This window comes from Ambystoma mexicanum, chromosome 5q (assembly GCF_040938575.1).
Source record: "Ambystoma mexicanum isolate Mex_15411 chromosome 5q, UKY_AmexF1_1, whole genome shotgun sequence".
In the NCBI taxonomy this organism is placed as follows: domain Eukaryota; kingdom Metazoa; phylum Chordata; class Amphibia; order Caudata; family Ambystomatidae; genus Ambystoma; species Ambystoma mexicanum.
In genome coordinates, this window is record NC_090933.1 from 1,210,474,809 (window position 1) to 1,210,546,897 (window position 72,089).

The following is a 72,089-nucleotide window of genomic DNA, read 5'->3' on the forward strand; positions in this document are numbered from 1 at the left end:
AAATTTCCATAGGTAGCGCATGTGGCAATTTCCATATGCAAATGATATGCACTGCACTCGAGTCTGTGCATTGCTGGGTGCCCCCCATGTGCGGAATTAGTTTCTGGATAGGAACGCTACTGCTCTAATAACTTAGCTATGGAGCAGGGGGGACTCGAGGATATGGGCGACGCCCCCTGTGTGTGGCCCTGACAAATTTGAAAGCTACTTGCCATTTGGTACTCAACGCGGCTTAGCTGTACTGTGCACATCTTCCCCAATGCCTGACCAAGCTCCCCAGCACAGGCGCTACTTAGCATGCATGTGTGAGGGGCCTGGAGGAAGGTCATCTGCGGTGTGGCCCCTCGTGCTGCTCACCTTGCTTGGGGCTCCTGTAAACACGTCTGCTTCTGTCAGAGTCTGAGCACAAGCCCCGTGCTTCTGTTTGTGCACGCATGCACACATGTGCATCACCCAACGTGGCCAGGTTTTTGTAGTTCCTGGCCCCGTGTTTGCTGGGAAAGGCAGTCTGGAGGCTCAATTTCCTGCAGAAAGGGCATATAAGCTTTTAATAAGGCTGGACATTTTCCTGTATGTGTGTCTTCATGCTGGTTGTCACTGGGCCATATCTGAGACCTACATCTGACCTCCTCCCACCATCAATATGACTTTGACAGCCAAAGGGTGCAGGCTACTGTCTACAGCATGAAGCGCACCAAGCACATATACAGTCAAGAAAAGAACATACATTAACATCAATAAATGGAGATATCAATAATCTACTCACCAAAATTGATTGCATACATGCTGTGGAGAAAGTATACTAAATCCCCACTAGGGATGTTAACACAAGTAGTACAGCATCAGACAGCCCACAGATACGATGAAAGTCCAATGCCCTTGTGTAAATGGTTGTAACACCGAACCATCCTTGAAAGCCCATGGATAGGGGAAGCAGGAGTGGCATATGTGAGTCAGGACCCCAAGCTGCAAACACATACACAAGACAACCTTGAAGGGCTCCGCTGGAACAGACAGTGGATGCTTTCAAAAGCCACAAAGCACCACACCGTCACATAAATGCACAATAGACAAGCAATGCTAAACTATATTAACTAATTAAACTAACTATAAAAATGAAAAATGGCCACATATGATCCGGGGGGGGAGGCACCAAGGAGGGAGGAGGTACAGGGTGCACCTCAACACCCACATGTGATGATCTCGAGATATAATAAAAAAACTCCATGGGCTCAATGCCTGCACGGCGCAACCGGTGTGGGAGATAAGTCGTCGTCCTCCTCACCCTCTGAATCAAAAGGTGGACATGACACAGTACCCTGATCACGCCTATGCGCAGCTTGCCCCTCGTCGGCAACACGTCTGCAGGATCGGTGAGCCTGGTTCTGTGCAGCGATGACACGTAGGTCAGCATGCAGAACCTTGCGTGATACGCGTGCTTCCTCTTGCAAGGTAGCACATGTAACATGGAGTTCTTCCTGCATGGCCTGGCATGACTTCTGGAACATCTCCCAGCAAGCACGTAGCTCAGCCAAGATGGTATTCTTAAGCTGTTCCAACCTCTCCTCTGTCCGCTGCCTCTGGGACATCAAGAGCACACCCAGAGTAGATCGGAGGGATTTATGGTCATCCCTCAGGGCCTCCCTGTGTGCCTCTGCGTGAGTAGCAATTGCTTGATGCAGAGACACCATTTCAGCCCGGCATGCCCTGTCTGAGGCTGCCATGCCCTGCCTGAACGAGTGGGCTATGGACTGTGCCGCCCACTGTTGGAGATCCACCTGCCTGGCAGGGGGGAGCACGGATTGACCCACACGTTCCATGCTCACAGCGATATTATCAATAGCTGCCCCCTGGTGTTCGAATTGGAAACCATGGCCTGCTCCCACTCAGTATACCTCGGTGGCGCATGGCCACCGCGTTGCTGGGCTTGACACCCACGGGGCCCAAGGAGCCATGGTCCTTGTTGGGTTGGCACCACCCGCGGCTGCAGGACTACATTCCTCTGTTGACGTGATGCCCCAGGCACATCAGCAACTGGAGTGGAGTTTGACCAAGCGTCCCGATCCACCACAGGCGGAGGTCCCACCACCGTCTGGCCCCTCAGTGCAGGTGTTGCGGACAGAGGATCCTCCACATCAGAATCACTCACCGTTGACGAATGGACATGACGCGCATCCAACTAGACATTGTCGTCAGAGTTATCATCCGGGCTAGACTCATTGCCAGCCCTAGACACGATGGTTTGGAGCACAAGTGGGTTCTCATGGCCTAACACCCCACGACCCCCACTTGTGCCAGGTTGCTGGTGTGATAGCAACCCTGTGTCTGGTATGACATCACCATTCTCTGCCTCCATTGCGTCATCATCTGAAAAGTGGAAAAAACAAACATCAGTTTACATGTCAGAAGCGCATAACCCACACACACATAGACATCACATCGACAGCCAACACATGAAGCAGACATGTCACACACAAATGAGAACCTGGCATGCATCCAGTGGCATTGATATGCAAACACATCCCAAAAGCAGAAATGGATGTGACTAAATAACAAAGCCTATACAAGTACAAAATGTAGTATATGAACTCCATCAGACACCACCTCGGTCAGGTACATGTCACAGGCAGAAAAGACAGATGGCAACAAAGAGAGACACATACCATAAGCATGTCTGAACTGCAAATTGACCACAGCTGCAAGTGGATCCAAACACACAATGACACATATAATATGCATGTAAACATGCACACTGAACCATCATCACCAATATAGCTTCATCCATCTGCGGCTCGGCCCGTACCGGGTGTCATGGGCCATGTAGATATAGTGAATGTCCCGAGCAAAGCAAGGGCCTGCAACCAGGCATGACGGACCATAACGCCCAGTCCGGTCCCAGCTGCAGGCCATGAAGCCTCCTGAACACCCCTCAGGGCCTGATTGAGCACATTGTGCTATGAATGTGCCCTATTCCATTATTCCGTGTGTAAAGTCTGCAGGCCCCACCATATCAGCTAAGTGGGTCTGGGCATACACATACTGCACAACAGTGCACCTTAAGGATTATGCCAGTTTAACATAACGTGCGCAATGCTGAAATCTCACCAGCATTAACGTCAATCAACTACATATCAGTCAGTCAACTAAAAAGCTGCGGAAGACACATGTGTAAATGAACACTATTACACACACATAAGTGAGTAGCTGCAATGTTGCACTACACAACATTGAAGCTGCTTGCATAAGTACATTTGAAAGAGTTCCAAAACACCCCTTTCCCTGTACACATGTATTGTGAACATGAGCAGCATCCAATATAGCAAAGCAAGCAGCTACAACGCTGATTGCTTTGATGTATGTGAAAGTGTACACATACACACGTGAAGGCAGCTTCACAGTCATTACAACCCAATTTGCTGCCTACATTAAATCTGCACCCCATACCAGTTGGTATAGGCCACACATTGACCTATCAACTTAGCTAAACACCCACTAGGGAGTTCCAGTACTGAGTACGTGTCACAGGATGCACCTGTGCCCGTGGCATACATGACAGAGAAGGGATGGAAATCTGACCATACGTGCCAGGTCACTTTGACATTGCAGCAGTGAGTAGGCATGTAGAACAGTGAAACACGCTCAGAAGTGGCTTGATGCAGTGCAGAACATGTGTACCTTACCCACTATCTACATGAACAAGTACTTTATGATGTCAATAAATAAACATGAAGGCAGTGTAAGGGCAAGTTCGGGCATCACATGCAATGTGCATGCAAAGGGTTGCATGCCTATAGGCAACCCCCTCCCCCAAGTGAAAATGCAGGGAGGCATTGCATGGCAGCGAAAATGTGACCAGAGAACTGTGTATTGGCAGACAGTGTTGACTAATGTCAATTGCATCATCTGAGTGAACTGACAACATAGCAGATGAGAATGGGACAGTAAGCAGGACACATAGTACACCCATGTGTCCAGAAGCAACTACACCAGTTGAACAGAGTCAGGGGGCCTGAAACAGGGGGAGGCCTGTGCCCCACACAGACTGTGACACCCTAAACATGTGCGTGATGCAGGACTGAGCCAGAGTGGGCATGGAATGGATGATCAAATGCCATTAAATGTATGTCATCCTGGACATGTACTACAATGATCATCCGGGCAAGGACACATAGGGGCATGCATGGAATGCACATGGAGCATGAATGGGCACTCATGTCCCTGCGGAGAATCTGACATCTGCACAGTCCCAGTGAGCACCCTGCATCAAGGACAAAGTATGTAGCCCACTGTATGCATCTGGCAGCTTGGCAGGGAGAAGTGTGCATGTACACAGGAGCGTTGAACAGGCCATTGCAGTACTCCAACATGACACCCACCAGTGCCATGGTGAATTTTGGGTGCAGTGGGTTGGAGGGCCAAGGGAGCATGCCTACGTGGACTACCCGCATGCAGGCAGAACACACATGCATGTCAGTCATGCGATGAAAGAATCCCCAGGCTACATGCAGAAGGGCCAGTGAGATGGAACATGGACCAGAGGGACAGCCGGGTGACTAGCATGTGAGCAGGGTGCAGGTGTGGCGATGAGGACAGTCCCCGTCTGCTCTACATGTGCAGCATCCTGCACAGCAGGCACGCATCAGTGAAGCATTGCATGACTCGCACATGAGAACCATGTACACATAGCATGTAGTGGCAGTCAAGCACACCACCTCACACAAGCAAACCACACATGGTCTGGATAAACACGTGACAGCACTCACTGGATGGGACATCAAAGTCCAGCATCTCTCCCACTCTTTTGTATAATTCTGTCGATATGAACTCCACAGCGACTGACTCGTGAAAACTGAGCTCTTCCTCCTTAGGTGGTGGCCCACTGCCAGTCACTAGAGTCATCTTATAATTAGAGGCACACTTTTGCTTAGCAGAGCGTCGAAGGTCATCCCAATGCTTTTTGCACTCCTGAGCTGTGTGCACCTCATGTCCAATTGCACTGGCACCCTCCGTAACATGCTTCCAGTGGGTCAAACGCTGGGCAGCCATAGTGTGACAATTCGGGCCCACTAGCATATCACAGTCGTGTCCCGACACATAGTCCACAAGGAAGTCCAGTTCCTGCTTGCAGAAAGGCTTCTTCCTCGATGTGCGGGAGGCCGGAGCTGTGTCTGGGGTCCCAGCCTCCTCTGTAGATGCAACCTTCCTCCTCATGAGCAGTGGTCCGGACCCTGGCTGGCAAATGCTGCCTTCATCAGTATGGGCAGTGGCCCTGGTGGATTGAACAGAGGGAGTGGCAGGTGGAACAAGGACAGAAGCCCTGACTTGCGTCAGTGGCTGCTGGGTGCCCTGGAATGGACCCTGCGCAGCAACATCCGCTGTGCCAGGGTCATTGACCGGGACTGTCCTGGATGGTAGAGTCACAGCCGGGGTGGTGTCGGCTGCAGCTGCCCATGCACTTGCCAACACCCGGCTGCTTGGGGCAGCAGCAGATGACAATACTGCCCCAGGGACACGTGCCTCAGTCAGGGAAGCCCTGCATGCACTTACGGTGTGCCGTCTGACCTCCTGAAAATCATCCTGGGACTCTTCATGTGCCAAAGCAGCATGCACTCGCCGACCCTGAGCCTGGGTGGTGGGGTCCACAGCTGCACTTGCAGCTACCACTACCCTTGGGCCCGTGGCAGTCGATGAAACGGACTGCCGGGTCACATGGGTGCCAGTGCCAGATGCAAGAGCTGCATCTCCCAGAGCCACAGGGGGTGGTGGCATGACTGCACCAACACGTGGCACAACATCGTGCCAAAGTGGCGCACCTCTGCCTCTTCCTCCTCTGTAGCCACCCTGGACACCCTGGTGTCACCCTACTCCCTGGTCACACCGGCCACGTCCCTGACCATGCCTGCCATGTGGAGTACGCCCAGCTGAGGCGCCCCTCACCTTTCGTGGCATTCCAACCATGGCACAGATGTAATAGTGCCGGCACAGATGTAGTATTTCCAATGGGAGGTGTACACGACAATTGTCCTGGGCAATTGGGGTGAAGGGGGTGGGGTACTAGATGTTAACAGGACCCCTGCACCTGCAAGGCTGTATGTGACCCCGGTGATAAAGTGACAGGTCACGCAATGCTCAGGCACCCCAAAACTGCAGTAAAACCATGCACTCAACCCCCCGGTAGCCCACGTATGTGGAATTAACCTTCCGCAGTACGCGGTGGCACCCAGGGACACGAAAAACACATATTCGTGGGACACACAGGCTACTATAACCTCGAAAACGGGTACGCGATATACGGGGGCACCAGCAGTGGGAAAAATAGCATGCGTGATTCACCGTCCGACTAGCGTGATAATGAAAAACACGCGTAGCCAATACCCCCGCCAAAAGAAGAGATACGTCCTTGATCCGGTGTGAAGTTGTGCTGGCATGCGAAACAACCAGAAGCAGCAACACACGTCGGTCTCCACGAAAGGCACGTACAGCGAACTGCTGGCCCCGCTCACCTTTAACCCCTGCTGAAGGAAACACCTGCACGCGTCACGTCACCTACGCGCTTAGGCCCTTTCCTTGAGTTACACGCATTAACACGCGGACGTGCTGTTTTTTCATGGGCTGAATCACTATGCTCCCGTGATGAGGGGAACACCCGTGCGTGTTATGTCAGAGATGCGCTAAGGGCCTTTCCTCGAATTACACGCTGACATGCAGTTTTTTCACGTGCCAATTCACTCTGTATCAAGCTGGCCACGCAACAACACACGGAAGACCACGCTCCTGCCTAGAAGGCAGAATTACTGCCCCCAGAGCTCCAAGCCGACTCCCACCAGCCATCTGCTGCCTGCCTGCCTGCTGGCCACGTGCCCTGCTATTTGGTGCCTGCACATCAGCCATCTGCAGGGGTCCAGTTGCTGTGACCACCCCTGCAGGAACAGAAGACTCCCAACTGAAGTTCCATCGCTCCACAGCCCAGCACCAGGACCCAGTTGTCCACCCACACCTGCCTCGGGGGTTGCCATGTCAGGGGAAGCAACATCAAAGACCACTGGCAACCCCCAGCCAGAGAGGTAGGGGGCTACCAGCTTCAGTGCAGCAGAAGTTGGTATCCTGGTGGAGCAAGTACTGGTGCATTATGATGCCCTCTTCGGAAGACCACGCGCCAACAATGAAGGACGGAAGAGGATCTGGAAGGACATTGTGGCTGCAATCAACGTGGAGGGGGAGGCAGCCCACGACTTACGACATGTCCAGAAGTGCTGGGAGGACTTCAGCTCCAGGACCCTCAGGAAGGCCCGGCACCTCTTGGAGGCAGAGGATGCAGAGGGGTGCTGGGTCCACCTTACCAATAACCAGATGAGGGTCCTGGAACATATACGCCCAGCACTCCACCTCCGTGTCCTTGAGAGGCAGACCCGTCTGGAGTCGAGCGGTAAGTGTCCATGTGTACTGCTTGGATGCAGTGCATGTTGAGGTTTGCCAGGAGTGTGCAGCTTGGACATATGTCTGGAAAGGCCCATGTATGGTTGTGTATGTGCAGGGACATGAGCCTGTCGCATGTGAGTGCAGTCATGTGTGAGGCACATCAATGGTGTATGTGTTCAAATGCATGATGCACAAATGCATGTGGGGATGCACACATGTTAGCATTTCTGTGTATGTACTGTGGCATGGTTGTGGTGTGGCACATGAATGCTGCTTCCACCTTCATGTACGTGCACGGCATACATGTGCGTGTGTGTGTTTGACATGTGTGCGAATGTGATATGCCATGGATGCATGTGACACAGACATGTGGGAACCCAATTGGCAGATGTGACATAGTTGCCGATGATTGCACTGTGACAGGTGGTGGAGATGTACAGATGCATGCATGTCTGGTGGCGTGTGTGCATGTACCAGCACTCAGCTCCCCATGATACGATCTTCTGTGTGTCTATTCTTGTCCCGTTTTTATAATCACTGTCCTGTCTTTTTGGAATGCGCTCTAGCTCTAACTGCGGGCTTTAGCGCTATATAAATTAAAAAAAAAAATAATAATGTGTTCGGCACTCCCCTTGTTGCATGTGATGTCAGGCTAGCCTTCAGATGTTCATGCTGTTGTATGTGTATGGATGCTGCTGCCTGCTGCAACTTTCCTGTGAATATGCACATGTGTGTGGGTTCATATGATATGTGTGTTGCGCAGTGTGATGCCAACTGTGAAGTTTGAGACTGCCCCTCATGTGCAACTGTCATGTGTGTATCAGACCATTGTAGAGTGCCCTGATGCCTGTGTTCTGTCTCTCCCTGTCTGCAGCATCAACTGATGAAGAGGGCGGAGACGGTGCTGTGGAGCACAGCGGCAGGGTTCCCAACGCCAGCCGGAGACGCAAGGCCCAGCTCCCCTCCCAGGTTTACATCTCTTCGGGGAGTGAGGAGTCTGGTGCCTCGTCCGCGGCCGCAGCTGCCGAGGGAAGGTCCAAGAGGCTGTGTTTGGAGGTGGACCCTCGGCAGCAGAAGGGGCTGCTGAGCCCGCACAGGGTCCTATGGAAGAAGATAGCACAGAGTCATCCAGGTTGGTGAGGGGTTCGATTGAGGGGGAGGCCGTGGAAGGCCCACACACGGGGCCTGGAGGGGGGGATTCCACTAGTGCTTGTGGTGCAGTCCAGGGGCAGGGACAGGAGGCAGCACAGGCAGCCGCGGTGGTGCCTGTGTGTAATCCTGTCCCTGATCCTAAGACTGCATCATCCGGCACCAGCAGGAATGCCTCCATACAGACCCATTTTCAGGGAGGGGATGCATACACAACAACTGGCCTTCCTCTCCCTGTGGACATGGCAATCCGGGACCATGTTGAGCCTGTCCTAGCTGGGGTGGCGTTGCGTCAATGTGGTTTTCGGGATGACATGCAGGGTTCTCGTGAGGACGATGCACGTCATTTCCAATACCTCAATGACCGCGTCGACCTACTAGGGCAGGTCAACAAGGCTGGGTTCCTCTGTGTTCTGGATCTTCTAGCGACCCCCTCCTCAACTGAACCCTCTGTGCACCAGTCGTCCTCCGTGCCATCTTCTGGCCAAGTATCACCTGGCCACCCTGTGGAGCTGCCCCTGACCCAGCGGGCAGGCTGGTGGAGGACAAATCCCTGCCACAGTCGGGAGTCAGAGGTCCAGCAGGGGTGACCACCCCAACAACTGGACCCCAGCAGGAGGAGGACGTCCAGGCATCGACAGGCAGGGCATATGCAAGGCAGCAGCAGGCTCAAGGAGGGAACGAAGATGGCTCGGTGCCATCTACATCAAAGGGGCAGGCATCGGCCGGAGGGCAGGAGGACCCCGGATTGGGAGTGTTTTCCGTGTAGCAGCGGTTGGGCTACCGGATAGATGCGGAGTGGCGGCAGGCGGAGGAGGCATGGCTCACCATGATCAGGGCGGAGAACTCCATGGGCAGGGCATTGAGGCGGGCTGAATGCCTCGAGGCAACTCGCAGGGAGTTTGAGGACACCATGGCTGCATCCCTGCGAGACCTCAAGGCCAGGGAAGAGGCCCGCCTCCGGGACGTTGAACAGGAGTTCGATGATGCCCTGGACCGGAACATCAAAGAGTGAGCCGTAGGACTTGCCCGCCACCATTGTACATAGTTCATTAGTGTTAGGTTTCTTTTCTTTTTTTTTCATTTTGGAGTTAATGGACATTGCTCTACTTCATGTATGTAGTTTTTTCTTCATAGGACTTTTTTGTAGGTTTCATTTGCTTTGGGGATCATGGACCCTTTGGACTTGGATTGTAGATAGTTGAAGACTTGTACATACTTTATTTTTCATTTTTCCCATGGATCAATGGTTTTCATTTAATTGGATTGTTCATTTCTTATTGACATTGGCAAAGGACCACTCTTTTTTATTCAACATGACGTTCAATGATTTCTAATTTTGTTTGGATTATCTATATTTTTATTATATCTGTCATTGCATATTGATTTACATGTTTGATATCTTCTATGTTACTTTGTTAAGTTTTCAATACATTTTTGCTAACTTTATGATTGTTTTTGTGTTGTATCATTGCTTTTGTGCATGTCTTAATGAACATTGCCTCAGTCATGTGTTGCCACTGTGTGGCTCAGTTGTGCATTAATGCATGGGCATGGTGGTTCTTTTAAGACTGTCTTGTCATGGGTGATTTGGGAGTGGGCACAGTGGATGGTTGCGTGCTTGTACTGGGGGGCAGGGGGTTTTTGGTTGGCATTTGGGCCATGGGTCTGTTTAGTCATGACATGTTGTTTGGTGGGCCATGTGTCGGGGCCTGCTGGCAGGTGCCCGTCACTGGTGGGTGAGTGGGTGGGATGGGGGACATGAGTCAGGGCCTGCTGGCAGGTGCCCGTCACTGGAGGGTGGGGGACATGAGTTGGGGCCTGCTGGCAGGTGCCTGTCACTGGTGGGTGGGGTGGGGGACATGAGTCGGGGCCTTCTGGCAGGTGCCAGTCACTAGTGGGAGGGTGGGTGTGGTGGGGGACATGAGTCGGGGCCCACAGGTGCATGAGCCATGTGGGCTGCCAGCAGGGCATGGTCAGGGTGCATGGGCTGCATGCGTGTATTGCGGGGGTTCGCATGGACTTTTACACGCGTTCTCGCGTGTAACACATGACTGGACTCAAATGTAGCAGGCTCATGTCCCTGCACATACACATCCATACATGGGCCTTTCAAGACATATGTCCAAGCTGCACACACCTGGCACACCTCAACATGCACTGCGTCCAATCAGTACACATGGACACTTACTGCTCGACTCCAGATGGGTATGCCTCTCAAGGACCTGGAAGTGAAGCGCTGGGCGTATACATTCCAGAACCCTCATCTGATCGTCGGTAAGTCGGACCCGGCACCCCTCTGCATCCTCTGCCTCCAAGAGGCGCAGGGCCTTTCTGAGGGTCCTGGACCTTAAATCCTCCCAGCGCTTCCGGACGTGTCGTATGTCGCTGGCAGCCACGATGTCCTTCCAGATCCTCTTCCGTCCATCATTGTCGGCACGTGGTCTTCCGAAGAGAGCATCATAATGCCCCAGAACTTGCTCCACCTGGATACCAACTTCATTTTCACTGAAGCTAGTAGCCCTCTGCCTCTCTGTATTCCGAGGGGTGGGCAGGGAGTTTTCCATGTGTTTTCACTAGCGCGAGCGGGGTACATGTATTCTGAGCAGTGCACGTGGACTTTTCCATGTGTTTTCGCTAGCATGAGCGGGGTACGTGTATTCCGAGGGGTGCGCAGGGAGTTTTCCATGCTTTTTCGCGAGTGGAAACAGGGTACGTGTATTTTGAGGTGTGCGCGGGGAGTTTTCCACGTGTTTTTGTGCTTGGGGGGGCTGTATGCTGGTTCTCTGGCCTTTGCACCATGTAGGGGATTTGTGCGATGTTTTTGGCGCTTGGGGCGGGGTTGGGGGCGTTACTGGCGCTGATGCAGGGTCGCTGCGCCGCTCTGTGCCACGGCTCGTCATGGATGTTGAAATCCATGAATACGCTGTGCGCTGAAATGGGTTTTGGTGCACGTGGCTGCCGCAGACTGCTGCACGCGCACTCTGTGCACCAGCCGCATGTGCCACTTGTGCGCCAAATTCTATGAATTACCCCCACACAGTGTATTACTAAAGCAGTATCCTAAATTATTAGTTAAAAAGGGATATCCATCTAGAGGTCAACCGGTTTCAGTGACTTAGCCATCAGTGACTGTCTCAGTGACTGAGCCATCTCCTGTCACCTTCTTCAGGACCAAGACGTACTTCATGTGGTAACTATGGGGTCAGAGAAATTGAAATGGCCACTGGCGGTTCACAAATAATCTGTATGGGAAACACGATACATTGCTATGGAGGCAAACCAAACAATTGCACTTCCATGAATGAGACATGAACTATAACAAAAATGTAGAACTGCTTCGTACTTCCCTATGAATTGCAAACATTATCAGTGCCTACCTTGGCTTGTCAACCAAAAAAGACACAATTCTTAGTGTGTTTATGAAATCACAGTCACGCCAATGCTTCGAAATGGAAACCTTCCATACACATAATATTTATGAAATCACAGTCACGCCAATGCTTCGAAATGGAAACCTTCCATACACATAATATACTGCACCTAAAACGACAAAGACGATTCACTCTATTGCCATTTGTCTGTTATGTCGAACACAGTCTGGATACAGATACGCCAGAACACCTCATTAAGTCACCTGGCGTTCCTACTGCACTGACGGGTATCTCAATGCTGCAGCACCGGAGACCATGTTGATCTAAACAATGGGACTAAGCGATCAAATGCACACTCCCTGCACAACGCGTTTGTGCAGGGAACAAGGCCGATCTCAGACGCATGCGGATCATCACCTTTAGCAAGCAGCGCATAGCCACAAAAAAGGGCACTTCCTAAACTATGCTTAACAGGCATAGATTCAAAAAAGAAATGCGTGTCTAGTGAAATGAACTTCTCCCGCACAGTGCAGCATTCATGAGTTGTTAAAACGCTGCTAGAGAGAGCCAATATCCTTCAATGCCTTAGCACAAGACCACACAATCCCCAAAAGTCCCAAAGAAATTATAACTGAGCCACGGCACTGCACTTGCTCATGATGTCACCATGATATCACAGATGACTTCACAAATGATAGCATCCATGATATGGCTGGTGACATCACATTAGATATGGCTGAAGGCCATGGCCGGGGGAGAAATACGATTGGCCACACTGCTAGGCTTGTAGGGCTTGGTCCACTGGCCAGTGGCCATGCAGGAGGTCAGAATCGCCTCTTGCTATGGCCACAGATCATGGAAAATATCCACTCCTGCAGGCTAGGGGGTCAGGTGAAAGGATAAAGGACATTTTCTCCGATCGGAGAACTGGCTTTGACTGTAGGCTAGGGCCAGTGTTGACTTAGAGAGCAGGAGACATGTTGATTAGGGTAGGCCATGGCTACTTGGCTGAGTATAGGCAATATGGTGTATGGTTGAAGGCCCTTCGTCATGCAATTCGCGCCAAGACATTGCATGTTAATTTGGAGAGCGTGGGCAGTGTGTAAAAGCACTACTCTGTTGGACACGATTGGTTAGTGTGTGGGTTCTCATTAAACGATGCTCATAGATGCGGGTCATACTCAGAGGACAAATTGGGGTGTTTTGTACTTCCTGGGGCCAGGCCAAAAGCATATCTATTAGTACCATTTTGCAAATTGCCCTGCTCTTTTTAAAGTGGGGGGCTGGTCCAGCCCCAGTCAAAGTAGGCACAGAGCATGGTCGCAGGCTATGCCCCCGGGGTTTACCGGGAGGTTCTGGAGTTCACAGGGCAGATCTGACGGCTATGCCCACGGCAAAGTAGACACTTAGAAATGCTGAGGCCCTTCCATAATGGGACCATTGGGTAGCTGGGGTGGTCCTGGAGCAGGGCCAAAGCCTGCACCCTAGGCAGAGTTTTGTTTGCAGATATAATACTGTATATCTCTTCCCCGGAAATCTGAGAAACAGTCCAACCTATTTTTGGAAATGGTAGCACCTGTCCCCCATTAGCATTCTCATGGAATTGTTTTCAGAACTCGCTGTCTGATCTGTCAGTTGCAGTCGCTTCTGACAGTGGGAGTCTGTAATACAGGAGACAGTGCATTTAACATAATTAGTGGCTTTCTTAATACTTTCAAAACGATTCCTTTCATTCTTCACACGTGCAAACCTAAATACGCTCACACACTTGTGAAACCCAGCTTCATTCATTGCAAATGTGGATGATCGCGCCAGGTTATCACTGGTGCTAAAAAGTGAACAAATGCTTTAATAATGCAAAATGGTGCTAACCGATTTTGTCACAATCCATATTATCTAACAACGTTTGCACTAGGGAAAAAATGTGTCAGGCTGTTTTTTGCACTACATTTTCTGAATGTGTCTACTACATGTCTTTTCATGTTACGCAGCAAATTCAGGAAATAAAACAGCCTGCGCCAATTTCCACCAGTGAAAATATTTTTAGATAATACCGTTTGGGGATACACATGTTTGCTCCATTCTCCATTATCAGTAACATTGGTGCGAAATTAATTTTCTGTACTTTTTTTCAAATTGCAAATCTTTGATAATCTGGCCTGAGTTCTCTTAAGTAGGATAATTGCATAGCACCATCTACACACAGAGGCCCTGATTCTTGGAAATATTTGCATGCAAAACAGGGATTTGCATGCCATTCTGCCTGCAAATGGCAAGCAAATCCCTGTTTCTCACACAAAGAATTCCATGAATCAGGGCCTGAGTGCATCCATTATTTACAGGTAGGTAAACATATGTGTTCAACCTTCACATACGAGCTCTAAACTAATAGGCACGGAGAACAAGTACAATTTGTGCAAACAATCTTTCTACGCACACCTGCGATAATTGCAAACAAACAACACTAACCTTTGATAATCAGGCCCCAAATTTGCATTGTTTAGATTTTGGGACTGGCACAAACAGATTTAGCCGCAATTTGTATCATCTAAACATGTTTTCACAAGGGCAAAAACGAAATATGTTTGATGATTAACATGACAAGAAATGTAGCAAACAGGGGCCAGATTAGCAGCGATTTGCACTGGTGCTAAAATGTGAGCTAATACTTTGATAATGCAAAATGGAGCAAACCGATGTCGGCACAATCCAGATTATCTAAAAACGTCTTCACTAGGACACACATTAATCAGGCAGTTTTTTTCACTATATTTTCATAGCATAAAACAAAAGGTGTCACTACATTTGTCACTACATTTCTTTTCATGTCACGCAAGAAACATAGCAAATAAAAATGCCTGCTCCAATTTCCCGTTATAGAAACATTTTTATATAATACCGATTTGGGCTAAACCTGTTTGCTCTATCCTCTATTACCAGAGCAGCAAAACTGGGGCTAAATTAATTTTCTACACTTTTTTGGACCAGTGCAAATCTCTGATAATCTCCCCCCAGATTTCTTTTTATGTTATGCAGCAAACACAGTACAAAAACAGTAGGGTTTATTGCATCCAATGGAAACGTTTTTAGATAATACCGATTGTGACAAAGCCTGTTTTCTCTATTCTATATTATCAAAGTATTTGCTCACTTTTTAGAACTTGTGCAAATGTTAGATAATCTGGCACAAAGGGAACGATTATTGCACTGGTGCTACAAAGTGAGCACACGCTTTGACAATAGAAAATGGAGCGAACAGATTTTGTCACAATCCATATTATCGGAAAACATTTGCAAGCTGGCAAAAATGACTCTGGCTGCTTGTTTGTACTATGTTGTTATGTTACACAGGGAACATCATGAATAAAACAGCCTGCTTGCATTTTCCCCAGGTGAAAACATTTTCGATATTTCCGACTGGGGCTAAACCTTTTTACTCCATTCTCTTTTAACAAAGCAGCAACATAGATGCTAAATTCATTTTCGCTGCTTTTTTGCACACGTGCAAATCTTGGATCAGTTTGCCCCAGCAGGTTGTGATTTACTGATCGCCTTTCCAGGTCTGTTGAGTCAGACCAGACCTAGTGAAGGATGCAGATATGACCAGCTTCTCTCCCATATCTGCTGTAGTAGAGAGCAGGATACTCTGCATACCTTCAGCCCCTGATGAAACTCGCAAAACATGACAAAAACAATCAGAGTCAATCTATATTTTCTCTGGAAGGTTTTGTGCAGTTTTGTCTATTTGCAAGAATGTTATAAGCATCGGAAACACGTGTTCTGCCTAGAAAGATTCCAACTTAAAGATAACTACAGAGTCGCAATTCCAATATTAGCCTCTCAAGGCTGCATTGCCATCTCTCCAGTGGCTCCTCCCTCTGGCACCTGCCTCTTCCCGTGTTTATTTTTCCAACTTTTTTATTTATTTTGCTATGGACAATCTCTGTTTGCACCAAATGCAATGCCTCCCAAGCAAGAAGGAGTTTCTCATAAAAGAAGAACCCAAATACTAATGGCAATAATATCTGCAAGCACTGGTCAGTCCGTCCGGTAACATTCATACAGGTACTCGTTAAAAGTCCCCGCTGCATTAGGACCTGTTAACTCGGACTGGTAGGACATTACCAGTTTAGTTCCCAGCACAGGTAGTATTACCAAAATATGACCCACGTCCATCAGGGCTTTACTTCTTATGATCGGAATGTAGAAATTATTTATCTGCCATCTACTTTAAGCAAACACCCCTTGTAGTGAACTAAACATGCAGAAGTTGTTTTACAAAAATGTCTTCTGGCAGAATCTATAACTATATTGACATGCAAATACATGCATCAATGTTGCCCTCAAGAATGTGCTATTTACATGGTAAGATATTGGAGAACATGGCAAAAAATATTATATGAAAATACAAGGGAATTGACCTTCGTTTTTCTTTCCCTAGCTATTGACATTTCCCCCAAAAAAATAAACTAAACTCAGTCTTAATTTAAAACCAGAACCCATCATTATTTTACAATGATTCCAATTAAATTTAAGCAAGGCAAAATATAGTGGCCAAAGGTGTGTTCATTTGGGAATGATTGCTTAATTTATAGTCCATGGAATGACTTTATTATCTGTAGATAGTTTTCTCTTCAGCGCTGCTTGATATATTTATGCAAAAAATGAACACATAGGTTAATGAGTCCTTAATCCACCAATTGACCTCTCTGCATAATGTCCATAATGCAGATTTAATTTTGTGAATAATCGAGGCACCCGCATATATTATTGGTTCTATAATTCAAACATTTCTTGTTCTTGTCTGCTAAAAAATGTATAGAATATCAATATGGATGAAAAGGTCATACTGTGTGCCTGTCTCTGCACTACAAAGGAAGAAGTCAGGTAAACAGCCATCATGTTATCAAAATATAGCTGGACATTTCTGCCTTCTGGATCTGCTTGTATTTCCATTGTATGTGAAGCTCGACCTTGGTTATTTTTTCAAAGATAATACTTTTAATTACATCCAAATTGAATGCTATCTATGCAAACATTTATTTATTCTTTCCTTTCATATAGCGTACATAAACCCTCAGGCATCAGTGCACTCCGGTCAACCAGTTACATGTGGCCCCGGGGGCGGAGAAATACATAGTCGGATGCACAGATTTACAAACAGCGTGTGCATTACATAAGGTAATAAGCTGACGCTTACATGATGACCAGGTTTCAAGCATATAGCCAAGTTTTAAGGGCTCAGCGGAAGGCCCAGTAGGATTATTTCTGCCATTAGCACCCACCCACATCCCTGCTCAACAAGGGTGACTAGCAGGGACTTGTCCACCCCTACCTACCTACCTTCATATTGGGTAAATGCACAAGCATTCTATGACCCACTGACAGATTCCCCATACTTGGATTTCGGTCGTTACAGTACATTGAGGCCATACCAATGGTGAAAGGTGGTATACAAATGCCCATTATGTTACATTACATTTTACTATGCAGGTGAAACTTTCATGTCTTGCGATATCTGCTTAGTTTAATCAAAGAGTTGCTAGTGTCTGATACAAGATGGTGCTCATGGAAATCTGGAAAATGGACACTAAAGGAAATGGTCCTAATCCAAGCTGCTATTCGATTGCTAGCTGGTCACAGAAAGGAGTGCTGCCTGGCTTCTGTGTGTCATCCTTTTTATCAGCATGGTAGAAGGCTCCTGGAGACTTTGTGTTCCACTGAAGCACTGGCCTTCATCTGTTCCCCAAAGATCCTCTGGATTTTGTATTCATGTTTCAGTCTCTCCTCCCCTATTTTTGACTGAAGGTTCAATTAGGTGCTTCATATCATCTCGGTCAATAGTCAACACCATAAGTTGATCAACTCAATGTTTCCTCCTGGGCATCCCTTTGGAACCCCCTAAAGATTGCAGCAGCTTCACTAGTTCTTTGAGTTGCCATCAGAAGAGCGGATACACTTCCAGGCAAGTATTGTGCTGACATTAGCTCACAGGTGCAGGACCACCCATAGAGTGTATAATCGCTAGAGTTTCACAATGACCATCATTTTAAGCTATGGAGGGCACCTTGGCTGAAGTCAAAACAAGGGAGGAAGAATGTCAGCTAGTGCTACTGCCCATACATGACTGCATCATTAAAACATATGATAATGAGCAAGTCTTGCCATAATTGGCATTTAGGAAGCTTATGGAAGTCTGCAGGCTGCCCAGGTAGTATCTTTTGATCTGATTCCTCAGAGTAGGCCCGCCATTGAATCAATCATCGTTATGTAACAGTGCCTTGATGCCCTTGGGTTTAGTGTGCTTTATACATGTACAAATAAATAAATAAAGGAAGGAATAAATAAATGATGCTGGTGCAGGTACATTACATGGAGTAGTAAAGTTGACCTAGAAAAGCCAGGTGTTTGCATTGTGTTGTCCTGTGCTGTGACAGACCATCCTTGTTCTCCCTTCTCAGTCAAGCATATAGCACTCAGCGAATATAGTGCTGAAAGTGACACACTGAACCATGCTCAAGCTATCAAAACTGTGACAGATATGCCAGACACTAGTTGTATACTTTAGTTCTGGGGAACATCCTTCAATAGCGCAAGATTCCTCAGAGGAAGTCTACTTAGAAAGGAAGCTAATGGTCAGGGAAATAGCTTGTTGTCAAAGTGAGGAATTTGCACCAAGCAGAGAGCAGTAATGGAATGGGTGAAGATGGTATTTCTGCACTCTGGGGTCTCCTCACCTCTGTTTCTAAAAGTTTGTCTCAGTTTCCCAACTTGCTCAATATTCACTTTGATGGCTAGCACTATTATTGATCATTGCAAGTTTTATACAGAGATCCTTGCTGCGTCTTTGTGCTGTAACATGGTCTTTAAAGATTGCCTGGGTTGTCATTGTCACAGGTGGGAAGGGTGCTTATTCCCGGCATTAAGGAGTCCGGTTATAACTGCCTTGGGCTGCAAACACCGGATCACACACCGGCCACACCAGTCGCAGCTCAGGCTTTTGCATCCCATCAATAAACCACATGCTTCTTCTAAGCGCAGCCACTCTGCTCGCCAGGGGAGGAACATCATTTAACAAAACAATGGGGTCAATCATGCTGCCTGTCCACCTGTACACATTACAATGTGGAATGAGCACGGTTTAGATGGGAAGACATGTTTGCCACGCTGGCGCTTCCAACTCTCCTTCCCACCTTCAAAAATCTCCACTGAAGATGCCTTCGGGTTAGGTGCGCTATATAAATAGCAAAATAAATAAATAAATAAAATAGTTGTAGATCATTAACTTGGGTATAGTATTGTGATGCTTCTGGTTTTTAACTACTGTGTTCGATTGTGTCATATACGTTTTTAATTTGGATTTACTTTGGGTATCGTTTTTTTAATATCTTTTTTCGAATTGTATTTGCTGTAAATATGAATTATTGTTGTTATTTAGTCCAATGAAGAATTGCATTTAATCTGATGAATTGTAAATGTTGTTTTGACCGTATAGAAATAAAAAATGAATAAAGAAAAAATTATAATCATGTGCACGAGTATTCAGCTTTCCCTCCATGCAAATGTCCCGCAATCGAATGCTACGCTAATTATTGCATAATGACTGTTACAGCAGGAGCCCTGGGGTCACTCATGTGATTCTGATGCAGAGCGCCTGTTGGGGGCCACACTTTGAGTGATGGGGTATTTGATGGTCTCCATGTCTGGTTCCACTAGTGGCAAAGAACAAGTTTATGATTAGTTTAGTCCCCTTATGTGAGTGGGTATTTAGATCTAAAGTGCTTCATTGGCACCATAAACGGAAGTGTCTCTTGGGCAGTGGTAGAAGTGTACCGACAGAATTAGTGGAACTGTGGTCTCTGCAGGGGAGAGGGTAGGCTGAATGCCCCAGCTGCAACATGTGACAAGGTGCAGCAGCCAGGGCATTGCAATAGCCTAAGTGACCAGTGACTAAGTGTCAGGAATGGCACTCTGTCAAGAGTGGCACAGGGCACCCAGGTAGGTTTTGGGTGGCTGTGCTGATGTAAGGTGACAGAAAAACACACACAGCAGGAAGCTCAACAAGAAAGAAGAATAGGCAACAGTAGCTGTGAACACAAAAGGGCAGGGATTACAAAGGTACAAACAAACTGGATTCCCTCTTGGGGTGTATGCAGAAACGGGAAAGAGTGTTCCACGGACCTTTGGAAACTCCAGCCTCTGCACAGATTGCTATAACAGGGGCCCACTCTGAATGCTCATGGCTGGGAACAACAGCAGTGGGTGTCTGTACCTGAACCCTAAGGCACGAGCAAGGTAACAGTACTTCACAAGACTGAAGCCTGTACGGGTCGAGCAGGAACCAAACAATGACACGAAGTATGACACTGAAAACGCGACAAGGCAAGGGGCAGAGATTGCCTGCCAGAAACCAACAATCAAGCTCTGTACAAAGGATTTACATAAGACACAAGTGAAGACAAGAACAGAAATATCCAGGAAAAAGGAAGTCAAAGAGAACAAGGTTCAGAACAGGACCCGGAAGAAAGGAAGGGCAGAAGCTAGTATCCAACTGTAGGGAATGGTGACCGGAAACTGTACACCGAATAGTAGAACAATAACTCAGGGCTGAAAAGACAAGAGAAATCTAGCAGCAGGAAAAGAAGGAAATAGTATAACGGAAATGGATAACCTAAGGGGGGGACAGAAGACTCAAGGAAGAGAAGGACAGGGATCAAGAACAGGGGGTTGCAAACAAGGAAGAGAGTAAGGGAGCAGTAGCCAGGAAATAAAGGGGCTGCAAACAAGAAAGCAGGGCTGCAGTAACGGATGGTAAAGTGTTGTGGACTGTAGTAGGCTGCAAGGCAGGGAGTCCAGAGGAGCCAGACAGAGAGCTGTAGTAGGCTGCAGACAGAGAGCCCAGAGGAGCAGGGCAGCAAGGAGCGAGCCCAGAGGAGCAGGGCAGCAAGGCAGGGAGCCCAGAGGACCAGGGCTGAAGGCAGTGGAGTGTAGCAGGCTGCAAGGCAGGGAGCCCAGAGGAACAGGGCTGCCGGCAGAGGAGTGTAGCAGGCTGCAAGGAAGGGAGCCCAGAGTAGCAGGGCTGCAGGCAGAGGAGTGTAGCAGGCTGCACGGCAGGGAGCCCAGAGGAGCAGGGCTGCAGGAAGAGGAGTGTAGCAGGCTGCAAGGCAGGGACCCCAGAGGAGCAGGGCAGCAAGGAGCGAGCCCAAAGGAGCAGGGCAGCGAGGCCGGGTGCCCAGAGGACCAGGGCTGAAGGCAGAGGAGTGTAGCAGGCTGTAAGGCAGGGAGCCCAGATGAGCCAGAAAAGAGCTCTGGATCAGAAGCAGGATAATACGGCAACAGGAACAGGATACAATTCGTGGCTCAAGGCAAAAAGAGGCTGGGAGAACTCCTAATGCAAGAGACTGAGCTCCTGCAGGCAGCTGCTTAAATACAGCCCTGCCCTGTACTTAGGCAGGCTAATTGGCAGCACCTGGAGCAGCACACCTGAAGGTAATCTGCCTCCTCCCTCTCTGGTCCTGAGAAGGTGGAAGTAGCACTGATCACTAGGGCTTCTGGGGATTGTGGTTCCAATACTGATGAATATGAATAGCCAGGAATTGATAACTGTTGGAAGGTGCATTATGGTACATGTAGTTAGCTGAATTAAATAAGAAAGTACCAAAGTCATGCAAATGGAAATTAAGGACCAAAGTGTGAATAGGGGTTGTTCAAAGAGTATTATGAAGATAAATGCACAGGCATGACACTAAGGCTCCTATTACAACTTTACACTTTACAACTTTACACTTGCACAGGGACATGAATGGACAAATCCTCTATATAGAATGGTGGTAAACAGAAAGAAATTAAAGTAGTGGAACACCACTCCCAATCGTTCCCGCTCACTTCGATCACTGCTCTGGGAGCAGCAAAAACAATAGTGGGACTGAAGCAGAAACACACATTATTCAAGATTTAGAGGGGCTAATGCAGCAGCGTGGATGGGATTGAAACAGTGCGAGGAAAATGTTCTCAATTGACAAGATCTACCTTATTTATTTATGTATTTACGTTTGCATTTGTTGCAGTACCCTGAATTCTTTGGTATCTATGAGCTGGTTACACTGTTGGACAGAAATACAGAAAATACAGAATAGAGAGACAAAAAGTGCAAATTAACAGGATAGAGAGAATACAGGAAGCAAATGCAAAACACAAGGGGTAGGAGGGGTGTCATGGTGTCTTAGAGTCTTGTTTCAAGGAGCAAGGGGGTAGTATGAGGAGGTAGGTATCTGAATGTCTTAGAATATTAGCTCTGGGAGCTTTTAGGTGAAGAGCCAGGTCTTGCACCTAAGCCGAGTTAAAGGTGGTGTTTGAGGACTGGATCACATTAGACCTGGGAGGGAGTGAAAAGGGGAGCAGGTGAGGGATGTTGCGCGCTGGGGTGAGTTGTCGTAAGCAATGGTGTCCGGGTTTTCATAGTTGGGATTTTCAGTGGCAAGTTATTTCCAGAGATTGGGGCTAATGGCACATCTAGCGACTATTACCTGGTGGGCCTCTGTGACAGGAGGAGGCAAGAAGATTCACATATGTAACACTTGTGTATTGGCACATTATAAATGCTATATCATATCATATCCAGGGGCCAGATTACAGAAACTTTGCACCAGTGCAAGGGCAAAGTTGCACGGTGTTAGCACTAGGGCAAAGTTTGCCCTATTTTTTTTTAAAACTAGGACATTATAGAAAACTATTGCACTATGGCAAATGCACCTTGACATTGTATAAGCACCTGGGAAAAAATTGACCTAGTGCAAGAAAGATACATTTTGGATGCATTTTTTCACCAGGGCAAAGTTTGCCCTAGTGCTAATACCATTCCGTATTAGCACTAGGGCACACTTTGCTCTGTTGCCATAATGCTGTGAAAATCTATCTTTTTTGACCAAGAGTAATTTTTGCCCTATGCCTACACCATGCCAAATTGCACTTGTCATGGTGCAATCGTTTTCCAATCTGTCCCAGTGTTTTAAAAAAATAGGTCAAACTTTGCCCCAGTGCTAATACCGTGCAACTTTGCACTTGCACTTGTGCACAGTTTCTGTAATATGGCCAAATCCTGCGGATGAGCAATATTGAGCTGTAGGGTGGTCCGTAAGATTGCTATGGACTAGGCGATGTTCCTGGAATGTCACCATGGCTCTCATTGGCGGGAGGCATGAGCATCGCAGCTTGCCTGATTTCAATAGATTGTGATCTTTGGCATGTGCTAAACTTCTCTACCTGCCCAACTATTTAAAGGAACATATTAATGCCTACCTTACTCTCACATGTTGAATGGAAAGGAGCTGGTACTAGTGCACGTGCGGTCTGGGCAGGGGGACGTGGCTGGAATGTGATGCCGGAATCTATCAGAGGCAGGCAGAGTTGAGGGCAGGCGAATTGGGCAGGTAGCGGTGCAAGGCATGGACAGGATATGGAAAAAGATGTTCTACGCAGGGCACAGGAGTCTCTGCAGGGCGCAGGGAGGGCTGCAGTTCACCACAGTGCAGAGGACTAGGCAGGATCAAGGCAGGTTGTGTAGCCAGCAATGGGAGCAGTGCTTCACAGAAGACAGGAGTATTCCGGCATGTAGGGTAACAGGTATCGGGCACAGACAAGGGGCACAGTGAATAATATCGAGCATAGGACAGTCAGGGCAGAGTCTAGGGGTGTTCAATCCTGCTGGCGTGTTGTGGCTGTAGACATACAGTTTAATTAAGAAGGATATTTATTTAGTTTCTGATTGGATAGAATTCTAATTCGGGTAGATGAGAGGGGAACACAGGCAGCAGATACATGCCTGATTGATTTTGGGCAGGAGGCGAGCAATCGCGCACTTTGGAGCATAATGTTTTTTTGGTTCAGGAAAGGAGGAAATACATCACACGTTACATGACCATGATTTCAGTTTGCACAGGGGGATCTAAGCACATCACACACCATTGCCATGTGATATTTTGGGCTGCTTCTGAACAATCATATGGATGTACCAACATCTTAAGCAGTCCAGGAGAAAACCATTAACACATTGAACCCTGATTTCTGTGGAAGAAGGCGATGAGAAGCCAAACTGACGTCATTAGCTTGTCTTTGTTGTAGGCACCAGGACGGGAACACCATAACACCTGCTGACGCATGAAATGAAGGGCATGGTCCTCTGGGACACCTGGGGCCATTCTGAAGAATTTAAAGACCTTTATCTGTTGCAGGCAAGTCTATCAAAGGTGATTTTTGTGCAGTACGAAATGTCATAGTCCATGCAGATGTGTCACCACTGGATCTGGTGACAGGTCGGTAGCGGGTGAGTCCACTTCAACTGGTCCACAGCGGGAGAAGGAAAACATTTTATCATCAAGTAATCACGCCATCAAGTCATGCACATGTAGGGGACAGACCACAGGATGTAGAGCACCAGTTATTTAATATGTCTTGTCTGTCTGTTTGCAAAAATGATGATGACCAAGAGTGCAGTTACTCTCCATTGCCCGGGAGCAAGCCTGTGACATGCCTTACAGGGGGAAACTGCCATAAATCAAACACATTTCTCATATTGCCCAGTAAAGGATACAGATATAACCATAAAGGATACGATTGATAGGGTTCTTCCGGATCAATGAGGAGGCAAATGACTTGATGGTAGTGAAGTCAAATTAGACCTTCCAAATGATACCACTCTCGGACTAAGATAACAGTCAGAGGGAGGAATCACTGGAAAGGGCGTGGGAAAACAATTGGAAGTCAGCAAATAAGGCGTAATGAAGATGTCTTCCAACATTAATTCTCACTAATAGTTCAACAAATAGGAAAACATTAACCTGTAGATGCTGATAACGGGAGAAGGCTCTGACACAAGTCTCTGAAGCAATCCAATATAGAAACAACAAAAAAGGAGGGAAGGTTAGTAAGGGAAGAATATCCCGAACGGCAAGAGGGTCACGCTATATACCGGGTTGGTGGACCACAGGATAGCGTCCAAAGTAACGTGCACAATCACCTTCTAAATTAACAGTTGTTGGCAGTACTTCCTTTCCCATGTAGAACAGAAGATAATGAGTAGCAAAGGATAAGTTAGCAATCCACCTGTTATTTCATCACAAGTGACAGGACTCAATTAGAGCGTAGCATAATAACTGCGTGTGGATTTTACACATGGCAATAGTACACACAGCCAGGAAAGCCGCACGGTAGTCTTTTTACATGCGACTGCAAGAGTTTCAGGAAACCGCGTGTAGATTTTACTTGTGGCAATGATATGATATGATATGATCGTTTATTTATGTAGTGCCTATACACAATGTGTTTCAAAGCGCTTCAAGGCAAGGAAGGGAACAAGGGAAAATACAACTATCGTACTCGGCCTGACGACATTTCAGATAGTGCAAGTGCTAAGACATAGATAAGGAAGGGAGGGGGACAGTGGGAAGGAAATTGAAACAGACAGGCAACTACCGTACTAGGCCTGACGACATTTCTGGTAGAGCCAGATGAAAAGAAAAGGTGAGGAAGAGGGGTGCAGAAAGGTAGGGGAGGAAAAAAACAAGTGAATATAGTACTAGGCCTCACAACGTTTCAGATAGAGCTGGAGGGAGGGGCGGGGGACAGTAAGGGGATAGCGGAGCGACAGACGAGGTTGCTATCATAGTGGGTCCAGGGATAATTCTGATAGAATACGTGCATAGAAGAAAGTAAGGGGAGGAGGGAGGAGATAGGAAAAGAGAGAGGGGTGGGGAGGAGAGAACAGAGAGTAAGCAGTCAAAAAGAGTGGAGAAGCTGTGAATACAATTGCAGAAGTCAGTAGTAACACATAATGTTGCAAGCCAGGATACAAGATGAAGATGGAACAGCATGATTCAGGGCCACCATGTGTACAAGATGCAAAGGAAGCTCAGCATGAGAGTTGAGAAAGGGTGACGCACCGTGAATCAATGAAGTCCATAAAAGTAAAATCCAGCATTGGCCACAAGACGGTGATAGTGTATCAGGACAGACTCCTGTGTGCAGGAAAGGGGTGGGGGCACAAGGGAACATGGGGGGGACCAGAGAGGGCGGGGATGGCCTGAGGAGACAGAGGGTGTAAATACATGTTGGTGCATGCTTCCCTGCTGTCTTAGCAGGGGGTCTGACCCTGGATCCTCCTGGTCCAAACAGCAATAGACCTTTTCTTTTACTGCCCTTCACTTCGGATGCCTGGGCGAGAGATGCCCTTCATCTAAGAGCACAGTAGTGCACGCAGCCAGGAAAGCCGCACGTTAGTCTTTTTACACACGACTGCAAGAGTTTTGGGAAAGCGTGTGTGGATTTTACACGTGGCTATAGTCCACGCAGCCAGAAAAGCCGCACGTTATTCTTCTTACATGAGACTGCAGGAGTTTCGGGAAACCGTGTGTGGATTTTACACGTGGCAAAAGTACACACAACCGGGACTGCAAGAGTTTGCATGTGCAAGTAAAGCCGCACGTTGGTCTTCTTGGACGCGGCTACAGGATTTAGCGTGTGGAATCTACATGCAGCAAGGAAAGCCACACGTTTTCTTCTTGGATGCAGCTACAGGAGTTCACATGTAGAATATTTACATGCAGTAAGGAAAGGCGCACGTTGGTCTTCTTGGAATGCGGCTAATGGATATAGCGTGTGGAAACATACACGAAGCAGCAAGGAAAGCTGCACGTTTCTTCTTGGACGCGGCTACAGGAGTTTGCGTGTGGAATATTACACGCAGCAAGGAAAGCAGAACGTCAGTCTTCTGGGACGCGGCTACAGGAGTTAGCGTGTGGAAATTTTCATGCTGCAAGAAAAGCGAAAGAGTTGCTGAAAAGTTGCGAGGACGCAGATCAAAGGTTCAGCTACAAGACTCCATGTTTGTTCAATCAGAAGCAGCGAGCGAAATCCCAACGCTGCTAATAAAAGTAGAGTGGAACACACATGACAATCTCCAATCATGTGATACTAACAACGTGTATAATGCAAACGCCGTTTTCTGGGCAAGGTATCAAACAGCCTCCATCTAGAATAGAAAGGCTTTGCGGTTCTATGGGCATAACAAGGTCTGGGAGAATTAGTTACAGGTCCAGATGTAATCTGACTGCCCTGCATGACAGAAACAACCAAAACAGAGGAAAGTGGCAAAGACCAAGAACAACATATCTAATTTTTGATTCCTCTCTCTCCTTCTTCCTTCACATCGTGGACCATGCCAAGAAGGTGCACTATCAACTGCAACTCTTAAGAGGTATTCTCCCTTTCCTCACCTTCCCCAGAAACTCAATGTCTCCAGAGCTCTTGTCCACTCTAGGCTTGACTACTGTAACAACCTCTTCCTCAATAGTCCTTCTTCCTCCCTTCATCCCCTTCAACTCATCCACAATAGGTTTGTGAGACTCATTCTTGGCCTCAAGCCCATAGGCCGCATCTCCCCAGCCCATTGTAGAGGAGGTCCCAAGTACAGCCCGCACTCTAACCGTCCATTTTGAAGTACCAGGAACGTTCACGCCAAAGTATGTGACGTATGACGAGCAAATAAACAAGCAAAGAGCCGCAGTGGGGCTCTGTCCAGTATCCATCAGAAGAACAACGCCTATTGAAGTACCGATACCAGGCAAACCATGGACAGTAAGGTACCCATTGAGAAAACCATAACAAAAAATTAAACTAAATGAAGATCGTCGAAGTACAGTCCCTGAAGAAGCCAAAAAAGGTCTTAATGGAAGACCAATGGTGACATCACAAGAACCCGGACTGACTCACATATAGAAGAGATGATGACCAGAGAATGACGTAAAGAGATGAAAACGCTGTGGATAAGGGGCATCATGAACATAAAGTGAAATGACGATGTAAAATGTAAGAAGCTTAAGCTGTAAGCATGATGAAGATGTTCAACCAGTGTACACATGTACATATGCTTGGAACCGCAAGAAAGCTAAGGAAATCATGCGGCTTGCTATGCTTAGTAGAAAGAGAGAGTGCGGCAAGCACCACCTATACATATCTACCTCAAAAGAAGCACGCTATATAAGTATACTTCCACTATGCATAAGAAGCAGAATCAACCCAAAGGTTACTAAAGGCCACACGAGGAGAGCTTCATATTTAACAAATCAAGAATAAAAGGCATAAACGAAACTCAGCAGAGGCAAATTGTGCTGAAAAAGCCAAGGTCGTACTAGTTAAAAACAGTAGCTACAATTAATTGAAGCAAAGAACAGAATATCCTACTCAGAAACGTCAAGATAAGAAACTGATGGCAAGTGGTGGGTGAAACGAAAATCAAATACACAAATTACATGAAGAACAGGCAAATTCACGATATTTGAAGTACGTGACCAGCCGAGCGAGAATAAGTGAGACTTTCACACCTACGCATGGCAGCGGGCCAGGCAAAGATATCAGAACTTTTCCAGACAGGAGATGCAGTCTTGCGGCCAACCACAGTGAAATAATTGACACATGGCCACTAAAGTGATGATTGATTGTAACAATAATTGGAGGAAGGCTGGGGGAGCTAGGTGGCACCCTGCACCTGGCCGACCATTCTGCATGCTGCTAAGCAATGTGGAAAAGTATGAGTGGAGTTGGTGCCAACCCAATCATAATGGACCAATTAGTCTAGGGTCCTATAGTTAGTAGAACCAATGGGACGTCGTACTTTTAGTGACGTCTAAAGTAGCCATTTTTAAGGAAGGGCTTAGATGCCCCACTTGACAGTGTTTATCCAATCCCCTTACTCTGTTGCCATAAACAGATATAGCACCTATATTAAAGTTACTTTCCTAGAACCAATAGAATTGCATGCCAACTTTTAAGCCTTAAACGTCACCAATGACGACTTTTCAGTATAACTGTCATGTTTTTTATTGAGTTCATTGGAGTTGTGAAGAGAGAGCGAAGATCACGCATCCGCTGATATTCATATGACTCGCCGTTTCTTGTACTTGTCATTAAACGGACTCCCTTTGCCAAACCGTTGAGTTGTCATTATTGATTTGGTGTTTGAGTATTAATCTGCACCCCCATCCATCTCACGGGTGCTGCTATATTATCTTATAGTGCTATTGGGCAAACCCCAGCTCTATGGGCCGGTTGGGGGTCATGGTGCACACTATATTTTTCTCCACTGGCTCTCGGTTGCTGCTAGGAACACATTACAGACCCTCTGCATCATCTGCAAGGCTATCCAGGGCCAGGGACCCCGCTACATCCCACTCTATATCCCTAAATACCTCCCCGCTAGAATCCTTCGGTCTGCTAGCTCCAAGTCTCTGGGGATCAGACACTTCTCTAAGCAAAGCATGGAGGCAGTAGATTTCTCTCCTCTGCAGGTGCCTCCGTCTGGAATGTTATCCCTACCCCTCTCATGCTTGAGCCGGATCTCTTTAAGTTTTGTAAGCTTCTCGAGAAATTCCTTTTCTCCTCCTCCTTCATTCTGCCCCTCCCCTGCTAACACTTTCTTCTGTCTTCATTGACTGGCTGCCTTGTTCCATCGAAGTCCTACAGGGCTCCAGGCCTCACCCACCCATTCCTGCCTCTTTACCCATTTCCCTTCTCACCTTAGCACTTGTTTTTGGGCAGTCCGAATGTCACAAGGTCTAGTAGGGCTGTTATTGTACCTTTCTCCCTTGCCCCCCCTTTTTTGTCTTGTGCTGCCTTGAAACACAATTTGTTGTATAGGTGCCTTACAAATAGTTCATAAATAAATAAATACATAAATAAGCAAGGCTGCTTCAAGAACATCACCCATGCGTTAAGTGCCAACAAATGGTTGTAAGGTAAGATTTTAGCTTTAGTGCTAAATCTCCCTCACTCGTGAGAACCTCAGAACTTTTTTCTGGACTGGTTGTCATGATGCCTACCCCCGGGCATCCGGATCAAGCCCATCAGCCCCGGGAGCAGGCATCCAGACATTTACAAAAACCCCAGAAGCCCCAGCTAGGGGCTGTCTGGGTTCAGTCCGGGCGCCGTAGGCATCAGGCTCATAATAAAAATCATTCCTGGCGCCATAGGCGCCAGGCTCATAGACATTACTTACCTCATGCAGACCATGCTGCAAATAAATCCAAGCCAACGTGAGGCCTACAGGGACTATTTTTTACTCGGGTGTGGTCCTGGGGAACTTCTTTCCTGGGACTACTTTGGAGGCTATTTAAACAACGCACGAACAGCAGCACATGCTTCGTGTCATTCTGCATCCAGCAGCGTAACTCTCACCGCGCCTGCAGCCAGCATCTAGTCTTCTGCCACGCCTGTGTGCCTGCAGCCAGCATCCAGTCTTCTGCCACGCCTGCCTCGAATCCGGAGCTCCTAGAATAAAGAGGAAGAAAAGGACAAGGTTAGAAAACGAACTTATTTCAAATTCCTCACCTGATTCCGGATCCATTTCATCTCCTGACCTGGAAAGTACATCAGTCCTGCACGCGTCGCTTCGCCAGCTCCAGTACGGCGCCATACTCACCAGTTCTCAAAGCATCTTTCGATCCAGCAGTGTCTCCATCATTTCTTCACCGTACTCCAGCACCTAGGGGCACAAGAATAACAAGGTGAGCCAAGGGAATCAACAAATACCTCTTACCACCATAGACTTACCTGATTTACCACCGGCGGTATTATTCTCCATATCTTCATATGCCGCATCTGTAAAGAGGGAGAAAAACAACACGTTAACGCATGCAATAGTTACCGGACAGCGTTGGGTAACACAGAGTCTTACCTGAACGCCAGCAGCAGCTACGAGACCTTCTTCTCACAAACTCAGTTGCAACTTAAGGAAGGAAGGGGACAAGAGTGAACATCGGGCACATTGAACTCTTCGAACTTGATACTTACCAATCCTGCCTGGGACTTCAGAGTCAGTGCTTACCGGAACTCTCCCAACGCCTTCAAACCAGTGAAGTAACTGGTATCTACATGCCCCTGCAAGACACGCAGGATGGAGAGCTCATCTTTTACAAACATAAGGTGAGGTTACTAAGGAGATATCGGAGGTGATTAGTGGGGGAGAGCGAGAACAGTTGGGAGGCCATCACTAAAACCCACAGGTGGCTAATCCCTGTCTCCACTTGCAGGAAAATACTTCTTCGGGTCCAGCAGACAAGACTTGGCGGGCCAGTCCAGACAGTCATCTCTGAACTACGCATAACGTTGACGGAGAAAGCAGCTGTCCGGGTCCGATCGACACCCCTGTGGGGTCCAGGTGAGCGTAACAGAACACAAAGCCTTTCTAAAAATAACCACCCGGGTATTATGGAAACCTCAGAAACCGACCAACTGGCCCAATTATTGGGGGAACTTAGGGCGGAAGTACATGCAGCTCACCAAGAGACTAATTCCCTCAGGAGAGAACTGATTGTCTCGAAGGAGCGCACTGATGATCTGACTAGGCAACTACTGCAAAACCAAGCTGGGCAAACGCCCCTACCTGGATATGGGGGAAACCCAACCCCTGTTTCATCAAGAAATTCTGTGTAAGTGGTTTTACCAGGAAATTTTCCGTTAGCTCCACCCGAACGCTTTGCTGGGGACACCAAAAGGTTTGCCGTGTTTATGAACCAATGCCGCTTGCGCTTTTTATGCAGACCGGGAGCCTTTCCAAATGACCAAGCCAAAGTAGCCTTTGTATTGTCATATTTTAGTGGAAGCGCAGCGGATTGGTCTATTCCGTTAGTCAACCAGGATGATCCTCTTCTCCGGGATTTTCAGGGTTTTCAAAGGAGCATGGAAAAAATATTCGCCAGACATTCACAGGGTCAAGCCCTGGACAACAAACTTTTATCCTTACGACAGGGTAACCAGGATCTGCTAACCTATATTGCAACCTTCAATAGGTTGGTGGTGGAAACCGGGTGGCCGGAGGAAAAATGAATTACATTGTTTCATCGTGGACTTCGGGGAGAACTCAAAGACGTCTGGGCTCAAGTTGTGAACCCACCTCAGGATTGCACAGAATTTATAGACTTAGTGGTCCAGCTAGACCACCGACTTCAGAACCAAAAGACTGATCGAGCTAAGTTCAAGAATCGGGTATTGGTTAAACCCAACGTTGCCCCCAAAGGAACAGATGCATCTGAACCTATGCAGATTGGGGGGGTTAAAGGACCCTTAACTCAAAAGGAAAGAGAAAGAAGACGACAGATGCAGTTGTGTCTGTACTGTGGAACCTCAGGACATTTTCTACGGGATTGCCCTACAACACCACCCAAGAAGGTGGTAGGAGTTGCTGATAAAAGCCACATAGAGCCTGATTTGGGAAACGACCACGCCCGACAAGTGTAGAGGTCCGCTTGCCCAGCTTAAAGAAGGACACTCAGACCTCGCATCTGATCATCCCAATGGTCCTACTTGATCCCAGGCAGCCATCATGTATGCACGCAGTAAGGGCATACATAGATAGCGGGGCCGTAGGAAACTATATGGACCACGAATTGGTGTCAAGGATGAATCTACCTCTTTGCAAAAGGACCACTTCGGATGTCATCACCACAGTTTATGGAACTGAGATTGCCTCGGGGCCTGTAACTCATTCCACTACAGAGATGACACTATTGAGTCAAGATGGGCATCGAGAGACTATTGTGTTTGATCTAATCAAAGCCCCACAGTTCCAGATAATACTGGGGATGCCATGGTTGGAAACACATAATCCTTGCATAGAATGGCGAGAGAAGAGAATAACCTTCCCGGATTGTGCACACACCTGTTACCCGGAGAAAACTTTGAACAAAGGCCTGGCTACAGTCGTTAACCCAATTGTGCAGTTACCTCAGGAATACCAAGAATTTCAGGCTGTTTTTCAAAAAGAACAGGCCAATACATTATCTCCTCACAGATCATATGATTGTCAAATCGGCGTCCTACCCGGTGCACAACCCCCATGCAGTAGAATCTACGCCCTCACGGAACCTGAAAATCTTCACCTACGGCAATACTTGGACCAATACCTTGCTAATGGCTTTATTCGTCCTTCCAAGTCTCCTGCATCCTCAGCTTTATTCTTTGTGTGAAAAAAGGAAGGTGACCTTAGAAGGTGCATAGATTACCGCGCATTAAATCATATTACGGTAAAAAAACGATACCCATTGCCTCTGATCCCCGAATTACTAGACCAAGTAAAGGATGCTTGTATGTACACTAAGTTAGATCTCTGAAGGGCATATCATCTGTTACGTGTCAAGAAAGGCGACGAATGGAAGACTGCCTTTCGCACCAAGTACGGATTATTCGAATATCAGGTGATGCCCTTCCGGTTGTGCAATGCACCAGCAGCCTTCCAGTATTTTATGAATGATGTCCTTCGTGAACTCATTGACGTCTGTGTCGTCGTATACATAAATGATATTCTAGTGTACTCCTCCTCAGAATCAGACCATGTTAAGCACGTGCGTGCAGTCCTTGAGAAACTATGCCAGCACAAGGCAAGTTATATGCAAAATTGGAAAATTGTGTTTTTCATGCTATGGAAGTTGAATTTCTTGGATTTATCCTGACTCCTAAGGGAGTCCGAATGGACTCTCGAAAGGTGGACGCAATTCTCAAGTGGCCATCACCCAGTTCAGTCAAAGGGGTACAAGGCATGCTCGGATTTGCTAATTTCTACCGCAGATTCATTCCGGACTTCTCCCATGTTGTACACCCCATTACAGCACTTTTGCGAAAAAACAAACGCTTCTTGTGTACCGAAGAAGCTGAAAAGGCCTTCCAAGAGCTGAAAGCGAAATTCACATCAGCACCTGTTTTAAAGCATCCACGCCCTGAGCTTCCCTACATAGTAGAAACTGATGCATCCAGTTTAGCCATGGGAGCTGTCCTGTCCCAGAAGGATCCTGAAACCGGTCAACTTCACCCAGTAGCGTTTTGGTCCAGAAAGTTCTCAGCACCTGAGTTAAACTATGCGATTACCGATAAAGAGCTATTAGCTATCAAATCCGCCTTTAAGGCTTGGCGGCACTACCTTCTTGGTGCCAGGCATACCATTACCGTAATCACTGATCACCGGAACCTGCAGTATTTAAAAACAGCCAAAGCCCAATCATCGCGACAACTTCGATGGGCATTGTTCTTTGCTGAATTCGATTTCGTGATCACTTATCGACCAGGCCGCAAAAATGGCAAAGCAGATGCCTTATCCTGAATAGGGATGGGAGAAGCATATGCAAACCCGGAACCGGTGCCAATAATTCCCGAGCAAAGAATTCTTGGCATAACTACTCTACAGACACTAGAAGATATTCATTCAAAAATCCAACAACTCTTCGATCCAGCCACCCTGCAGGACTGGGTAAAGAAAGGCCCGGACTACTCAGTCGTCAATGACCTACCTTACTATCAAGGACGACTATTTCTACCACACAAGGAAATACAAGAACTAGTCATCTCCAATTACCATGGCACCCTGATGGAAGGGCACCCATGTATCGCAAAAACTGAAGCGAAAATTAAGAGACAGTTCTGGTGGCCCACTTGGCGAAAAGACATTGGGCCTCATTACGACTCAGGCGGTAAGGGTTTTACGGCGGCGTAAACAGCGCCGACCCTTACCGCCTGAGTACGAGGTCCCTTAGCGCCATGGAGGTTTTAACACCTGCTTTTAGCAGGTGTTAAAATCCATGGCGCTAAGGGACCATGGAGTTAATTACGCCACCGTAATTTACGGTGGCGTAATTAACGCCTTCCCCACTCCCATTATGCCCTATGGGGCAAAAATGGGAATGGGGAAGGGAAAATGGGGATTGGGGACTTACCGCCCCGCCAACCTCGGAATGGGGCGGTAAGTCCGCCAACCACCATGGCGTAAACGTAGTTTACGCCATGGTGGTAAAGTCACGGCCCAGGCGGTAACTTACCACCTGGGTCGTAATGAGGCCCATAAAGTCATTTGTGATGTCTTGTGGCATTTGCGCCCAAAACAAAAGCCAGAAGAAAAAACCTGCTGGCCTTTTACAACCTTTGGATATTCCACCTACACCATGGCACACCTTGTCTTTAGACTTTATTACAGATCTACCTCCATGTAATGGATTTCACACCATCCTATTTATTGTGGATCTTTTTTCCAAGATGGCCCACTTCATTCCTTTAAAAGGATTACCTTCCGCTTCAATTTTGGCCAAGGAGTTCCTCGAAAACATTGTTCGAATACATGGACTTCCTTCCGTATTGGTCTCTGACCGAGGCAGTCAATTCATTTCACAATTTTGGAAGAAATGTTGTCAATTGGCGCAATTCGACATGAGGTTATCAACCAGTCACCATCCCCAGACCGATGGTCAGACGGAGAGGACCAACCAGACCCTTGAACAGTACCTACGTTGCATGCTGCACCAGACCGAAAGCAATTGGAAGGATATTTTATGGATTTCCGAATATGCATACAATACCTCAGTAAATTCTGGAACCAGACAAAGCCCCTTCTATATCATTTACGGACATCACCCTCGAACCTCAGAACTCGATTCGCCTCAGCACTTAGAAATGCCTGCAATTAGTCCTTTACACTCTATTATTACACAAGCCTTTAAGGAGGCAACAGAACATTTGAGGCCTGGATGGGACTATTTTACTACAGGGACTATATTTTACTTGGGTGTGGACCTGGGGAACTTCTTTCCTGGGACTACTTTGGAGGCTATTTAAACCACGCACGAACAGCAGCACATGCTTTGTGTTATTCTGCATCCAGCAGCGTGACTCTCACAGTGTCTGCAGCCAGCATCCAGTCTTCTGCCACGCTCGTGTGCCTGCAGCCAGCATCCAGTCTTCTGCCACGCCTGCCTCGAATCCGGAGCTCCTAGAATAAAGAGGAAGAAAAGGACAAGGTTAGAAAACAAACTTATTTCAAATTCCTCACCTGATTCCGGATCCATTTCATCTCCCGACCTGGAAAGTACATCAGTCCTGCACGCGTCGCTTCGCCAGCTCTAGCACGGCGCCATACTCACCAGTTCTCACAGCATCTTTCAATCCGGCACTGTCTCCATTATTTCTTAGCCGTACTTCGGCACCTAGGGGCACAAGAATAACAAGGTGAGCCAAGGGAATCAACAAATACCTCTTACCACCATAGACTTACCTGATTTACCACCGGCGGTATTATTCTCCATATATTCATATGCCGCATCTGTAAGGAGGGAGAGAAACAACACGTTAACGCAATCAATAGTTACCGGACAGCGTTGGGTAACACAGACTCTTACCAGAACGCCAGCAGCAGCTACGAGACCTTCTTCTCACAAACTCAGTTGCAACTTAAGGAAGGAAGGGGACAAGAGTGAACTCTTTGAACTTGATACTTACCAATCCCGCCTGGGACTTCAGAGTCAAAGCTTACCGGAACTCTCCCAACGTGTTCAAACCAGTGAAGTAACTTTTATCTACGCGCCCCTGCAAGACACACAGGATGGAGAGCTCATCTTTTACAAACATAAGGTGAGGTTACTAAGGGTATATCGGAGGTGATTAATGGGGGAGAGCGAGAACAGTTGGGAGGCCATCACTAAAACCCACAGGTGGCTAATCCCTGTCTCCACTTGCAGGAAAATACTTCTTCGGGTCCAGCAGACAAGACTAGTCGGGCCAGTCCGGACAGTCATCTCTGCACTATGCATCACGTTGATGGAGACTGCAGCTGTCCGGGTCCGATCGACACCCCTGTGGGGTCCAGGTGAGCGTAACAGAACACAAAGCCTTTCTAAAAATACCTAGCCGGGTGTTATGGAAACCTCGGAAACCGACCAACTGGCCCAATTATTGGGGGAACTTAGCGCGGAAGTACATGCCGCTCACCAAGAGACTATTGCCCTCAGGAGAGAACTGATTGTCTCAAAGCAGCGCACTGATGATTGATCTGGCTAGGCAACTACTGCAAAACCAAGCTGGGCAAATGCCCCTACCTGGATCTGGGGGTAAACCCAACCCCCGTTTCATCAAGGAATCCAGTGCAAGTGGTTTTACCAGGAAATTTTCTGTTATCTCCACCCGAACGCTTTTCTGGGGACCCCAAAAGGTTTGCCGTGTTTATGAACCAATGCCGCTTGCACTTTTTATGCAGACCGGGAGCCTTTCCAAATGACCAAGCCAAAGTAGCCTTTGTATTGTCATATCTTAGTGGCAGAGCAGCGGATTGGTCCATTCTATTAGTCAACCAGGATGATCCTCTTCTCCGGGATTTTCAGGGTTTTCAAAGGAGCATGGAAAAACTATTCGCCAGACATTCACAGGGTCAAGCCCTGGACAACAAACTTTTATCCTTACGACAGGGTAACCGGGATCTGCTCACCTATATTGCAACCTTCAATAGGTTGGTGGTGGAAACCGGGTGGCCGGAGGAAAAACGAATTACATTGTTTCATCGTGGACTTCGGGGGAACTCAAAGACGTCTTGGCTCAAGTTGTGAACCCACCTCAGGATTGCACAGAATTTATAGACTTAGTGGTCCAGCTAGAACACCGACTTCATACCCGAAAGACTGATCGAGCTAAGTTCGAGAATCGGGTATTGGTTAAACCCAATGTTGCCCCCAAAGGAACAGATGCATCTGAACCTATGCAGATCGGGGGAGTTAAAGTTCCCTCAACTCAAAGGAAAGAGAAAGAAGACGACAGATGCAGTTGTGTCTGTACTGTGGAACCTCAGGACATTTTCTACGGGATTGCCCTACAAAACCTCCCAAGAAAGTGGTAGGAGTTGCTGATAAAAGCCAGATAGAGCCTGATTCGGGAAACGACCACGCCCGACAAGCGTAGAGGTCCGCTTGCCGAGCTTAAAGAAGGACACTCAGACCTCGCATCTGATCATCCCAATGGTCCTACTTGTTCCCAGGCAGCCATCACGTATGCACGCAGTAAGGGCATACATAGATAGCGGGCCGTAGGAAAGTATATGGACCTCGAATTGGTGTCAAGGGTGAATCTACCTCTTTGCAAAAAGACCACTTCGGATGTCATCACCATAGTTGATGGAACTGAGATTGCCTCGGGGCCTGTAACTCATTCCACTACAGAGATGACACTGTTGAGTCAAGATGGGCATCGAGAGACTATTGTGTTTGATCTAATGAAAGCCCCACAGTTTCAGATAATACTGGGGATGCCATGGTTGGAAACGCATAATCCTTGTATAGAATGGGGAGAGAAGAGAATAACCTTCCCAGATTGTGCACACACCTGTTACCCGGAGAAAAAAGGCCTGGCTACAGTCGTTAACCCAATTGTGCAGTTACCTCAGGAATACCAAGAATTTCAGGATGTTTTTCAAAAAGAACAGGCCAATACATTACCTCCTCAAAGATCATACGATTGTCAAATCAACCTCCTACCAAGTGCACAGCCCCCATGCAGTAGAATCTATGCCCTCACGGAACCTGAAAATCTTCACCTACGGCAATACTTGGACCAATACCTTGCTAATTGCTTTATTCGTCCTTCCAAGTCTCCTGCATCCTCAGCTTTATTCTTCGTGCCAAAAAAGGAAGGTGACCTTAGAACGTGCATAGATTACTGCGCATTAAATCAGATTAAGGTAAAGAACCGATACCCATTGCCTCTGATCCCCGAATTACTAGACCAAGTAAATTATGCTTGTATCTACACTAAGTTAGATCTCTGAGGGGATTATCATCTGGTACGTGTCAAGAAAGGCGACGAATGGAAGACTGCCTTTCTCACCAAGTACGGATTATTCGAATATCAGGTGATGCCCTTCCGGTTGTGCAATGCACCAGAAGCCTTCCAGTATTTTATGAATGATGTCCTTCGTGAACTCATTGACGTCTGTGTCGTCGTATACACAGATGGTATTCTAGTGTACTCCTCCTCAGAATCAGACCATGTTAAGCACGTGCGTGCAGTCCTTGAGAAACTACTCCAGCACAAGTTATATGCAAAATTGGAAAAATGTTTTTTTCATGCTACGGAAGTTGAATTTCTTGGATTTATCCTGACTCGAAAGGGAGTCCGAATGGATTCTCGAAAGCTGGACGCAATTCTCAAGTGGCCATCACCCAGTTCAGTCAAAGTGGTACAAAGCATGCTCGGATTTGCTAATTTGTACCGCAGATTCATTCTGGACTTCTCCCATGTTGTACACCCCATCACAGCACTTTTGCGAAAAAACAAACGCTTCTTGTGGACCGAAGAGGCTGAAAAGGCCTTCCAAGAGCTGAAAGCGAAATTCACATTAGCACCTGTCTTAAAGCATCCACGCCCTGAGCTTCCATACATAGTAGAAACTGATGCATCCAGTTTAGCCATGGGAGCTGTCCTGTCCCAGAAGGATCCTGAAACCGGTCAACTTCACCCAGTAGCGTTTTGGTCCAGAAAGTTCTCAGCACCTGAGTTAAACTATGCGATTACCGATAAAGAGTTATTAGCTATTAAATCCGCCTTTAAGGCTTGGCGGCACTACCTTCTTGGTGCCAGGCATACCATTACCGTAATCACTTATCACCGGAACCTGCAGTATTTAAAAACAGCCAAAGCCCAATCATTGCGACAACTTCGATGGGCATTGTTCTTTGCCGAATTCGATTTCGTGATCACTTATCGACCAGGCCGCAAAAATGGCAAAGCAGATGCCTTATCCCGAATAGGGATGGGAGAAGCATATGCAAACCCGGAACCGGTGCCAATAATTCCCGAGCAAAGAATTCTTGGCATAACTTCTCTACAGGCACTAGAAGATATTCATTCAAAAATCCAACAACTCTTCGATCCAGCAACCCTGCAGGACTGGGTAAAGAAAGGCCCGGACTACTCAGTCGTCAATGACCTACCTTACTATCAAGGACGACTATTTCTACCACACAAGGAAATACAAGAACTAGTCATCTCCAATTACCATGACACCCTGATGGAAGGGCACCCAGGTATCGCAAAAACTGAAGCGAAAATTAAGAGACAGTTCTGGTGGCCAACTTGGCGAAAAGACGTAAAGTCATTTGTGATGTCTTGTGGCATTTGCGCCCAAAACAAAAGCCAGAAGAAAAAACCTGCTGGCCTTTTACAACCTTTGGATATTCCACCTACACCATGGAACACCTTGTCTTTAGAATTTATTACAGATCTACCTCCATGTAATGGATTTAACAACATCCTAGTTATTGTGGATCTTTTTTCCAAGATGGCCTACTTTATTCCTTTAAAAGGATTACCTTCCGCTTCAATTTTGGCCAAGGAGTTCCTCGAAAACATTGTTCGAATACACGGATTTCCTTCCGTATTGGTCTCTGACCGAGGCAGTCAATTAATTTCACAATTTTGGAAGGTTATCAACCAGTCACCATCCCCAGACCGATGGTCAGACGGAGAGGACCAACCAGACCCTTGAACAGTACCTACGTTGCATGCTGCACCAGACCGAAAGCAATTGGAAGGATATTTTATGGATTTCCGAATATGCATACAATAACTCAGTACCTTCTGGAACCGGACACAGCCCCTTCTATACCATATACGGACATCACCCTCGAACCTCAGAACTCGATTCGCCTCAGCACTTAGAAATGCCTGCAATTAGTCCTTTACACTCTATTATTACACAAGCCTTTAAGGAGGCAACAGAACATTTGAAACAAGCAAAAGAGAAATATAAGAAAAATGCTGATCAACATAGAAGCGATGCTCCACGATATCAGATTGGGGATCAAGTTTGATGGTTACAAAACATATACCTCTAAAAGGAACTCAGACTTTTAATCCTAGGTATTTGGGACATTACACTATTAATGCCATTATCAACCCGGTGGCTGTCAAGTTGGAATTACCCTCTAAAATGCGGATCCATCCTGTCTTTCGTGTTTCACTTCTGAAACCAGTTGAACCCTGGACAAGACTTGCCAAACCACCTGACCCCATCCTAATAGATGGAGAACCTGAATTCAAGGTAAAGAATATCCTGGACTCTAAGTTGGTTAAATCAAGACTTTTTTATTTAATCGACTGGAAAGGTTACGGACCACAGGAAAGGTCATGGGAACCTAGTGACCACGTTCATGCACCTCGGTTGGTGAAGAAATTCCATCGGAACTTCCTAGACAAACCAGGGCCAAGGGGAAGAACAACTTTAGGAGGGGCCTTGGGGGGGAGTGCTGTCATGATGCCTACCCCCGGGCATCCGGATCAAGCCCATCAGCCCCGGGAGCAGGCATCCAGACATTTACAAAAACCCCAGCAGCCCCAGCTAGGGGCTGTCTGGGTTCAGTCCTGGCACCGTAGGCGCCAGGCTCATAATAAAAGCAGCGTGACTCTCACAGTGCCTGCAGCCAGCATCCAGTCTTCTGCCACGCCCGTGTGCCTGCAGCCAGCATCCAGTCTTCTGCCACGCCCGCCTTAAATCCGGAGCTCCTAGAATGAAGAGGAAGAAAAGGACAAGGTTAGAAAACAAACTTATTTCAAATTCCTCACCTTATTCCGGATCCATTTCATCTCCTGACCTGGAAAGTACATCAGTCCTGCACGCTTCGCTTCGCCAGCTCCAGCACGGCGCCATACTCACCAGTTCTCAAAGCATCTTTCGATCCGGCACTGTCTCCATCATTTCTTCGCCGTACTCCGGCACCTAGGGGCACAAGAATAACAAGGTGAGCTAAGGGATTCAACAAATACCTCTTACCACCATAGACTTACCTGATTTACCACCGGCGGTATTATTCTCCATATATTCATATGCCGCATCTGTAAAAAGGGAGAAAAACAACACGTTAACGCATGCAATAGTTACCGGACAGCGTTGGGTAACACAGACTCTTACCTGAACGCCAGCAGCAGCTAAGAGACCTTCTCACAAACTCAGTTGCAACTTAAGGAAGGAAGGGCACAAGAGTGAACATCGGGCACATTGAACTCTTTGAACTTGATACTTACCAATCCCGCCTGGGACTTCAGAGTCAGTGCTTACCGGAACTCTCCCAACGTGTTCAAACCAGTGAAGTAACTGGTATCTACGCGCCCCTGCAAGACATGCAGGATGTAGAGCTCATCTTTTACAAACATAAGGTGAGGTTACTAAGGGGATATCGGAGGTGATTAATGGGGGAGAGCGAGAACAGTTGGGAGGCCATCACTAAAACCCACAGGTGGCTAATCCCTGTCTCCACTTGCAGGAAAATACTTCTTCGGGTCCAGCAGTCAAGACTAGGCGGGCCAGTCCAGACATACATCTCTGCACTACGCATCACATTGACGGAGACCGCAGCTGTCCGGGTCCGATCGACACCCCTGTGGGGTCCAGGTGAGCGTAACACTGGTAGATCAATTTTCCCTATACCTCAGTGAGTGGGAACCTTTTTTCACAGTCTCAGATCTGTTTACTCTTTTTATGGGTGTCATTTTTAAAATTCTCCATAGTGTCCTTTTAATTGTATCCTCTTTGACAACTTTTGGTATATGCGGATATTTCTACCCCTTCTACATTTTGTTAGGTGAAATCAGCACACCCCACCTTATGTGGAGTGATGGGGAAATACAATGTATTCCCTTTCTAATTAGCACTGAAACATTCTGTTACAGGGACAAGTTTACCTTAAATGACTGGTGGCAGTGAACCTTTTTACAAATTTGGTGCACCTTTTACCGCATGCTGTTTTCACAGTTACGGTAAAGGCACCCAAGGGTGCCCATTTTACCAAAATGGCCCCTGTATTCATTTATCACCATTTTAGTGTTTCATATCATTTCCAGATCCTTCCCCTGCTCTCAAGGGTGGGAAATTCCTTTTTGTTAATTTGATCTTTGGTGGGAGACCTCGGTCAAGCCTGCCTATGCTCCAGACTGTGTGTGATGGCCTGGAAGCAAGGAAAGAGTCCAACATTCTGCAGCCCTTTGTCTTCCAGCCTGCCTGTGAGAATAAAGTACAATCTGGTATCCTGGCTGTCCCGGAAGCCCCAAGTTTGAATGTTGCATGTCTGTTTGATTGGCTGTGTTCTTGGATAAAGTCTGATCCTGGAAGATGAAGAGGTAGTCGACCACTAGACCTGAATCCAAAGAAGAATATGAAGAAACCACAGCTGAGATGATTTCCTGTGACTGGTGAGCCTGCTGTACAACCAGAGCCTGCTGTGACCCTTTCTTCCAGGTGACCTGCAGACTCTGAAAATGACAAGAGCTTAGAGAGGTCCACTGAACTCAAGAAGACCTGCATATTTTGAGCCATCCCACGTTGTGCTGCAACCGTGTGGGGCTGCAATACCACAGTACCCTGGGACCTCAAGCCACTGTGCAGTGCATGGTCTTCCAAATTACGAATGGAGCTGAAACCTTGGTGGCATCCTGCTGGACCACTAGAAACGTGAGTCCTTGAAGTCACTTCACCAGGGTGCTGGATCAGAATAGTGATGCAAATCCAATCTGCTATATCTGTCTTCTTCTGGCTCCTGAAAAGGGTGCCAAAACCACAGAGACACATCCAGCTACAATATAACTGTTGCCTGGCGCCTTCCCCATTGATCCCTGTTGCAAAATCCCTTCCACAACCCTGTCTTCCATCTTCATGCCAAAGGAATCCACGAACCAGGTTTTTGGCTGCAGGTCTTGAAGTCTCTCCTGCTGCAGCTCTTCTTCCATGCTGAGGTACTGTATTGACAAGGGTATTTACCTAAATTATCTCTTCGTGATTCCTGTGTAGCATTGGGGTGTTTCTTGTGATTGGGAGTCCTATTATCCAGGCCCACTGATGGAATCCTCCTAGGGTGTCTTCTCAGAAGTCCCTGGACGCTTTCAACCTCTCTAAAGTGTAATACTTACTTGTTTGAAAAGTCTTCCTGAGGAATTGTTGCTTCTGTGCCTTCCAGAACTGTCTGTTGGACACTAGAGACCAAGTGAGCCCCCTCCATCACTGAGAACACTCATGCTTGAAGAATAGGGAAAGACTTTCTAAGGATTGGGCCTGTTGGATAGAAAAGAGAACACGTTTAAATGTTTACTTACTTGTGAAAAAGTTGGTTTGTAACTGTAACTCTGAGAATTAGCAGTTGCCCATGTTCTTACTTACTTTGAATGTGTGTTGTGCCATTCTGAAAAGTATATGGACATTAATTTTACTCACCTGTGAATTGGTTGTGCCTCTTCCCAAGAGTAATGCTGTTGGTTTCACTCAACTATTTCTTTCAGAATATTAGTGTGTGAGTTCACCAACTGGGTCTTGGTTCCACTGACCAGCTATATAGACTGTCTACACTAATACTGCCTTGGGTCTTACCTACCTTGAATAACATTGGGTCTTTCTTAAAGCATAACATTGGGTTTTCCTTTCCCTGGTCTATTTAATACAGATTCTAAAACAGTCATAGGTTTATTCCTACCTATACGTCGCTGGTAACATCTTTAAAAAACATATGGGTTTTACTTACCTTGAATAGATGTGCACAATTCTGAATATGTTTACTATGGGTTTTACTAATATTGGTCTGAGTTGTGCTATCCTAAAATAAGTTAGAGAGTTGTTGCTTACCTCAATCTGTGTCCCACTGATCTGAAAAGCAACTGTAATAGTGTATTTCAACATTGGGTTTTACCTGCCTAGAATAGTGGTGTGCCATTCCTAAAAAGAGTTATGTAGGTGTTGCTGGCATTTGCCTGCCATTTGCTTCCTAAATTAGTGTAAGGAGTTCTTGCTTACCTTAGTCTGTGTTCCACTGGGCTAAAAGGCAACTGTAATTGTATATTACACCAAGATGTCTTACTCACCTAGTCTAACTGTGTGTTATCCTGAATGTGGTTATTGGCTTCTTCTGTTCCTTGAATGAGTGTTCCAATATTCAGGAAAGTATACTTTCAGGTTGGTTTACTAGGTGTTTTCTTAACTGAGTGTCACTGCACAACTGTTAGGGTCTACTACCCATGTATTATTGAATGTAATTGGAAAGTAACAGATTGCTTTACTCCCCATGAAAGGGTGTGTCCTATACTATTTTTTTAATTTATTTATTTATGTATTTGTATAGCGCTGCAGCCCGCAGGCATCAGAGCGCGTTCCATATAGACAGGGATGTGTATGATAAGATATGACTTGCCTAGAAATACTGTACATTTTCTAAACAAGGTTTATGCTTAGATCTGTGTACCTTAAATCATTGTGTTGTGTTTTGATATTGTATTTATAATGATATAACCAAGTATTACAACCCGGCTCCAAAATGTATCTTGGCCTAACTTGTATTTATAATAAACCTTTATTTTGTATAATACTTCTGGTTATCTGTGTTTCCGTTGAACCCTAGGTATAGCACAAATTCTTTGTACCTTCCTTCAGCCCTCTCTTCCTCCTAAAATAAGATTGGTTGCTCTGTCTATGCTACTGTATACTCAGGTAGTACAGCCTTATACTAAGAGTGGAGTCGTGTACTGCCTCAGTTGAGTGGTTTTATTAAGTCCTTAGTTAGACTTCAGAAAAACAGTCTCTGTTATATATTGGATATGTTTTAGGCTTGCTTACACTGACTCCTGGGATACTCTGAGTTCAAAGAAACCATCAAGTAGGTTTGGTTTAACCAAGGAAGTGTACCTAGACTTAACGCAAAGCCAACACTATGGGTTTCTTTAAGCTTGAGGCCTTCTCACATGTTTCAATGGGAAGTGTGTGCACAATGTGTAAAGAGAAAGGACTCACCTGTGAAGGAAGTAAGCTGGACATTATACAGAGGTTGTGGGAACATCAAAGAGTATCCCAGAACCCTCTGTCACCTTCTGACTATATTGCTGAGAGTGAAGAGGATGGAGATTCAGACACCAGTCTAAACTTCTCTGAGGATGAGTATGAAAGTTCTGATGAGGAGGATATTAGTTCACCCCCTCTCCTTCTCATGTGCCTACCTTACCCTCCACCATGGCTCCTGGGCTATTCATTGAACTTGGCAAAAGGAAACTTCTAATGCACTGTAACTTAAAGATCAGTACAATGGAAAATGATTCCTATATCTCTCTGGAAAATAAGTCTTTGGACTGCTCTTATTTTTCAGGGTCGGATGAGTCTGAAGCTTCCAGGATCCCAGGACTGGTGAGTCAGTAGGACTTGGAATGTAATGTGGTTGTATGGCTGAAAATGTTTGACCTTGCTTGTAAAAGGTTTGGTCTGTGTGAGAGTGATAGAGTACCCTGGGTTCTTGTTAGCCTTCCCAAGAGTACTACCTTGATTTTGGATTCAAAAGAAGCTAATAGAAGCAACTGGGATAGAGTAAAAGTACTAATAACTAGATTTGAGGATACATCCCCTCAATATCTAAACCCCTTATGGGAACATGAAAATAATGATAGGTCTAAAAGTCCCATCTCTGTGTACCCTTATACAGTAAGCGTAACAGAAAACCTGTGGTCTTAGGCTCAGATGAGCGCATTTGTAAAAAGGTAGAGGCTCTTAAAGTTGAAGCAAGAGAGGTCCCCTTATGAGACCGCTCCTCAAAGATAAAAGTCATTCCCTGCCAATCTGAAGGGCACTTGGGTGGAGAACCCAGAACCCCTGTGGAGGCAATCCCCAGGGCTACGAAGAACCCTAGTCTTCCCATCACACACCATGTTTGGTGTATGTGCTTTAAAATGAAGGGCCCTTCAGTTAAATCTGAAGTGGCTGATTGACTTGAAAACCCACCTACAGTGGAAGTGGTTTGCAAAACTCTAAAAATAGATAAACCTGAAAACCCGCCTACAGTGAAGGTGATCCAGTGGATGTAACATACGTAGGTGTTTTTAACAAACCTAAGAGGGCATGGAGTATCCTTGTCCCCAGGTAGGGATTACGTTCTTTCCTTTAGTTCAGGGTGTCCAGAAGGAGACCTTTAGGCCTGAAAAACTGAAATACACAAATGGTAATAAGAAGTGTAAGCATACCTTTCTTACGAGGCCTTCTAATAAAAAGCCTGTGATGCTATTTACGCCTAACGTAGAGATGGATAGGTGTTCTGAAAAGGCTAGGTGCTTTGTTTCCAGAGACAACTCTAAACCTCTGAGATCCTTCACAGAGGACCCTACTGTACATCCTTATGTTAGTACGGCCACCTCTAACAAAGGCAAATCAAAAACTAGAATGTTAGGTAAATGGGAGCCCAAACCAGGTTTCACTATTTGAATTCCAATTATAAAGTCTTTGACCCACACTGGATCTGAGGAAGCAGTGGATAGACAAGTTGGAAACCTATATAGGCCTTTGAGAACTAGTAATCCTCAAAGCTGCTGGGAATCCAGAAAACCTAAGTCTAAGGCTACATCTGAGTGTTAGGAGTCAACCCTCTAACCAAGGTGAAACCTGATCTAAGAGGAAGTGAAGGCATGCCCAATGCTTTGCCAGAACCACTCCCACTAAGAAACCTAAGACCCAATCTTCTCCAGATGGAGAGGTGGTGATGAATCATGGAGACCCATCTAGGTCTAAGGGGTTTATTTATAAGAACCCCTTTGAAAAGTCTAATGTAGGGTTTGTAGGGTCAGATGTTGTTACAACTTCTGAGGAACTGTTAGATAAGATTCCCTATAACTTAGACAAGATAAAGGTGCGCAACAATACTTGTAGGTCAAATAGTTTGCAAAGGATAACTAATGTTAAAAAGTATTGCAGCAAGGGTTACAAAAAGATTTCTGGTGGATTCAGCAAGCAGTTTAACCGACTGAAACATGAGATTCATCTAGGTGAGGATTAGATCCTCCTGTTACTTAGTCTGGGAGGGAAGAGTGTTAGGTAACGTTTTAACTTTAGTGCTAAATCTTCCTCATTTGTGAGAACTCCAGAACTTTATGCTGCACTGGTAAGTTATTCTTCCCTTTACCTCAGTGAGTTGGAACTTTTTTCCACACTCACAGATCCTTTTAATCTTTTTATGGGTGTCATTTTTAAGTCCTTTTAAGTCCATAGTGTCCTTTTAATTTAATACTCTTTGACAACTTTTGATATATACCTTTTTATTGTTACAGGGTCACCCTTGGGCTCCCCTTTTACTTTCTCTGGCTAACCTTGTGAAAACTACAGTTCCCGAGGGTAGAAAGGATATTTCTACCCACATCTTTGCCAACATCAGAGTCTTCGGAGGCTGTCTGGCTGCATCTCCAAGGCGGCCTGCTCCAGAGCCTCTCCTTCCACGTCGAGGCTACAGGGGAAGCATGTCCATCGTCCGGCATCTAGGTAAACCCTTTTGGGCTTGGCTTAGTACGGGGGATGCATTCCTCCAAATTAAGTGCTGAAGGCTTTTTCTTGGAGCAGAATATATAATTGTGCATTTTGTGGAACTGAGTGCACACAATTACTTTAGTTTGCCCACTTGAGCCATGTTTAATTTTGGGTCTCATTGTTGATGATACAATGAAATGGGACCTTCAATGGGCAGACCTGAAAACAAGATGCGTCACATCTGTGAGTGCACTTATTGTATTCATAGGATGAAATAATGGAAACTGTGCCTCCACAGTTCTGTCCATTTATAATGCAAAGATTTTGGCTATGTTATCTTATGCAGTTCTTATGCAATGGCAATTTGGGGTCTGAAATTTTTGAAACAATTGATAGTTTCTGAAGCAAAATTACTGAGGAGATTGTTCCGCCTTCCCCAATGCGTTAGTGTAGAATACCTATGTTTAGAATTTAACCTTAGGGGCATTTGGAGTGTGTATACAGCACCATGTGTATTGCTATTTGAGAGACTACTTACAGTGCATACAGACACTATCATTGTGCCCTATATGAAAGCATTTTTGAGTCTGGATGACAATATACCCATAGGCACTGTTGGTCTACTAAACTATAGACATAAGACATGGCTATATGAGTGCATTAATACATTCACTTCTGGTTACTTAAAACAATGGCTAAACAATAAATTACATGAGGCAGTATTTGAGAAAAACATGCTTCATGTTAGGGTTAGGGTGTCCTCTAGAGATTACTGTAACGAAAGAATGGCTAGAAAATCTTCTTCCGCATACATCACTGCTTATCCCAGCCCACGTATCTTTCGTAATTATCTCTTAATCAAATTTAATGTCTCGCCAGTCTTATCATCAAAGTGTGGTTATAATCAATCTCATTATTCTCATACATTCTGTCGATTATGTGGAAACCTGGTCAGTGAAACTGCATTTCATTAGATTATTGAATGTGAAAGCCTACTTCAATTGCGCTCAAAGTTTTTTAAAGCATATAATAATGCCAGAATCATGAATGAAATACCCACATTATGGGTGGTTTTTATGCAAGGAAATGATATCAATTTGATATATTTTATTGTTCGATTTTATGTGCATATTGTTGACATTATTAAGTGTTTTGAATAGGTTTTGATGCTCCTTTCAGTGGCTTTTATATGTGTGACTCCTTGTAATTTTGTATTTTATATTGTATGTCATATGTTATACAAAGCCTTGTTGCTATATATATATATATCTATAAATTAATTGTATTTGATAATTGTGCATTTTGTGGAACTGAGTGCACACAATTACTTTAGTTTGCCCTCTTGAGCCATATTTAATTTTGGGACCCTCCATCTTCCCAAAATGGCCGATCCTATTTACACACAAGCACCAGAGTGCTTTGTGTCTACTGCCTGATGCCTATCTGATTGGCTGAGCCCCATACTTCAAAGGCAATCAGGGGAGCCGGCAGCCAAATGCTGGCCCCCACCTAAGACCCCTGTCTGAGTCTGTCCAGTCCTTTGGATGGCTCAGAGGGCCACCCGCAACATCACCTGCTACCTTTCTCCCTCTCACCATCATGGAACTGTTCACAAACCTGCAGACAGCCACTCCACACACGTGTGCCTCATTGGAAGCTTTGTTCTCCTGACTATCTGTTAGTTATGCCCTGAAATACCTGTTGCCTTTCCACTTTCTCACAAATTGTGCATCTAGCTGAGCCTAATGTCAACTATTGCTGTTTCTTCCTATGCCTCATCCCCCATCTCTCCTCTCTACTGCATTGTGTGTGCATGTTCTGACTATCCTGAATGTAGGTGTGTTTGAAAACTCTACCCCCCCATTTTGCATTGCATTGTGTGCCTTTCTGAATATTTTGAATCTAGGTGTGTTTTTAAAATCTACACCCCCATTTTGCATTGAATTGTGTGCCTTTCTGAATATTTTGAATATAGGTGTATTTTAAACTCTACACTCTTGTGCGCAAGACTTTCCACTGCATATGTCAGCCCTCTCTCGGCTGCTAGGTCACCTGGTGAGTTTTTGCCTGTTCAGTGCAGCCTCTTGTTCAATTCTCCATCCTCTATCTCTCCTCCACCACTTTGACACTCACCATCTTCCCTATCTATTCCAACTGCTATACTATGACCTATCCCCCTTCCCTCACAAAGTCTGGAATGAAAGCTTTAAAAAAATATTTCTTGGCCACTAATCCTGGTCTACCCATTGCTGACACTCATATCATTGCAACCTCCAGACAGATTGTCACTGATATCCACTTTTCTGTCCCCTCTCCAGATCTCTGGACTCCTCACCTAATCTCTACTCTCTCCTGTGTCTCATACTCACCCATTAATGGTGACACTAGATGTGAAGTTCTCTGGGCAGGCTTATCGTCATCCAGATGTATCATTAATGGCTATCACAACAATGAAATGATGGCTCAGGGTCCTCAACCCAACCTCATCCTCTTTCACCAATGCCTGCCGTCTCTCATCAACTTCCTTCTTGCTCCTGTTAATCCTGACCCCTCTCTCTCTGTCCCTCCTCCTCCTCTGATTGGGGTATCATGCCCTTGTCTGCAAGCTGGTCATCTCTCCGACTAACTGCTTAACCGTTGTCACTTTCTATCAAGCACCTGGCTCTATCACATTGTTCCTCTCAGGATGGGATTATTTCTCTTCCTCTCTACTGACATCAACCTCTAAAACTCCTTCTCCTTGGTGACCTCAACATCCACCTTGACTCCTCAATCACAGTGACCACTCTCTTCCATGACCTTTGCACCTCACTCTCCCTCTACATTCTCCCTCTACATTCCCCCCTCTGGTCCTACCCACTCGGCTGGACACATTGTCAGTGCCATTATCCACATTGATGTTCTGCTCCCCCCTTTTCACCACCCCACTCTCCTGGTCAGACCATTCCCTTCTCCCCTCTTACCTGGGCCCTCTCAGCCCCCACACCTCACCTCCCCCAGCTCCACCAACCACGTTCTTGGACATTCGCACAATGAAACGAGTGTAAACTGCTGCCTTCGCATCTACCTTCACCCCCCTTCTCCTCAACACTTTCAATGTCCTCTGCCGCAGTCATGAAGATCCGCCTGAAACATGCCGCCAAGTGTAGCACTTAGCACGACTCCAATCTAGAAGCCCTGAAGTGCAAGTGCAGAGCTGCAGAATGGAAGTTGCAGACCTCAAGCTCATCTTCTGACAAACTGGTAGTCTGCCTTCTCCAAAAGCAATATTGTCTCTCCATCAGTTCCAAGAAGAGGGTCCACATCAAGGCTCAAGTCTTTAGTGCATCCAACAACACAGTTGAACCCTTTACAATCTCCAAGGAACTAGTCAATCCTTCTGCACTCCACCACACCTCTTCTTTCTCAGGCCCTTTTTACTGTATTGGCTACCCACTTCACTGCAAAAACTCAGGACATCCTGAGGACTCTCTCCACCCCACTTTTCCTTCTCCCTCTCCAAGCTTCCTACCACACCTAGCCTTCCATCCTCCCTCAGCCTTCCTCTCCTCCTTCTTTCCTATAACATCGGATGAGGTCTTTATGGTTGTCCACTCCATGAAGGTCTCCCTCAAACAGGTACCCACTGTTCTTCCAGAACTATAAAGGACAACATTGGCTCACTTGCCCCTGCACTTTCTGATTTTTGCAATCACTCTCTTGCTACCGGGTCTTTCCCCTCTTCCCCGAAGCACCCTCTTGTGCGTCCCCTCCTGAAAAAGCTATCCGCTGGTCCCTCATGTCTGGAAAACTATTGCCCCATCTCTATGACTCCCTTCCTTGGGAAACTCCTGGAGACACTGGTCTTCCCACAACTGACTCAGCACACTGATCTGGTTGGTTTCCTTAACAACCATCAATCTGGATTCCGAGTATCCAGAGGCATGGAAACTGTTCTCCTCTAACTCCCCCACTATTCTCAATCTACTTGATCTCTCCTCTGCATTTGATATGGTCAACCACCCTATCCTCTTAAAAACGCTCCTTGATACCCTTGGTATCTCAAAGCGGTCACTGGACTGGGTGACCTCCTTCCTCACCAACCGTCTCTCCCAGGTCATCTTGGGCTCCTTCTCCTCTCCCAATTCTATTTCTTCCTGTGGTGTACCCCAGGGCTGCTTCCTCTCATCCTGGCTCTTTAATGTCTACCTCGCTCCACTCGCTCACCTTATTTCCACTTTCTTCCCTGCCTTCCAGTGTTACACAGACACCCAACTCATTTTCAAACTTCCCTCTGACCATCTTGTGACTTACTCTACCATTCCTGACTGCCTATCTGCTATCCAGTTCTGGTGTGCCTCTAATGATCTCTGCCTCAATGCCAGCAAGACTGAGATCCTTCCTATCGGGACCCCTGCTCCCACTTTCCACCCTTCATTCGGGTCACCCTCATGGGTCCCCCCCCTCCCCTTCTTTTGAAGCCAGAAACTATTCTTGAAAAAAAAGAAATGTAGGTGTGTCTGAGCTGCCTGGTGCAATCCTAAATTAGTATAACTAATTCTTGTTTACCTTAGTCTGTGTCCTATTGAGCTGAAAAGCAACTGTAATAGTATATTACCTATTAGGTCTTACTCACCTAGTATAACTGAGTGTTATCCTGAATATTGTTATAGGTTTCTATTGTTCCTTGAATGAGTGTCTCATTATTCAGAAAAGTATACTTGCAGGTTTGTTTAATAAGTGATTTCTTAACTGAGTGTCACTGGACAACTGCTAGGGTCTACTACCCTTGTATTACTGAAAGCAATCAGAAGTAACAGATTGCCTTTTCTTCCCCTTAATAGGTGTGCCCTATACTAAGTTTGTATGATAAAGTCTGATTTGCCTAGAAATATTGTTCATTTTCTAAACAAGGTTTATGTGTTGGTCTCTGTACCTTAAAGCATTGTGTTGTGTTTTGATATTGTGTTTATAATTATATGACCAAGTACTTACCCCCCCCCCCCAAGATTTATCTTGGCCTAACTTGTATTTATAATAAACCTTTATTTATTTTGTATAATACTCGTGTTCTTTATACCTTTCTACAGTCCTCTCTTCCCCCTAGAATAAGCCTGGCTGCTATGTCTATGCTACCATATACTCAAGCGGTACAGATTTATACTAAGACTGGAGTCTTGTAGTGTCTCAGTTGAATGGTTTACTAAGCCCTTAGTTGGACTTCAGAAAAACTGTATGAACAACTGTCAAGCCCATGTGTGCAGTCGTTGCAAAACAATTGCTAAGACATCACAAAGGGAGTACAGTACTATGTACAGTCCACCAAGGAGCCATAAACAGTATTTGCAGGACCTGACTCAGTTTTCACGGTGCAGAATTACTTTATAATGGACTGAATGTTGCCACCTTTATGTGATGCAAGAAGACAGTGTGCCATGGGAAGTCTATGTTCAAATAGAGTACCTCATAACTGTCGGCACATATGAGGTTGCACCATCCATTTGTTTGGGGCAATAACATTGGCATCAACAGTCAGTATAAACTGTATACATTTGGCCCTTCTATATTACCCTAAGCCCCCTGTATCCTATTACCCCAAAAATGTGGGCCACTTAGCCTATCAATAATCCTGTGTGCTCAATGTATCATATTCCATTGGAAAGGATGTGATGAAAGTGGAGTTGACAAGTATGACATTAAGATCACTGGTGCTTCGTTAAGGTAGGAACATGAAAGGAGGAAACACATCTCATGCCTGATGGAGTTCAATATTGGGGGGCACAGTAACACACATTCAACTTGAGTCTTTCTAAAACCCATGCATGGATGGGGAGGATTCACTATGGAAAATGTTTCTGACTGTTCCAAAGGGTGGGGCTGCTCTTGCAGTATTTGAAGCTCCAACACAGAACTGAACTGTTATTTGAAACATGTATTTGTAGGCAGTTCTTGGTAACTACTTTTATCAGGCTGTGTAGTCTTTTACACATTGTTTCTCCCTCTCTGTTTTACTCGTTTCTCTTGTGATATTATTGGTGTCTACCCACCTTTTCCTTGGGGCAATTCTCTTCTCCTCTTGTTAGTTAAACTTGAGGCTTTTTCTTTACTCAATGTCCAATCCTTTCCTTGACTCATTCCAATCATAAGTCTAATTTTCCTTAATTATTTCAACACATGGGGCCTCATCACAGGTTGGCAGTAGCCCCTAATTTTGGCGGTAACACTATTACTGCCGCATTTAAGGGCTGTCCCTATTATGGGTTGGGCGGTAAATTGGAGTTTTACCTCCAGCAAAAAGCTGGAGGTAAAAATGTCCACTTACTGCCTGTTTTCGGCCATTTTTGGTGCTATTATTGCTGGCACAATTACCGCTGGCTGTAATTGGGCCTTCCAACACCATTGGTCCCTATGGGCCCAATGGGGAATGGGCAACAATTGCCCAACTGCTACTCGTGATCCGGTGCTAATAGCGCCAGACCCAATATCAGTAACGCTATTTGAACTGGCAGTATCCCGGCGGTATAACAGCTGGGGTATCACCAGACTTGTGATGAGGCCCACGGTCTTAACTGGGATGAGTATGAGTGTTCCAGTAATGATTCTCACTCTTCTTAGATATTTTTTATCCTTTTATCATTACTGGGATGATTATTGGGCTTCCAGTAATGATTCTCATTCATTTCCACTATTTGGTCTTTAATGGGAAAAGTATGAGTGTCCCAGTAAAAGTTTCGCCATTGGCCCCAACATGCTTAATGGCCGCTAGCCAGGCCATTGGCCCCAACATGCTTAATGGCCGCTAGCAAGGACATCCCTCAGTGTCTCCCAGAGCCCAGCAGCGCCCGCAGCCTGTGATTGGCTGCATCCACCGATAACCCGCCCTCCAGCTTACCGAGAGGCGGTAGCCGAAGGGCAAGCCAAAGGGCCTGTCTGCATCAGACTCATCGTGCGTCTGGAGGAGAGGGCTGGAGCCTTCTCCCCCCATCTACAGGACCTTCAGGAGATCATCGTGACCCCAACAGCACCCCCCACGCTCCGAATGAGCAAAGTGGGCTTTATCTAATTATTTGCCTATCTTGGCACTACAATTCTGGGAATCTGTCCCAGACTTCCCGAAATTGCCCAAATTTTAAATTGGGCCCCAGACACCACCGATCTGCCTAGTGGCTTCACTGGCCGCCATTGGCCCCAACGTGCTTAATGGCCGCTGGCCAGGACATCCCTCAGTGTCTCCCAGAGCCCAGCAGCGCCCGCAGCCTGTGATTGGCTGCATCCACCGATCACCGCCTTCCAGCTTACCGAGAGGCGGTAGCCGAAGGGCAAGCCAAAGGGCCTGTCTGCATCTGTCAGCATCAGACATCAAGGAGCTGAGCTGCCTGATTCTCTGTAAGTACTTTTTGCACCTATCTTAGTACCACTATAACAATTTATATTCATCCCTGCCTCAGTCATCCACTGCTCGGACCCTGCTGTCACCTTCTAGCCACGCACCTCCTTGTGCTCAACAAGATCTCCGTCTGTATCGGCTGATTTGATTTGCCCACCCTATCCCGCCTACCCCTAAGGAGGGTTTGCAGGGATTGCCCTCACCCTACGCCAAGAAACATGAACTACATTGTATTACGCTGACGCTATTTACCTATTACCCGCTCGTGTACCGCTACTGTATCATCCCTGTTAAGTAATATGTTCCACGTGTGTAGCTCTCCAACCAGAGCCCACTGTGCTTATCTGCATCATCAATGTCTCTGTAGTCTGTCTGCAATTGTGTTATGCGCTATCTTACAGTAACGCATTAGTGCTGCTTTAGCTATTACCTATCTGGCTATTACCTATCTGGCTAATGTATCTCAGTTCTCATTGTGATTTTCGAATCTAAATAGACCGTGCTGCTATGTTGGTACACTGTATTCTAGCCTATAGTGTGATTTTCAAATCTAGATAGACCTTGCTGCTGTGTTGGTACACTGTATTCGAGCCTATAGTGTGATTTTCGAATCTAGATATACCTTGCTGCTATGTTGGTACACCGTATTTTAGCCTATAGTGTGATTTTCGAATCTAGATAGACCTTGCTGCCATGTTGGTACACTGTATTTTAGCCTATAGTGTGATTTCCAAACCTAGATAGACCCTGCTGCTATCACCGCACTGCTACTCTAACTGACCATTAGCCCAGCCCGTATCAGCCCTACCTTCCCACACAGGTGTCTCCCTGACACTTGAAAACATCTCACCACTGTGGACATACTGCCCCTCCCGTAAGCAAGTACTCTTACACTCTGCCTAGCAACCATTTGGTCACTAGCCAATGCATATCGTGCAACACCCATTTGCACCACCAGCACGCCTTGCAACATTTCCCGCTTACACCTCTCCACTATGCATCTTAACCCACCACTAGTACCCAACTCCGTCACCTACATACATCCATCCAATCCATACCTCAATGAGCCAGCCCTGTGGCTCAAACATTTCGCCACCAAACCCACTCCTAACCAACCGTGCACACTTACACTCAGAAATGCTAGACTAGGATCCAGACTGCCTCGCACTCTGCGCGCCCAACGCCAACACTCTTCCACCCAGACCCTAACCAAACCAGCCACAACCTTGCCCAAAGAATTGAAAGGTGCACTCATCAATGCCAGATCCCTTGATATTGCTGACCTCATCATCACCCAGAACCCTGACTTCATTGCAATTACAGAAACTTGGCTGCACGCTGCTTCCGGCCCGCTCCTATCCCTCGCCATTCCCGACGGTTACTCTATCCTTAGAAACGACCGCCCATCTAATGCATCTAAAAGGGGTGGCGTTGCCTTCATACATAGTGAGAATATTAACATAAGACTGATCCCAAATTCTCACTGCAGCTCAGCGGAATTACTATCAGTGAAACTCTCGCTCTCACCTACCAACACAGCGACACTTCACCTCATTTACAGACCACCCGGCCCCCTCTCCTCCTTCGCAGAAGATATGACGGCTATCCTTTCCAACAATAATAAGCCTAACTCACAAGTGATGTTGCCAGGGGACCTGAATCTCGGATTGTCAGACCCCAAGGATCTCATGGCCACTGAAGTCGCAAGCATTGTGTCTAACCTGGGTTTCCAACAACGCAATCTCGAACCTACGCACAACAAAGGCAGAACGCTTGATTGGATTGCAGACTTAAACTGTAATACCACAATAAGCTCCAACTCATCCTGCGCCTGGTCCGACCATCACGTCGTTACCTTCCAAATACCAACCACAATTCCCTGCACTAAACCTCCATTAGCCCCCTCTGTCCCCACTAGAAATAAAAAAGACATCACCAGGGACAAATTACTCCCACTTATCCTACCCACTCTGAACAACTGTGCCACACTTCACAACGACCCAACGGTCATGGTGGACACTTTCAACCGTACACTGCTCAAAGCTATCGACACCATAGCCCCGCTCAAATTTAGAAAAGCCAAACAACGAGCGCACCTGAACTCGTGGTTCAAGCCACACCTCAGAGCATTGCGTAAAGAAAAACGCAAAGCGGAATCACTCTGGAAAAGTCTCCCATGTGCTGCTAACAAAGACAACCTCTTCATTACATCCCTCAACTACACGGAAGCGATTATACAGGCTAAAAAAGAAATGTATAACCTGCGTATCTCGCAAGCTGAATCTAATACAAAGGAGCTCTTCAAAATTCTCAAGGAATTAGAATCCCCTTCGCCTATACCTGACCTGTGCAATAAAGATAGCTCCTGGTGCAACAGCATCCAAAATGCTCTCCTCTCCAAAATTACCACCTTACAACTAAAATGAATGCCAAACAAAATTCCTTTCTCTCCAAACCTCCAGTGCCTAAAACACCCACCACTTTCACCCAGCCCCCTTTCAGCTTCACCCCTCTCTCTATATCTGAGGTTGAAAAAATTATCAGTAACCTTAAAACTTCCAATTGCCAAGGGGACTCCTGCCCGGCCCCTATCATCAAGGAATCTGCCCATGACCTCGCCCCTTTCATTACCACCTTCATTAACTCTTCATTTCACTCCGGAATCATGCCTAAAAACCTCAAGGACGCTTGGGTCATCCCACTGTTGAAAAAGCCATCACTTGACCCGTCCATTCCAACAAACTTTAAACCAATCACAACGGTCCCGTTCCTTCTAAAAATACTAGATAGAGCGGCCTACCTCCAGATTCAGAAACATTTGGAGACTGATAACTTACTCGGCACAAGACAATCTGGATTCAGACCCAGGCATGGAACAGAAACAGCCTTATTAGACCTGAAAACTCAAATAGAGGACATAAAAGACAAAGGCAAACTATCCCTACTATTGCTTTTGGACCTTTCTGCGGCTTTTGATTTGGTCAATCATCAAATCCTCTGCCAACACCTGAAATCTGCGGCACACTTTTCTGAAAATGCCACTAACTGGATCAGATCCTTCCTAGACAACCATGAGAGTATTCTCACCTACGGACTCCGCCGACCCATCCCCGGTCCCATGTGGAGTTCCACAAGGGTCGTGCCTATCTCCCACGCTCTACAATGTTTTCACCAAACCCCTGTTTGATGCGCTTGACTATCTGGGTGTGACCTACACTAATTATGCGGATGACACCCAGATACTCACCCCCATCACTGGTGATTATATCGCAGACACCAAAGCACTGAACGACGTATACCAAGTCGTCCAAGCATGGATGGCACACCACGAGCTCTGTCTCAATGATGACAAGACAGAGCTCCTCATCCTTGGTACCCAACAAAGACTTGGCAAACTCGGCCCATCGTTCAGTACTTTCAACATTGATGGCAACTCCATCAAAGTGGCTAAAGAGACCAAAACCTGGGGATCTACCTTGATAACACACTGTCCCTGAACAGAAAAACTAACGCAGTCGCCTCTGCATCAGCCTACACCTGCAAGCTGATTACTGCATGCCGCCCACTCCTCTCCACCCAGAACTGCATCACTCTCGCTAGGACGCTGGTTATGTCTGAACTTGATTACTGCAATGCATTATATCAAGGCACTAACCAACGTAACCTCAACAAACTCCAAACAGTCCAAAACAATGCGATCAGAGCAGCCCTAGCCATCCCTAGGTCAGCGCACATCTCTGACACTAGGAAGAGTTTACATTGGCTTTCCATCGCACAAAGAATTTCGCTCAAATCCCTGACTCTTACTCACAAATGCATCAACAACCTGGCCCCTACCTACTTAACATCCCGCTTTTCACAATACATCCCCTCACGGACACTTAGATCTGCCCAAGCTCAATCGCTCACTACACCGAAATACAACCTGCAATTTGCCGGTGGCGTCAGCTTCCCAGTCCTCGCCTCCAAACTCTGGAATTCCGTACCACTCTCTATCAGAACTCTCTGGTCCACCACTCTCTTCAAAAACAAAGCCAATCTATGGCTATCCTCTACTCCTCACTCACCACCAGTATAAGCTACGTTGCCCCACTACTCTTGCAATACTTGCACCTGGATTGTGAACTCACTGTTTTTCTGCCTGCACCCTAGTATGCCACTTTTGTACCGTTGTGCCTTAATGTATGAACCTGTTATTATGATCATTGACTGTCTGTAAATATACTTCGTGCTCCAAGATATGCGCCTGGTTGCCCTCGGGCCTAGCGCGCTATATAAATAAAACAAATACAAATACAAATACTGGTATGAGTATTAGTTTTGCCGTAATGATTCTCTCTCTTCTCCACCACCTGGGTCTTACTGGAATGAGTATGAGTGTTCCAGTAATGATCTCCACTCTTTTTACATACTTCTCATTCTTGGTTCTTACTGGGACGTATGGGAATGTTTCATTCATTATTTACGGTTCCCCACCTGGGTCTCCCCCTATCCACGTTAAATTTCTGTCCCAGCAATTGCATCACCAGGCTGGCAGTTGGCACAAGCACTTTGATTGTCAGATTGGCGTCTCTGCTTTTTGTCTCCTCTTCATTTGTCAAATTCTGCAGTGCCTTCAGGTAAGTGGTCTCTGCATTGTTCACCGGGCTTCGGTCACCTCACCATTCGTCACTCGGTATCTCCCTGGACCCTGTGTTAGTCCTTTAATTCCGTGTACTTCAGGTTTTCCTGATGGTAAGATGCTCAGACTAGCATGAAAGCTTCTTCTCAGCACCTGGAGCCATGCATCTCCATTTCCTTCAGCTATGCCCTCACATCAGCTTGTGATCCCCAGGGCTTGTCTCCCTCCCAGGTCTCTTCCTCTAAGATTCATGACACTGCTGTGGGTCTTCGTCAGAAGAGTGTTGAAGTCCCTCTTCTCTGTTTTACTGCTCCAGGGGTTTTCTTTTCCTCAGTTCCAGATAAGTATATATTTTACAGTTGGCTCAAGGGTTCTACATGAAAATAACAAATATCAACTTGTTGTTCATGTTTTCTTTTGATAGCTGTTATTACTGATGAGCTATAGGTGGGTTGGTTCGGGAGTTCCTCATCGGAACGGGAGTCCTTGTACCCAAGGGGGAAGTCTATCCTGGTGCGGTCCTGCTTGCCTCTACGCCTAGGGAGGGTTAGGAGCTCACCTTGCTAGCCTCAAAGGGAAAGCTCCCCTGGGGCAGAAGTGACTGAATCCCGTGATTCATCAAACAGTTCATAATGAGGTGCATTTCTCTACCTTCTTCATACTGAGGCCCAGCCAGTAGCTCAAATAACAGCAGTCTCACAATGCAGTGTGAGGAGTGTCAATGCAAGCGATGTTAGGAGTATTATAGCAAACAACTGCAGTTCCCTCTTGTCCTCAGTGCATGGGTGTTTGAAAACCCAATTCAAACGTGAGGGCAGCTGTAAAGAAAACGTTATGATCCCTGACACCAGCACAGTGCAGAAGTGCAAACCTCCCTGAGAATCCGCTTGCCATAAACCCCTTATACTGTAGGCCAGCTGTGTGCACCACTTTCTCCTAGCTATCATAAAGAGTCTGAGGGATCGGAGATTTCGGCGATGCACTCCAGTGAAATGTGTTTATTTATTTATTTAAATGTATATAGCACACAAACAGCTGTCAGGCATCGAGGCGCTGTTACATGCGATGAGCTTAGTTACATGAGACCTTTGAGCGGCCTTTGGATTCAATACAGATTGGATACATGCATACATTATACTTTACAGGCAGATAGTGTTGTATATAAGTAGTATGCGGTAGTAGTTAGGTGAAGAGTAAGGTCGTGAGAGTTTTGCGGAAGGCCATGTGTGAGTTTTCAGCTCTTAGAGATGGTGGAAGAGATGGTGGAAGGGAATTCCTTTGCAGGGCTGCTAGGTACGGAAAGCTTGCACCTCCTGTTCTGACTCGTTTGATTTTAGGAACTGTGAGCATGTTGGAGTAAGGAGTTTTGATTGGTCTTGTGGAAATGGAAATGTGTAATCTTTGGGACAGGTAGGAGGGAGTTTTGATTGGTCTTGTCGAAATGGAAATGTGTAATCTTTGGGACAGGTAGGAGGGGGTAGTTTGTTGAACACATTTGTGGGTTAGCATGAGGGTTTTAAAAAGGACGCGCTCTTTAATGGTTGTCCAGTGCGCCTGTTCCTGGCAGCCGTTATATGTTCTCTTTTGGGAATGCCTATGGCTGCACGGAGAGCGCTGTTTTGGATAACCTGCAGCATTTCCATATTTTCTGCTGATGTGTCCACCAAAAGGGCATTACAGTAGTCAAGTCTTGACCCTGTAACAGCTCTGGCAACAGCTCTGGCAATGGTTAGGCAGTTATCCTTAGATAGGAATGGTCTAGCTGCATTTAGGAGTGGCATGGTATGCAGCAGCCGAGGCCATAGCATTGACTTGCGTCGCCATGGAGAGGTTTGAATCTAAGTATACTTCTAGAGTTTTTACAAATTCGGAGACTGGGATTTTGATGTTGTCACTAAGTGGCTGTATTGTGTGTTGAGTTTCTTAAGGGTTTCAGTAGACCCAGTTAGGAGAAGCTCAGTCTTGTCACTGTTGAGACATAATCCATTCACAGCCATCCAGGCTTGGATAGTGGTGTATAAGGTGTTGAGGGCACTGGAGTCTGATTCGTAGTCCCCTGTAAGTGGAAGGAGGATTTGAGTATCATCCGTGTAGTTGATGTAGGAGATACCTAATGAGTCCTGGATGTGGAAGAGGGGTCTAGTGAAAATATTGTAGAAGGTGGGTGAGAGGCATGACCCTTGTGGTATGCCGCATAGGATGATAGTAGGTGAGGTGGAGGCTTGGTCGGAGAAGACTTACATGGTCCTACCTTGAAGGACGGAAGTGATCCAGGCAATGGCATTGGGTGAGAAGTTGGCTCTGTATGTCAGGTGTTGGCAAAGGAGATTATGATTGACAAGATCAAATGCTGCAGAAAGGTCTAGGAGTAGGAGTAAACAGGTGTTAGGGAGAATTCTCTGTTTAGGCTGAATTTCCTAACCTAGTGAGTCCCCCAGCAGCTTTGCTGGATTTCTGGAGTTTGTTTTTTTCATCCTGCCAATAGTGAGACTCTTTTCCTCCCACTCTTGGACATGAATGTGGTTGATTTCTTTGAATGTCAATGTGTTCTATGGGCTATGGGGTCTTTTACTCCATAGGGCTTCATGTATTTTGCTATGTGTGTGTTACACCGCACCCTCCGTGCCGTAACACTCGAGTGTCCTAGAGGATCCCCACCATAGACTCCATACCCTGGGACTGAATACTGTCTCCAAGGGCATGTAAAGTCACCATTGGCTTTACTAGACCTAAATTTACTAACAGAACTAGTACAAACCATCCAATTGTGGACGTACTGTTAGGGGTAATTCCATTACCCCTGGGTCTGTTGTTCGAGGGGGCACTGTCCTGTCCCCCTCGTCGAATTTTGGCTGGTGGCAGTGGATACTACTTTTTATATTCGACCGCAAATATATTCCTATGGGATTCTTCCCATTGTTGGAGGCTAATACTTTTTCGCATTAGTCTCTAACATACCGCCGGTTTATTTGTCTTAAATAAATCCACTGGTTGGTATTTTCTGCCAGAACTCGGTTTTTAAAATGTAACTCCGCCCAAAGGTTGATCCCTTTGTTCCACTTTTGGCGGGCTTCTGCACAGAAGCCCTCCAGAGTGGTGCCATTCTGTCTGGGTACCACAGGGGGTGTGGGAGGGGGTTTAGGCACCCTGGACTGAGTTGCCTTACCAACTCAGGTCGCACTCTGGTGTGATTGGCCCGAGTGGTGAGCCGCCCCGCTCACCACTTAGCATGTTTGATTGACAGCTAGGCTGAATGAATGGGGGTTTTCTGCATAAAAGGAGGGCTTTTGGGACTGGAACTTCAGAAGTCGCCACAGGACCTAAGAATCCGACGAGGGTAAAGCTGAGCCGACCTGCAACGATGACACCTCCGGTGAAGCCCTGCTGAACCGACTCACCACTTCCCAACGACAGAGGAGATCTCCCTGCTGGAGAGTCTTCTTCCCCTGACTGGTGGGAACAACCAGTCCCCTTGCTTTTTCTTCGCTTCCAGGACGTCTAGTGGTCGAATTGCCCGTGCTGAGCACCCCAGCAACCGGATAGCCACTACCCACTGTACCGCAACCAAAAGGTGGTGCCTTGTGACGGAGCACTCCGCGGCCGGTCTCTTCCCTGGTGGTGCAACGATCTTCAACTTTTCCTCGACGACGGGATCCTCTGATCTTCTGGCAAAGCCCCGACTTGCATCCACCACCAGGAACAACTGCCCCCACCGGAGCTGTCTCTTCACTTGCAAGGTACTGTGTCCGCCTGGCTTCCCTTGAAATGGTTAGCGTGAGATGTCTTAAATCCTTACCTTTCCATTGGGTCGCCTCCAGACCTTCTTAAACGTTTGTTCTAAACTGGTCCAACCTTTCTGTGACATTTTGCTACAAAGACTTGAAGTGCATTTCCACTGTGATACTTTTGGGACATACAGCCTTGCCTCTCTCTGAGTGGGCATGGCCTCTGAACTTTGTGATTTACAGTCGACCCTGCCTTGCTCGCCTTGCATTTGTTTCGTAAAAGTGTTGGTACTGAGTTGGTTTCATACCCTGCCTTTTTCTCTCCCTTTCTAATGAATACTAGAGTTCCATCTAGGTTAAAGCATTCACCTGTGTCTGCAAATAAGTGGTGCCGTTGAACCTAGACTTGTTGAAATATTGTTATGGGAGTGATATATACTTATAGTAACTGTGATTGAAGTTGTTTGCCATATTAGTGCCAGTGTGTTTTCCATAGATGTGTTTTTAAATAAATAATTATATATCGTTACACCCAAGCTCTGATCCGTGTCTGCTTGTTCTACTGTGTAAATTGCCCTATCTTGTATACTCCAAATACGGCCTAACTCGTCTTGAGAGAAGTCTGACTGCTCAGACACAGCTACCAGGTAAATCTGGGTGGTACAGACTGCTACCAATTGGGTTTACTGATAACTCCTGTAGACTTAAACTTTTTGCAGTGGTCCCAGAGAGAACTGCACAGGTTTCTGCCTAACACTGGTGGCAGCGGTGAGATTCATATCGAGTATACAGTTTAGAGTGCTTTTCAACACTTTAGGATAACTAACCACAAAGCTTAGCACTAAAAAGCAACTTTCTAAAAAACATGTCTACTATGGAAGTTTACAGTCAGGAGTCCTTGTCAGGAAAAAAATACTGAGAGTTTGAGAGCTCTCTGTAGACAAGAGAATCTTTCTGTAAAAGGCAAGAAAATTGAACTGATAGCGAGATTGCTGGAAAACCAAAGTCTGGGTACTGGTTCAGAGGAACCAACTTCTCCAGCAAATGGTGTTGATCTAAGTTCTGATGATAGTGATGAAGAGGCTGAAGAGGAAGGAGAGGCTAATGAAACTGTCTCCTCTGCTCCCCTGTCTGCCTTACCAGCTGTATCTACTGGCCCTATAACAGGTCCCACACTAAGTCCTCAAGTCCTTGAACTAGAAAAAATGAAAATAGACTTGGAATTCAGAAGGATTACTGCTCAAACTGAACAGAAACACCAAGAAATGCAACACATTCTTAGGCTCAGAGAAATGGAGCTCAAGCAAGAGTTAGAATTGAAAAAGTTGTCTGTTGAAACTGCTTCTGTCTCTGGCTCCTCTAGAAGTTCCAGTCCCAAAAGACCCCGGATGCCTAAGGAATTAATTGGTATGTATGAATCAAAGTTGGATGTGTTGGATTGGCTGAGTTTGTTTGAGTACAATCATGGGCTCCAGAACATCACAGGTAATGAGCTACTTACCTGGTTGTTCTCTAGGCTCCCTCCTGTTGCAACTGATGTGGTAATGGAGTTGGGGGAGGAGGATAGGAAAGAGTATGAAAGTGTGAAATTAGCTTTGATAGCTAAATTTGGGAAGACCCCTTCCCAGTATCTTAAGAGGTTTAGAACCCTCAAAAAGCATGATGGTACCCCTTGGGCTACCTGGGTGAGTGAAGGGTTGAAAAACATAGAGGGATGGATTAAGGGTTACAAGGTGAACACTTATGAGGGTATGAAGAATCTTTTTATGTGGGAGTCTATTTATGATGCCTGTTCTCCTGAGCTCAGACAGCACTTGGCTGATTCGAAGGAATTAGATTCCAGGAAGCTAGCTAAGGCTGCTGACTTGTGGGTTGCCAACAGGGCTACTCATAAGGATTCTGGGGCAACTCAGAAAAAGGATGAGGGAAAACAGCCTAAAAAGACTCAAAAGAGAATTCTAATAACTCAAATTCCAAAGAGGGCCCCAAACAAAACCATAAGGGTAAGCCACAAGGAAAACCGCAGCAGAATAGTGTACCTTCTGGTGCCAAACCAGAAGGAGGCCAGAACAAGCCACCACTCCAGAAAGCATTCGGGAAATGATTTGTTTGTGGCTCTACTGACCATGTGAAAGGAGTTCCCAGATGCAAGGGTAAACCTTCAGTGGTCCAGCTTGTCTCCTTAGCCTTCGCTCCAGAGGAGGAAGCCCAAATGGCAAGTGGAAACTTTCTACTGCTGGCTGATGAACCCATTGGAGTCTCAGCCAGTGTTTCTTTAGTGTCTCTGGGTTTGTGGGAACAACAGAATTTAGATGTCTATAATTCTATCCCAGATAATACTAAAGAGTATTATAAGGACAGTGTCCAGGTGAATGGCCAGGAAACTCCTGCCATTAGGGACACTGGAGCCAGCATAACTGTGGTGGATACATCTTTTTTTCAGGCTGAGGATGTTGCTAAGGCACCCAAACGCCTCACCAAGTTAGCTGGAGGGCCTGTGCAGATGCTCCCCCAATTACCAGTTCTCATCCAGTGTAACAACATGACTGTGAAGATACCTTTCAGCATACAGAGTGAGGTACCAGGACGAGTTCTGTTGGGTAACGATTTAAAGACTCTCAGAGTTGTGTCTCATACCCCCAGACCTCCTAGTAAACGGTTACAGGAGCTAACCAGACCTGCAAGGGAGAGAACCATGAGAGGTACTCCCAAGGAGATGATGAAGAAGGATATCACTCCTGCTCCACTGGATTTGTCAGCTGCTGTCTCCAAGAAATCAGAAGCGAAAGGGAAACCTAAAACTTCTATACCGAAACCAGCAGCCAGCACTTCAGTGTAGCCAACAAGGACTTCCCCTCGGTTGTCCAAAGTTACACCAGTAACTCCCTCTCCAGCTGAGGCTGAGAGGGTGGTACAAACCTGTGTGGTAGAATAAGACTCTGAAGAAGAACTAATGGAATGCCAGGAACTCATTGGAGATCTGGATCCTGTTGACCATCCTGAGCTGCAGTCTTTACTGGCAGAAGGTGGACCCAACAGGGCAGACTTCAATAAGGAACAGAGAGAATGTCCAAATCTGGAAGGTCTTCGCCACCAGGCAGAAGCTCAGGCTGAAGGGCAAGAGCCTGGGAAATACAGGTTGCACTGGGAAGATGGCCTCTTCTACAGTGAACCGACCGAGTCTGAACCTGGAGACTACAAACGACTTGTAGTACCCCAAGAGAACAGACAACAGTTCTTGCAGTTAGCCCACGAGATTCCTTTGGCTGGTCACTTGAGTTCCCAAGAAGACTAAGGAAAGGCTCTCTCTCTACTTTTATTGGCCAAAGATGGGGGCCGAAGTAGAAAAACACTGCAGGAGCTGCCACACCTGCCAGACCTCTAGTAAGGTTGGCTCCAAGAATGTGGCACCTTTAGTGCCTCTCCCAGTTGTGGGAGTCCCATTTGAGAGAGTAGGGATTGACATTGTTGGTCCCCTTGACCCTCCAACCTCCTCAGGCAACAGGTTTATACTTGTTGTAGTAGACCATGCTACTAGGTATCCTGAGGCAATTCCTATGAGGACTGTTACAGCTCCGGCTGTGGCTAAGGCCCTCCTTGGTATTTTTACCAGGGTCGGGTTTCCTAAGGAAGTAATCTCTGACAGGTGGTCAAACTTTATGTCCCACTACATGAAAGCCATGTGGAAAACATGTGGAGTTATTTACAAGTTCTCAACAGCTTATCACCCACAAACCAATGGGTTGGTAGAAAGGTTCAACCGAACCATGAAGAGCATGATAGGTGCTTTAGAGGAACCCCTTAAACGGAAGTGGGACCTTTTACTGCCATGCCTTCTCTTTGCTTATATAGAAGTACCTCAGGAGGGAGTAGGTTATTCTCCCTTTGAGCTTCTCTATGGTCATCCCGTCAGAGGTCCATTGGCCCTGATTAGGGAGGAGTTGGAGAGTGCTCCTTCCCCCAAGCCAGTCAGAGTGACTGACTACGTGATAGGTCTCCGGAGAAGAATGCCACACATGATGGCGGAAGCAAGTGATAACTTGAAAGCTGGACAAGCATTGGTCAAGCACTGGCATGATCAAAAGGCTAACATGGTTGAGTTCACTCAAGACCAGCTAGTTCTCGTTATGATCCCAACAAGGCAGAGGGCCTTGCAAGACAAATGGATGGGACCCTTCAGAGTTGTGGGTAAACTTGGAGAGGTCAACTATCTGGTGGACTTGGGCAATCCCAAGGAGGCTCCGGCAGTCTTCCACACCAACAGACTCAAAGCGTATGTCTCGAGACCTGATGTGGGAGCGTTGCTTCTAGCATCATCAGAGGAAGAAGAAGAGAGTGAAGCTCTTCCGGATCCCCTCAGAGGCTTACCTTTGGACGAAAAAATTGAAGGAGTGAATCTCTCTTCAAATCTGACACCTGAGCAACAAGAAGAGTGCAAATCTATGTTGAATCAGTTTGCCTCCCTGTTCTCACTTTCACCAGGCTTGACCCCTTGGGGCCAGCATGACATACTCACTGGTGACTGTCTGCCAGTCAAAAACAGAGGATACAGAATGTCAGAAAGTGTAAGAACCCACATCAAAGGTGAGGTCAGCAAGATGCTTGATCTTGGGGTAATAGATCCCTCTACTAGTCCATGGTCTAGCCCAGTTGTGTTAGTACCAAAGGCAGGATCTAAAGAACTTAGATTCTGTGTGGACTATAGAGCTCTTAATGCAGTCACCAAGACTGATGCCCACCCTTTGCCAAGAACAGATGAGTTGGTGGATACACTTGGTTCAGCCAAGTTCCTCAGCACATTTGACTTGACGTCAGGCTATTGGCAAATAGCCCTGACAGACCATGCCAAGGAGAAAACTGCATTTTCTACCCCAGCTGGCTTATACCAGTTTAAGGTAATGCCTTTTGGATTGAAAAATGCACCTGCTACATTTCAACGGATGGTAAACCAGGTTCTGAATGGGATGGAGGACTTCTGCATGGCACTTGGATGACATAGCAGTGTTCAGCAATTCCTGGGAAGAACATGTAACCCACCTAAGAGATGTTTTGCAGGCTCTTGGACGAGCCAATCTGACCATGAAGGTGAGTAAATGCCAAATTGGACAGAGTAAGGTAGTCTATCTTGGACATGAGGTAGGAGGTGGAGAAATAAGGCCTTTGCTCAGTAAGATTGAAGCTGTGCAAAATTGGACAACACCTACTACTCAGACCCAGGTGAGAGCCTTCTTAGGTCTCACTGGGTATTACAGGAATTTCATTGAGAACTATGGGACCATAGCTTCTCCTCTGAATGTCATCTCCTCTCCAAAAGTTAGATAGAACGAGGAGTGCAATCAGGCCTTTGAAAACCTGAAAAAGGATCTTTGCCAAGCCCCAGTACTCAGAGCTCCTAATTACCACCAAACTTTCATTGTGCAGACAGATGCTTCAAATGTAGGAATAGGTGCAGTACTCAGTCAACTGGATGCGAAAGGTAGGGAGCACCCCGTTTGCTTCATCAGCCGCAAGCTGAAGGATCCTGAAACAAGGTGGGTAACAATCAAAAGAGAATGCTTTGCTATCGTGTGGGCTCTGAAGAAGTTTAGGTCATACTTGTATGGTTCTACATTTGTCATTCAGACTGACCACCAACCCTTGAGATGGTTAATGCAAATGAAAGGGGAAAACCCAAAACTACTGAGATGGTCAATCTGCCTGCAAGGGTTTGATTTCACCATTGAGCACAGGTCAGGGTGTCACCACCAAAATGCTGATGGTCTCTCTAGGATGTATAGCATCGACTAGAGGTATGAGATTCATCCAGGAGTGGATTAAATCCTCCTGTCCCTTAGTATGGGGCGGGGGGCGAGTGTTAGGGAGAATTCCCTGTGTAGGCTGAATTTCCTAACCTAGTGAGTCCCCCAGCAGCTTTGCTGGATTTCTGGAGTTTGTTTTTTTCATCCTGCCAAGAGTGAGACTCTTTTCCTCCCACTCTTGGACATGAATGTCGTTGATTTCTATGAATGTCAATGTGTTCTATGGGCTATGGGGTCTTTTACTCCATAGGGCCTCATGTGTTTTGCTATGTGTGTGTTACACCGCACCCTCCGTGCCGTAACACTGGGGTGTCCTAGAGTATTCCCACCATAGACTCCATACCCTGGGACTGACTACTGTCTCCCAGGGCATGTAAAGTCACCATTGGCTTTACTAGACCTAAATATACTAACAGAACTAGTACAAACCATCCTATTGTGGACGTACTGGTAGGGGTAATTCGATTACTCCTGGGTCTGTTGTTTGAGGGGGCACTGTCCCGTCCCCCTTGTCGAGTTTTGGCTGGTGTCAGTGGATACTACTTTTTATATTCGACCGCGAATATATTTCTAAGGGATTCTTCCCATTGTTGGAGGCTAATACTTTTTCGCATTAGTCTCTAACATACCGCCGGTTTATTTGTCTTAAATAAATCCACCGGTTGGTATTTTCTGCCAGAACTCGGTTTTTAAAATGGTGTATGTGTTCGCCTCTGTAACTCTGAACCAAAGGTTGAGCCCTTTGTTCCACTTTTGGCAGGCTTCTGCACAGAAGCCCTCCAGAGTGGTGCCATTCTGTCTGGGTACCACAGGGGGTGTAGGAGGGGGATTAGGCACCCTGGACTGAGTTGCCTTGCCAACTCAGGTCGCACTCTGGTGTGATTGGCCCGAGTGGTGAGCCGCCCCGCTCACCACTTAGCATGTTTGATTGACAGCTAGGCTGAATGAATGGGGGTTTTGTGCATAAAAGCAGGGCTTTTGGGACTGGAACTTCAGAAGTCGCCACAGGACCTAAGAATCCGACGACGGTAAAGCTGAGCCGACCTGCAATGACGACACCTCCGGTGGAGCCCTGCTGAACCGACTCACCACTTCCCAACGACAGAGGAGATATCCCTGCTGGAGAGTCTTCTTCCCCGGACTGGTGGGAACAACCAGTCCCCTCGCTTTTTCTTCGCTTCCAGGACGTCTAGTGGTCGAATTGCCCGTGCTGAGCACCCCGGCAACCGGATAGCCACTACCCACTGTACCGCGACCAAAAGGTGGTGCCTTGTGATGGAGCTCTCCGCGGCCGGTCTCTTCCCTGGTGGTGCAACGATCTTCAACTTTTCCTCGACGACGGGATCCTCTCATCTTCTGGCAAAGCCCCGACTTGCATCCACCACCAGGAACAACTGCCCCCGTCGGAGCTGTCTCTTCACTTGCAAGGTACTGTGTCCGCCTGGCTTCCCTTGAAACGGTTAGCGTGAGGTGTCTTAAATCCTTACCTTTCCATCGGGTCGCCTCCAGACCTTCTTAAACGTTTGTTCTAAACTGGTCCAACCTTTTTGTGACATTTTGCTACAAAGACTTGAAGTGCATTTCCACTGTGATACTTTTGGGACATACAGCCTTGCCTCTCTCCGAGTGGGCCTGGCCTCTGAACTTTGTGATTTACAGTCGACCCTGCCTTGCTCGCCTTGCATTTGTTTCGTAAAAGTGTTGGTACTGAGTTGGTTTCATACCCTGCCTTTTTCTCTCCCTTTCTAACGAATACTAGAGTTCCATCTAGGTTAAAGCATTTACCTATGTCTGCAAATAAGTGGTGCCGCTGAACCTAGACTTGTCGAAATATTGTTATGGGAGTGATATATACTTATAGTAACTGTGATTAAAGTTGTTTGCCATATTAGTGCCAGTGTGTTTTCCATAGATGTGTTTTTAAATAAATAATTATATATCGTTACACCCAATCTCTGATCCGTGTCTGCTTGTTCTACTGTGTAAATTGCCCTATCTTGTATACTCCAAATACGGCCTAACTCGTCTTGAGAGAAGTCTGACTGCTCAGCCACAGCTACCAGGTAAATCTGGGTGCTACAGACTGCTACCAATTGGGTTTACTGCTAACTCCTGTAGACTTAAACTTTTTGCAGTGGTCCCAGAGGGAACTGCACAGGTTTCTGCCTAACAACAGGGTTTACCCAAGTCTCTTGCATCATCCATTTGATTTTTCAGATCAAGAAGGGTTGATTCTGTGCCATGCCATGGGCGGAACCCAGATTGACGTAGCCCGTGGAGTTTGTTGTCCTCAATGAATGTTTGGACTTTCATAGGCCGCTTTGTTCAGTATTTTTAACAGGAATGGGACAGTGGTTATGGGCCTGTAGTTGTTAGGTGAAATGGGGTCCAATTAGTTTTTTTTTAGAAGCAGGCAAACCCAGGCTTCTTTGAGGCAGGCAGGTACCTTTCCGGTGGAGAAGGATGCGTTAACAAAGGCGGTAAAAAGGGGGGTGAAGGTGCTGGTGCAATTCTTGATGATGGCTGTGGGACAGATGTCCCCT